We start from the raw sequence: 72,089 nt of genomic DNA, 5'->3' as shown, positions 1-72,089 counted from the left end.
TTTTGTGCACTTTATTTCTAAACTATGCAAAAGAGTGAATATGAAAATCTAAAAGTTTTGTTATGAGTCAATGAAAATATTTTAATTCTATTTAGTCAAACATGTGAAGCGATCTAAAGCAATTAAGTATTTTGTTTTGATATGATGAGTCATCTGAGAACCTTGGCATGAAGTTCTGAATCTGTATATGATTATAATCGGATTTTCGATGAAATTTGTTCTGTTTCTGTTAAGGCCCAGCCACGGGTATAATGGTGGTTTATAACCTTACCATGGGGGTGAAACATGGAATATGGCCCAGCCACGGGTATAATGGTGGTTTATAACCCTACCACGGGAGTGAAACATGGAATATGGCCCAGCCACGGGTATAATGGTGGTTTATAATCCTACCACGGGGGTTAAACATGGTATTGTCCCGATGTGATACTAAACAATGATATGATTATAATGTTTCAGTTTAGAAATGCCAACAGATCTTCTTTTTGGAATAAGTTTATTTTTCTGGAAATTTCGCTCTAATATTTTTGTACAAAGTTTTGTTTCTGCATTCTGAAAGTAAATGTTTTGTTCTACTTATAAAATGTTATAAATGCTCATGTTTACATGCTAGTATATGTTCTCTGCTTAATGAGTTGTTGACAACTCACCCCTTATCTCCACAATATTTTTCAGATATTATGATGGTTCAGCTGAGGATCAAGGTTATGAGGCATTGGGTGAGATGTTTTAAGCGTAGTGGTTCAAGCATAGGAAGTTTTTATGAGTATTGTCGTATTTTATTAAGAAATTTTATGGTGTTGTAATGACTTGGCATTTTGGAAAATTGGTTATATTGAGGAAATTAGATTGAATCGAATTTTCTAAATGATATTGGAAATTTGGAGTCTATTTTTATATTGTTGGAATGTGAGTTTAAGTGCTAGGAAGTAACTCTCCGACTTGTGCGGGACCGGGGCGTTACAGTAGCTCTAGTATCAAGCCACCTTCCATTCTCGCATGTCAAATGGTTGACTTCACAAGCTGTCCCAACAAGGTCTTCAATCACACCATTCGCTTCTTCTCTCTTATATCGACATTGATAAGAGCGATGCCCTTGCTTGCCACAAACAAAACAATGATCTTTCCTCTTATTGTTTTGATATTTGGGGTTTAGATTTTTCTTGAAGTTTTTCTCATTCTTGGCCTGCAACTTATTCTTCTGCCTGGTTTTGTTAACATCAATGACGTACACTTTTGTTTGCATCTCAGAAGAATCATCTTTTCTATATTTGTTCCTAGAATCTTGTTCAATCCCTAAATGGCGTTGAGGAGATTCTAAGGAATATTTTCATCATGTTTGAGCTTTCTTTTGTAACCATTCCATGATGAAGAATTTGTTAACAATTGCTTCCACCAATAAATTCTCAGCAATCTCAATTTCCATCGATTTAAGATCACCAACGATAAGGAATAACTCATATACTTGGGTTATAACTGGCTTATCGTTTGTAATCTTAAAATCCATAAAATTTGAAATAATAGACATCTCGATACCTACTTCTTTGATTTTATATTTTTTTCCAACTCTTGTATACATCTGTTGTCTAAGGAGTAGACCGATAGACATCATATATCGAATTGGACTAAGCGTTGAGGATGTTGCCTCTGCATAGAAAGTTGTCCCCTTTTCAATTTTTTTCACTTTGCCTCCAACTCGGTTCTTTCTTCTAGAGTAGGATCGGGAATCGCCTCCAAGTCATCTTCAAAAATGTATGCGAGCTTCAAAGTGGTGAGGAAGAACAACACTCATACTACCAGTGAATGAAGTTCTGACCATCGAAACAATCAATATGAACAAAGTCTTGGTTCATCACTTGAATGGAATACATTTCCCCCACGAGACAAAATCTATAATCAAGTCGTTATAAAATTATAATGCAAATAATGTAATTACGAAAACAGAAAATAAAAATCTAGACCATAAGGATCAATTGTAACGACGATTTCTTTAGAACTTATTTTGTCCCTTTTCAACATACTATAATGTATTGATCAAATTGTTTCCAAGATACAATGAAACCCACTTTTGTCATTATTCTACAGTAGCATTTTTATTGAACAACTCAGAAACGCAACTTTTTTAGAATTACAAGATGAAGAAATATATTTTAGGAGGAAACTCTCGTCTGTTCTTATCTATTATGAAATTTGAACAGGTCAATTATCTTATAATCCACTTATGATGCATTCCAATAACTAGAAAACAGCTAGTTTTCTAGTTACGACAAAAATGTTGTCTAACAACTAGAAAATGACTAATTTTCTGTAACAAATGTTGTTTAACATTTTCTTTTTTATTAGTTTAATGAGTTGACATTCTCCATTAATGTACAAAATTTTATTTAAACATATAAGAAAAATGATATATTACATTATTATTTAAAATACCCAAAATAATTTTATCATTTTAATAAAATCTAACATTAATGTGGCGTAATGTATATGTTTGCTTTTTTTTTTTTTTTGCTTGTTATTATATACTCAGATATACTTAGTTTTTTGCGTGCTAAAGTGCGCCAAGTTTCATCACTTCTGTCCGCCATGGCCGCACGAGACGACCACCACCATAACCATGTAAAGAAAATCTCTCTCTTTCCCTTTCTCTCTCTTCTCTGCTTTGCTTCCATCTTCCTCGTCCTCTCTCTCTCTCTCCAGGAAAACCTCCTCCAATCCTATTCTGTTAAGACCTTGCTAATTATCTTCTTCTTTGCTGGTTGGTTGTATGCAAGATGACAAATAGATGAATATGCAGGCTGCGTGTGAGAGTAAATGGATAAGCACAAGTTGTTTGACAAAAGGCATTAGAGCCACACCATTCATTGATAGAGGTCCTTCTTCGAGGGAGGACCAACCTCCATACAGAAAATTCAATTACAGATTCAACTTAGAAAAGAATCCAGAATAATTCCCTTCCATCTCTCTGCTCTCCCCTTATACCCCATACAATTCTCATAACATATCCCATAACAGTAAAGGAAGTATCAGTAAAATGACTAATAAAAACAACAGTACGAAATGACAGACCAAAAGTCACAAAACGCACAACTTTAACCAAAATGCAAATTTCACTAACACTAATACTAAACGGTACCGTGCAGGTCTCCAGAACGACGTTGTCTTAGTTGGATTCATAACAATTTCCCCCCTTTAAAGAACCTTGTCCTCATGGTTTAGAGCAAGGATGCAATTGTTGAACAACTTTCATATTATTTCCATAGATATTTTCCATTAAACTCAACTGGCACAAGTAATTTGTACAAGATTGACTATACATCGTCTCCCATCTAAAAGCCGAAGAATGATATCATCCCATTTCTTATTTAAATGTCTCTTTGCAAAGTCTGATGGTATTGTAACATCCCGTATTTTAGTGTATTTTTAATTTAATTATTATTTGTTATTAATTTAAAAATTGATTCTCTTGTTTTAAATTTTCATATTTTAGTGGGTTTATTTTATGATTTTTAATTTGTGAAAATTAAATTTGACATGTTTCCTTAATATTAATAATTGTTATGCATTTAAATTTCTCTTTATTTTAAATTAATTTATTGTTGGGTTTAATTATTTTATTTTCATTTAATCACTACGTTTGAATTATTTTATTTAACTTGCTTTTTGAAATCGTTTCCGTTTGATCATTTTTGTGACCTAAGATGTGAGGATTGGACCTCATTTCTTTCCCTTTATTTTTCTTTTTTTTCCTTTTTTTCTTTTCTTCCTCTTTTTCTTTTTCTCTCCATTTCTTTTCTCCTCTCTCTCTCTCTCCTCTCTCGCGCGCTGCACCCCCTCTCACCGTGCTATTTCTTCTCCTCCCCAGCCCGCCGCCGTGCGCCACCGTCCGGCGACACCACCCAGCCCACGACCTTCCCCACCCACTGACAACCTCCCCCTCCAGTTTTTAGCTCCTCATTCGCCAGCGTTCTCCTCCACACACGGCTTGAAGCCGCTGCGTTCCTTGTACTCGAGCGTCGTCGTCATGCCACCTCCTGCCACCATTTCTTCACCACTTCATCCTCGACCTCCTAGCAACCCAATGCACCCAACCCCAGCTCCGATCCGCCACTGGTGAAGCCCCACCAACTCCATTTCCGATTTGGGAATTTTTGCATTTTAACCACCCTCTACGCCGCCACCCACTACCAACCACTACTACCATTAGTTTCACCGACATCCCTAAGCCCTAACCTAGCAATCTCGGGTCTTGGTTTGTACCCGTTCAAAAGTGAGTTTTTGAAACCGACGACCACAGTGCATTTGACACTGTTTTGTTGCTGCGTTGCTGCATTGCCGCTTCTAGCACCTCCGTGATCTTTCAAAAATTATATTATAGCATTGTAAGTATTTTCTCAAAGAACTTTTGAGATTTAAATGTATTTTCACGCTAACTCATATTTACTATGAATTGGATGGTTCTGCTGGAGTGAGTCCGAGGAGTAAGGGGGTCGGTTGGATTGGATGATGAAGTTGTTGGTGTGATTGATTTATGCTATGAGATTGGTTGGGTGTTTCTGGTTAAAATATTGGTGTTTTGTGTTTGACATGGGTTATGCTGGATATTGGTGATTTTAAGAAGTGATGATATATTTTGGGATTATGAAGGTTTTAAGTTTTGAGGAATTAAAATAGGTTATTTAAGAAGCTTAGGATTAAATATCGAAATCCGTGATTGATTAAAAACTTACTTAAATTACGCGATTATTTTTATAGGTGATGATTTATAGTCGATTCGACATTTTTTAGAAAATTCTGAAAAGCTAAGTCATCCAAGTAAGCGGAGTTCCTATGCTAGATTTGCATAAAAATAAAATGGACTGAGGTTGATTTTTGAAAATATGCATGATTTGTTATGAAAAGAGATTTGAACTACCTCAGTCATTTGTTCTGCATTACTTATGAGATTCTATTTAAGAATAAAGTATTTTCTGGCATAACTGGTGTAGACATGAGCTATTTTGCATTTTGCTTCTGAACTATGTAAAAGAGAGCGAATATGAAAGTTTGTGCATAAAATTATGTTTTGTGATTTCTGAAAACTCTGTTCTATTCTGAAGATATTATGTACTCTGATATGATGTGATTTCTGAAAACTCTGTTCTGTTCTGAAGATGTTCTGTACTCTTATATGATGTAATTCCTGAAAACTTTTGGCATGACATTCTGAATCGGGATGTGGTTTGTGGATGGTGACCTATTTGACCTACCACGGGTGCTAATAGTGGCTTCTGTCTGGGTTGGTACCAACTGTTCTGTTTCTGGTGCACCCACTTTGGAAACAAAGTGGTTTTCTGGTGGTCTTTCCTGTGTGCACACTCGAGGCTCCGAGAATAAATAAGGGGAAGATTCATATTCTGTTTCTGCTATTGGGATTTGCACAACCCTACCACAGGGGTTAAACATGGCCTCTGATGTGATATGATGCTCTGGTACGATGGTGGTCAGTTATGCTATGCCAAAAGAATTTGAATAACAATATTTTTGAACTTTCGCTCTGATATTTTTGATAATATGTTCTGACTTTGCATTCTGAAAATAAAGTGTTTTGTTCTGCATTCTGAAATCTGTAAATGCTCATGTTTGCATACTACTATATGTTTTTTGCTTACAGAGTTGTGATAACTTACCCCCTCTTATCTCCAATATTTTCAGATGATTTTTGGATATTTCAACTGAGGATCAAGACTATGAAGAATTGGGTGAGATGACTTAAGAATAGTGGATTAAGAATAGAAAGTTTTTGATGAGTATTGGTGATTTTTGATAATTATATTATTGAAATCCGAGTTTAAGTGACATGTAGAGAAGTTGGTAATTTTTGGGGTTACTGTATTGAAGATTTTATATACGAGTATGTGTGGTTAATTAAATTTAAAGTGTTTTCGTTTGATTTGAAGCTTTTGGAAGAGTATTAGCACTGTTGGAGTTGATTATCAGGTAATATGAGTTAACTCTCTAGACTCTCGGGGACGGAGCGTTACAGGTATACTCACGCGCCCAAAACGAACATGAGGCTTGCATGACAACATCAAAATGAGGATTTTCAGGTTTAACGCCTCTTGCGTTTTGAAGATCTTTGGCTCTTTCATCAGTAGTCATTTTTGGAATCCTTCTAAGAACCTCAAATTTTGGGGATTTCTTGGTGGTACCTTCAACACCTTCAAATTCCTGCATGGTGGAATGAAATTTCGCTTGCCCTTTTGATTTCTTGTTTGCCTCTTTCGATTTATTTTTTGTAGAGTGAGGAACCAACCTTGCAAGATTGGCAGTACTCCCAACGTGAGCACTTGAATTTGTCCTCATCATCTTGTGAGGACGAGGACATGACAATGGTGATTTCTCCCTTGTTTTTGGGTATGCTAGAAAGTCATCCAATATTTCAACAGAATTGTCACTCACCATTTCTTCCATCCTAGAAACTAGAACCTTTTCATGAATTTTTAGGTCCTCACCAGGGGAGCTATTAAATGGATAATCTATTTCTATTGTACTCTAATCAAACACAAGAACACAAAAGTGAGACTTTCCTTCATGTTTGAAAACCAGAAAGTGCCCCAGCTTTAGAGAACTATACTCCATGAATTCTCACCAGCCCTTCTTTAACCAAACCTCACCAACACTGACTCGGTCTCAAATGTGCTTCCAAGTGTAGAAGTGTCAAGTTGTATCACGGATAAGTCCAGGATCGTATTCAACAGGGACAAATGATTTTCAAAGTATTTGTAAAGGCTTATTGTAAGAATATGGTGATGTAAAATGCTATGTAAAGTTCTTTTTAGATTTTGATGTTTATTAAAACAATTTGGAAAGTTAAAAAGTAATTTATAAACAGTAAGGGATTTGCTGCCAATGGAATGTTTGGTGGAGCCTGGAGGATCTTGGATCCATGACTTTGCTATAAAAATATGAATTAATCATGCACAATTGGATTTCTAAAAATGAAATGGTTCCAAAGATGTTATAAAAGTATTTTTGTTTTATCCGGACATAACAAAGTTACTAATCAGTAGCTAAAATTGACAAGCTCACAGAAGCAATTTGACAAACACTTGGGTTACAGTTTAAGACATCCTTTGTTTCCACCATTTGCAAGGTTTTCTAGGCATTATTCTCCTCTTACTAACCCAATCAAGGTATTAATAAAATGGAATGTGAAAAATATAAGTTCAAAGTAAATACGCTAGTACCTAAAACAAAATATCCTTCACTAAGCATCCACTGAAATCACTACAACACGCAGTTGATAATCCTTGATTAATTCGAGGTTCTGATGTGCTGTGTCTACAACAGAGCAGGAACAAGAGCAAGTGATTTCATCAAACTTCCCTTTCTAGAATTCAAATTCAAGCAAAGTAAGGCATGCAATCAAAGCTACAGAAAATCCAGCAAGCAATGAAGATCAATAGAAAGTTTTAACGCAACCCAAGCTATGGACCTAGCCTAAGTTTACCATCATCAACATCAAAACTCAACAAAAATGAAACCCTAAAAATTCTTAAAAGTTTCCGGAATACAAGAGCAGAAAAATAAAACCGAATCTTCACCCCTCTCCAATTCCAACTCTCTTTCCTATTTATCATACCTTCCAAGGTCATCTTCTCTCAGGATTGTTTCTCGAGAAGAGTGCCTTCATTTCTCTGGGAGAAAGTGTGAGGTTTCAGTGCCTTGGGGTTTTCACTCAAAGGTTTTATGTCTCACTTGATGTGAGTTTCGTGTTTTGGTTTGCTGTTTTTCTGTTGGTATCTTCTTAAGGCTTACGGATCACCTCATGTGAGTGTCGTGGTTGGTTTTGTTATTGGTATCTTCATAATGGAGGTAGAAGACTTGGCAACACAATGGGAGAGGCTTCATCTCTCAAAAGAAGAAAGTTCCTTTTTCCATGCAAATCTAGAACAATACACCGAGGAAGCTGCACGGGGCAAATACTGTCTGGTTGGCAAGGCCCTATCCGAGAAGAGTGTCAACAGTGAGGGTTTTAGGGTCACAATGTCTTAGATATGGAAGCTGGATGGGTGGGTTATTTTCAAGCAGTTGGGAGAGCAATGTTTTCTAATTGAATTCCAAAAGTTGGTAGATAAAGAGAGAGTACTAAGTGGACGTCCATGGTTCTTTGATAGACACCTTCTGACAATGATGGAAGTGGACGAAACAATATCTATCCATGCATTACAGTTTCGCTTTGAACCCTTTTGGGTGCAGCTGCATAACCTTCCATTAGCCACCATGACAGAAGATTTTGGTCAGCAATTTGCAGGATCAATTGGTCATGTTATCAGAGTTGAAGCTGAGGCTGATGGACGTGCTTGGGGGAGGTGTCTCAGAGTAAGGGTAGCGGTGGATCTCCATAAACCTTTGTTGAGAGGGAAATGGCTGAAGCTAGGTGAAAAACAGCATTGGATTTCCTTTAAATATGAACTTTTACAAAGTTTTTGTTTCAAGTGTGAGGTGCTATCTCACAAAGGAAGAAACTGTGCAAGGCTGAGAGCTGAGCAACAAGGAGATGAACAGGCCTCGTATCAGTTTGGCCCCTGGTTACGAGGGCAACCCAGGAACACAAACATTTTTGACAGGCGCAAGTATGGTGGTGGCGGAGGTGGAAACCACTGTAGTGGTGAACAGAAAGGAGATAGTGGTAATATTCAAGAAGACTCAAAGTACAATGGTAACGCTTGCAGAGAGGAAATAATAGCGGGAAAGCAGGATATGTCTTCAGCAGAAAATGAGGAAAAAAGAAAGCAAAGGCTCCAATCTCAACCACCAACAAAAGAGACTATAGTAGGCGAGGATCCTTTTCAGGGTGGTTATCTTGGGGACCAGAATAAAGATCAGATAGGACAGGCAGGGTGGATCCCAGAAGTCAAGCAGTCAACAAATGTGCACGAGGTGCTTAATTTCGAGGGAGCCACTGAAGCTACTGATATGCAAGGAATCCTAAAGAGCATGGGACATGGGTCTGAATTACCAAAAGAGGCTTCCACGTGCAGAGTAGAAAATTGGTCCCCTACTTATGATCCTGAAAAGTGGGAAGTCCTACAAAGGAGTGAGGTGGATACTACTAGAAGGCCTGCTGTTACTAGGCAGGTATCCGGGAAAAGTGTGGGGATAGGCAGGTTGGATAGTATAGATGATCATGTGAACCCTAGTAGGGTTGACTTGGTAAGCACTGTCAGAAGGTGGAAAAGGAAAGCCCGTGAAAGAACCATCCATGAGGAAGGCAATGGTGTTGCCCCCCTGACTGAAACCTCTAACAGGTCCACCAGGGTGTTTTACCAGAAAGGATGCAAGAGAAGGAACACACATAGTAATTCTATTTCAAAAAAATTTAAAGGAGATGAGGAAAAGAATGAAACATTGCTTGCTCAGGCAGAGGCTGGTCTCCAACCCTGCCATAACTAATGAGTATCTTGGTGTGGAACTGCCGAGGGCTTGGGAACCCTTGGTCAGTTAGTGTCCTTAGAAATCTAGCTAAGGGAAAAGTGTCCCTTTTTAGTTTTCCTAGTGGAAACTAAAAGTAGAAAAAAAAGGATGGAAGTGATCAGGTGTAATTTAAAGATGGATGGGTGCTTTGCAGTGGACTGTGTGGGATTAAGTGGTGGTATTGCACTCTTATGGAAAGAAACATGGGATGTCAAAGTGATTAACTATACTAGATGGCATATCAGTGCACTAATCCAAGAAGATGACAGTGGACCAACTTGGCAGTTTACTGGCTTTTATGGCCATCCAGAGACTGGAAAAAGAAGTGGGAGTTGGCAACTTTTGAAGATGCTTAAACCTTCCAGCCCCATGGCCTGGTTTTGCTCGGGAGATTTCAATGAGATCCTGCACCAAAAGGAGAAAATGGGAGGAGCAAGCAGACCCTATAAACAAATTGAGGAGTTTAGGCAAGCAATAGACTATTGTGGCCTTAATGACATTGACTCTCAGGGACTAAGCTTTTTCCAGTCGTTGCACAGTCCAGAACTCAAGCTACCCCCCCGCCATACGAAATCGACGCAACCCATGCATGTACGAAGCCCTCACCATGCACTGCCGTGCCACCCCAACACCTCCACATAGTTGCCGCCCAATTCATCCACCACACATAAACCTCTGCCCAAACCTCACCGCCATAGTCAGCCGTGAACCCACATCGGAAAACACCACCCACAAACACCCTTGTTTTTGCTCCCCGAAACAAAGTAAGTTTTTGCTCAAGTTGTCCATCGAGCCCCCCTCCTTTGGCCTCTCACTGGGTGTTACACCTCGTTGTTGCCTCCAATCTCCACTGTCTAGACCTCATAGAAACCACCACCAAGGACTTTCCGACACCCCTAGTCCGTCACTCCTTACGGTAAGCTTCATCTCTTTCCCTCACGTATTGCTCTCTCTCTCACCGTGTTTCTCTCTCCCGTCCAGTGCACAACCACCGAGTTCACCACCTTCCACTATAACCAACATCTCCGCTGCACACCTGCTCTCCAGTCATGTCGCCACTACCTACCCAGTACAGCCGTCGCATGCTGCCGCATGATTTCTCCTTGAGAAAGCCCATGCCATGCAAAGTTTATTTTTTTTACGCAAGTTATATTTGTTTTCAAAGAATTAAATGAAATTACATTAGTACCCTTTACGACATGTTGTATTAATGTGCTTTTAAACTTTTATTATGTAATAGTACACTCTCATTTAATTATGATTACATAAAATCACTTAAATATTTTAACATGTTATTAAGTGAAGATTTATTTTAAGAGTAAACAATATTGGTGTAATGTTATTTTTACACTTTAGATATCATTTAGTCTATTAAAAAATAGTTATGGTTTATTTTAAAATATTTTGGTATAATTATATGATCTAGTATCAAATTTTGTAGTTTGAATACTCTAGTAAATAAGTTAGGATTTAATGATTTTTAGTCGAAGTTATTAAAGGACGGATGAATTTAGAAAGTAATGGTATTTTAGAGTTAAGAGAAATTTTAGGTTTTGAGGAATTAAAATAAGTTATTTTAGAAACTTAGGCTTAAATATCGAAATACATGATTGATGGAAAATTTACGAGAATTACGTGATTATTTTATAGGTGACGATTGATTTTTGTTCAGTACTGCTGTGGAGAAATTCTGATAAGCTAAGAAGTTCAGGTAAGCGGGGTTCTTATGCTAGACTTTGCATAAAAATAAAATGGGCTAAGGTTGATTTTTGAAAAATATGCATGTTTTGATATGAAAGGAAATTTGAACTACTTTAGTTATTTGTTCTGCATCACTCATGAGATTCTGTTTAAGAATAAAGTATTTTCTGGCATGAATGGTGTAGACGTGAGCTTATTTTCTGACATTTTGTTTCTGAACTGTGCAAAAGAGAGCGAATATGAAATTTTGTGCATAAATTATACTTTTTTGATCTGATTCTGTTCTGAAGATATTCTGTACTTTGATATGATGTGATTTCAGAAAACTTTTTGAATGAAATTCTGAATCGGGATTTGGTTTGTGGATGGTGATCTATTTGACCTACCACGGGTGCTAATAGTGGCTTCTGTTTGGGTTGGTACAACCTGTTCTGTTTCTGGTGCACCCACTTTGGAAATAAAGTGGTTTTTCTGGTGGTCTTTCTTATGTGCACACTCGGGGCTTCGAGAATAAATAAGGTGAAGATTCACATTATATTTCTGCTCAGTTAGCTACTGAGGTTTGCACAACCCTACCACGGGGCTTAAACATGGCCTCTGATGTGATATGATGTTCTGATATGATGGTGATCAGTTATGTTATGCCAAAAGACTTTGACTAAGAATATTTTGTGAAACTCTTGCTCTGATATTTTTGATAACATGTTCTGATTTTGCATTCTGAAAGGAAAAATATTTTGTTCAGCATTCTGAATTCTGATAAATGCTCATGTTTGCACACTAGTATATGTTCTCTGCTTACTGAGTTGTTGATAACTCACCACTTATCTCCAAATATTTTTTAGATGATTTTAAATAGTTCAGATAAGGATCAAGATTATGGAACATCGGTAAGATGATTATTTAAGCATAGTGGATTACTCATAGAAGATTTCTGAGAATTGGCGGATTTTATTAAGAGATTTTGTAGTATTCTGATGACTTTATATTTTGGAGTTTGTAAATATATTGATGAATTGTGAGTTTTAAGTTACAGGGAGTAACTCTTCGATCCCTGCAGGATCGGGGCGTTACAGGTGGTATGGTATGCAACTGGTTTTCTAAGAGTAATTCACAGGACAACAGTTTAGCTTGAAAATCTTCGAAAGAAAGAGGCTTTTCTCAGGTAGCAAGGGATAGAGAGGTAACAAAAGGGTAATAAGAATGGTTCAAACCACTAATAATATAAGAAATTAAATCATCATCATCAATAGGGTGTGTTGCTAGTTGCTTAGCAGAATCAAGGTAAGCTGCACAGCTCATGGAACCTTGATTCAAGGTTTGAATCAAGTCTCTTTAAATGGTTGATGCGAGATCTGGATGGGGAAGCAAATTTATTGGCCAACACAAGCCAAGCAGGTCAGGTGGAGGTAATACCATACACAGAAGGTGTTACCTTATCAAAGAGGGTGGTATCAATCCATCCTAAAACAAATTGATCCTTTCAATTCCAGAGAATGTATTTTGGATTTAGAGTAGTAGTTTGTTTCCCATGTTCATCAGTGAGAAACTGGAAAGGGCACGTTTGAGAACCATCCATGAAGCCCATTAAGTCATGGCTCTTAAGAATCGGAATAAGTTGAGACAATTGCATAAGATAGTTAGTCTCATCCAACTTAGCCGAACCAAGCTGCCTAAGATTGGGAGCAACAAAGGTAGAAGATGAGGCAGCCATTAAAGAAAAAAAAAAAAGGATCGATCAGATGCATGAGTAGAGTGGTTGTGATACCATGAAAGAAATAATAAAAGTGTTATGGCCTCAATGCCAAAACTATTCCTCTGTTGTTATATTTATATATATCATGAATTGATATTGTTACAAAGTTTCTTCACAAAAGCCAACACCAATATTGTTACAAAGTTTTCATTTTTTTCCTGAACCAAAAATGATACTGCCGAAACACAGGGCTGCAACCCGGTCAACCCGGTTCATGTCTAGGCCCGATCTGACCCGGCTCAAGAACAAATCAACCCGATATGGGCCAACCCAACCCGAGATTGGAAGCAGGTAATGGGAACCCCAATCGGAAACAACCATTGTTACAAAGTACAACCATTGTTACAGAGTTTGATCAAATCCAAAAATCCTTACAAATCTCACTATCCCTATACAATCAGATCAAAACCTAGCATCCGCCAATACAAACAAAGCCCATTTTATCTAGAATTCATGGTCTACCTCTATTCAAAATTAATATCAATACAAACAAACCTGACCCAAACATCCATGAAAACACAAGGCAAAGAAAAGCATCAAGCTTTAGAACCTTTCGAGAAAAGAACAAATAGCACCAAAAAGAGAACCCCAATGGTAAAAAACTAGGAAAACGGGAAAAAAAAACACTAAACAAATCCAGAGAGAAAAACACAATGCACACCTCTTTTTCATTGTACATTGGTAAAAAATATAGGAACCCCCTGAAATGTTTCTGGCAATAGAACCTTCTGCGAAATCTCAGCCATCTCTCATTGTCTCGTTTTCGACACAAATCTATCGAAAGAAGAAAAAGAATCTTCAGGAGCGTGATCCTTGGTGGAGGAGCCAACACCACCCATGTGCAATTTCTCGAGTAGAGACTCGATGTCAACGTTGTTCTTGATGGCGATGTAGAGTCCGGTGATATGGCGACGTTCTTGATGGAGGCTAGAGTTTTTGAGCTTTTGGCTTCAGTTCCTTGTGTTGAACTTTTTCTTATACGACTTTTAAGGATATCGGTTTCAGCAGGTTCGATCCGCAAGTTACTTCAACCCCTCCTCTCCCTCTCTTTTTATTTTTGTCAGGTCGGGTCGCACGGACGGGCTGGGTCCTAACATTTTCTACACAGGCCTAACAACAAATACATCCAATCCAAGGAATTATTGTTGTAGAAAAAAGATTGACAAACAAAGCAAATCAATCACACGACACAAAATTAATGTGGTTCAACACGTGCCTATGTCCACAGAGCTGCAACGGATTTTATTGTACTGAGAAATCACAAAATACACTTTTGGGTGAAATCTCACTATTCAGAACACTCAAAACCTACTAAATTGTTCATTAAGTACATATTTATAGTGCCATAAGGCAAAAGTCCAAATTTTTACTTTTCTGCATTATTTGCTTGAGCAGAGTGTCGAGTGCGCCTCGAGCTAACTCTCTATCCAAGCTTCGCTCGAGCGAGTGTCGAGAAAACTTTATTCTTGGCACTTTTTCTATTTGCACGTAGTGCCAAAAATATTAGCTCAAGCCTCATTGAAAATCCGCCAAAAAAAAATAACACATCATTGTCAGGTCAGGTCGGATCGGATTGGGTCATCAAATTGGACCACCACACCAACAAAATCAAGCTCCACCAACCCAACAATTATATATTTTCACAAGAATAGTGCAAAATGCAAAACCAAGAGAGAATGCAAACTCAATATGAAAAAATTAACATATCAATCTCTAAACTTAATATTGTTTAGATGCTCCATGAACAAGTCATTCCAAGTGTCAGTAATTCCTGGTAAGCACCAGTGCATACAATCATGATGTTTTTTCCCACCAGATGTGGATGGATGGGCATCTGCTCTAAACTCACTCGTGTGTTATGTCCAAAATATGGAAACCAGACATTTTAAGGGCTTTCTTTAGGTGGCGATTCGCTAGGCGTGCCTCCACATTTGTTCCATTATTCTTGAGAGAGAAGAGTCCTTCAACCTGAAATGTAAACCAAGATTTCAACACTTATTTAACTAGGTGTGCCTCCATATTATAAAGTTTAAATATTGTTAGATTAATGTTGTCTTGCAAAAGAGAAATACAGGAGCATGTAGAATAAACTTAATAGACTAGATAAACATAATAGAATGCAAGTTCCATGTAATCCACCTGCTCTAGCAATAAAGGCTGTAGCCGTTGACAAGTACCACCTTGGTTCCAGTCACCTCCCTCAAAATTTCTAGGTGATTGTGTACGAAAGAACTTGATAGCACCTGGTCGCAAATTTTTCTTTATGAACAAGACCTATCATGAAAGCACATGCACTGTTTGAGCATCTAATTACAGAATTACACAAGATGTGCAGAGTTATATAGCATCTGATTGCAGAATGGAGTCAGGACTATCTCTGTCTTGCCTACGCATAAAAGTTTAGGTCCAAAATTTGTCCCCTGTAGTGTTACCAATGGGTGGGACTTTCACACCTCTTGTTGCTACAAAAACTACTCATTGCAAGCATGCACTAGTTATATATGTGCAAGCCTGCAGAAATTATAAAGTTGAAGCATGGCGTTGTGTAACAGCCCGCTAGAAATTCATTGAAGGAATTTCTATTGACTTTAGGAATCTCGTGAAAATCCCATAAGTTTTTACGAATCGACCTATTGCATAGGTTTTAGTCTGTCAACATAGTCAGTGTTATCACTCATTATGCTGCTAGAAATATGAGTTTTATTTATTTGAGGTGGTTAGAAGTGTCAGAATGCATTATGGTCTATGCCATTACACTCAGTGGATTATTTATGATTTTATGGCACAATATCCTATTTTCATAATTCCGGACGAAACGTCTGTTGGAAATTGTGAAATTATTTTTAGGGGCACTTCGAGGTTAAATTTCGGTAAAAGATTTTCACTAAAGGTTAATATGAATATTTAGGAATTTTTAGTACTAAGTTTATGATTCACTTTTTCGAAGTGAATAGTAACCTCGATAAGCGCACCAATTATAGTGTTTCGAAATCACAATGTGGAATGTCCAAATTGGATTAGAGAAGTTTTATTTGGACACTTGGCAAGATCTTAGCCACACTTAGTGAATAATTTTAGACACTTGGCACCATAAGGAACGTTTGTTGGATTTGAAGGAATCAAGGTGTGAGATCATGTCGCTTAAGCAAAACTTTGTTTCATCTGCTCAACCAAATTGTGCCAGATCAAAGAGGTTTTCAATCCTAGTGAAATTCTAAATGGTGGGAATCCAATCGAAAGCCCAAAAGCATGGTTGAAATCGAAACCCTAAACGGTTTCCCCAAAACCCTAAAGTTGGCCTCTAAACATTTTCTAATCCGATTTCTAGCATTGTGTTTAATCACTTGATTAAATCACTTCCACATGCTATTAATCCTTCAAATTTGTGTTAGAACATCATTATCCAACCTTGTTAACCTTGAAAAATTGATTGGGCCAAGTGATATTGGATTTGGGCTTGATAGCAACCCAAACCCTCTTTAAACCCCAAATTTTAGGCCCATTCGGTTTAGGCCCTTTAAGGCCCACGAATTTGGTCACCATAGGATTGCTTCATGGCTAAGTTTTGTACCCCCACTTGGCTGGCCAGATCTGTACAAGAAGAGCCTAGAAGGTTCTTGAAAGACATAGCTAAAGGGCCACCTCACTCATTCACTCTTACACTCCACCTTAAGAAAAGATCTTGGTCTGATTTTTATGAGAAGAAAAGGCCAACACTCAACCATTCCTTCAGTCCTATCACTTTACATAGCTTGTGTAAGAAGCTCTTCAGTCCACTTCCCACGAAAAAGCAACTCTCCTTTACACTTTTCCTTTATAGAACACAAAAGACACTCTCGGACAGTTTTTCGTACCTCTTTTGAATGCCTGTTTCGAAGCCTTTGTAAGTGTTTCTTCGCAACATTTCCTTCATGAAAGTTGTTTCTTTTGGAGTATAGTTTACGTGGATATCTTATTTGTTCCATTTGGAGATCATTTGATTGGTAAAAAGTTGTTTAGACCCCAGAAAGGTCATTCTGGGCGATAAACTGGAGAGTGTGTTATATTTTGTAGTTTTTGACCAAGCTAATGAATAGATCTTGGTCCGAAATTTTTATGGAGTACTGTTAACATGTGTATATGATTATTGGTTGAGGATTTGTTGCATGATTAAAAGTTTTGGTGAAATATTTTCTTAGGTCTAGAAACTTAGAAACTGGAAGAGGAAAAACAGTTTCTGTTTTGAGAAAGTTTAAATCTTTTATGGTTTAATCTTATTCCAATGGCTTTGATATTTTTATTGGAAGATCCTAAGCATCTTATATACATGTTAGAATGTTATTTTGAAGATATTTGATGTTAGTTTCGAACATATGAAATTTTATGGAAGGAGATATTCGGTTAGGCCAAAGTGATGATGTTCTTGGCTAAATTTATGTTTTGGTTGATGTTTACCCATGTGATCTTGAGTTTGAAGCTTGGATCTGTTTTAGGACACCTTTTTGAACCATGTGATGTTTTGGTTTGAAGATCACTTCTTTATAAGTCATGGATCAAGAGGTTGATCAAAACAAGTTAGAAACAAAATTCTGTTTTGAACTTAGAAGAGAAACCAAAAAGTTCAAGTATGGTTTTAGTGATTTTGATGACTTTTGTTCATGATTCAAAACATGATTATTCTTAAGAATATGTTATGAGTGTAGTAGAAGAAAAATTTTGGTTTAATCATGAGTTTTGAGATTTGAAAGAATTACAACAAAAAGCAAAGGAAATAGCCTTTGTAAGTTTCGGCCATATAGAGTTTTGATGGTTGTGTTTAGTTTTAAATTTTTATGAATTGATATTTGAGTTTAGGACAAAATTTACATAAGGTATGTAAATTTTGGTGATTTTTGAAGTTATGATGCAAAATCCTTAAGTTAGGGGTAAAATGGTCATTTTCCCACATGTAGAGGGTAAAATGGTAATTTTACTCTAAGTTGATATTTTTCCATATTCCTAATTGTTAGTGATTAAGTTCTAATTTTTAGAAATCACTACTTTCAGTTTCCCGTTATCGCACTTGAGTTTTGTCTCGAAGCACGAAGATCGAGGTAAGTTAGCTTTTAACTTACTATCAATTTAATGTGTATGTGTGATAAGTAAGGGAACTAAATTGTATGTATGCATGTTATCATATGTGCCATGCCAAGTCATTACATATTTATCTGTTACACAGAATTTATTCTGTCATGAATTATTCATCTGTTACACAAGATATTCTGTCACGTATTGCTATACATGCTATACATTGCAAGTATGTCATGTTAAGTTAAGTATGCCATCTGTTACATGTATTTCTTGTCATGTAATATTCATTGTCACATGTTACGCCACGTTAAGAAATGTTGTATGTTATATGGTATCCCATGTTACGAAATGTTGCATGTTACATGTATAACATGTTATGAAATGTTCTCTGTTACATTTATGTCTCGAAGTATGTCATGTCTGTCGTCCTACGTTCATGTCACATTATGTTACGTCAAGATTTCTGTCTTTTATGTCACGTTCATGTTACGTCATGTTACGAAATGTCATGTCTGCCAGTTAAGTCATTCATGTCAATCACGACCCTAAGCACTAGGATGGGGTAATATCTTAGTGGAACTCCTTTGTTCACGCTGGAGTGTCTAAATAGCTGTGAAATTCCCTGGGTTGACGAAGTACAGTCAACAGGTTGCGAATGGGGCCTAATTAGCTGGTCACCGGAGCGCACCAGGCACTAACGCCGATGGTGCCACACATTATGTTATGTGTGTCCACAGCAAGTGTGGCACAAACAGATAAGTCATGGGACCACAACAACTGTGGAGCATGAAGTATGGGGCCACAACAACTGTGGAGCATACACTACGTGAGACACAGCAATTGTGACACGTAGAATACGTGGGGCCACAACAACTGTGGAGTACGTATTAACGCACTCACAGCTGGTATAGAAACCTGTGATGTGATGCGGTAATCGGCAGGGACACACGGCTCAAGGGGACCTGTGTAGCACCCATATGGTCATGTTAATGATTAAGTCTATTGAATAAGATTCCAAGTTTACGTTCACACAATCATGGTAATCCCATGAGACAAGAATATGTTCCAAGTTCATGTTATGTTATGTTCACGTTTACGTTATGTTCCAAGTTCACATTTATGTTATGTCATACTCAAGTTCAAGTTCAAATTATGCATGTTCACGTTCATGTTATGTTTCAAGTCCATGATATGTTTCAAGTCACGTTCATGCTAAGCTTTAGTTTCAGTTTAAGTTATGCCAGTTATGTTATGTTGTATGTCAAGTTATGCTATGATTACTTATGATTTGATTATGCATTCATGCTTTTACTGCCATGCATGCATCATTAACCTGTGTGGAAGTTTCCTGTTAACTTGCTGAGATTTGTAATCAAATCTCACTGTGGTAGTCCCAACTACCATTCCCCCCGAATGGTAGATTTTGTTACAGGATCTGAAGGAGAATCGGGAATCGACCAACTGCAAATGGTCGACTAAGCGACGATGCGATGTAGGTGTTAATACAGTAGTTACCTCAGATTACTACTTGTATTTGTAGAGTTCAATCTCCATCACTCTTTTGATCACAACCATATGGATTAATATTGTGATCTCAGTTGTTTAGTATGTCATTATGTATGAAGTATGTTTTAAGTATTTGGGATATTTCGGTTTGGTGCATAGTATTGCTAAAAAGAAAAATTATCCGCTGCGAATATTGCATAATGCTAGATGCATGTTAGGAATATTGCATCTTATATGTCATGAACGGGGGCAGGTAACCTTGTGTTGCATGTCTCGACGCTTCAAATGTCCGTCCGATCCCAAGCGGAATTTGGGGGCGTCACAGGGTGGTATCAGAGCAATACGTCTCTGGGTTTAAATCCACATGTCCTTAGGAAATGCACCAAATATTAGGCTTGAAATTTTAGTCTTTACTAGGCTTGAATTTCTTGAAGTATAAGAGATAGTATGTGGCTGTAACACGTGTACTCGTGTGATTTAGGAAGTGACATGACTCGAGGTAGGATACCTCAAAACCCTGAGGGAGTTACAAATTAGGATAATCAGAATTCCCCGATGGATGGAGGATTAGTTGAAGCCGTACGTTTGCTGACTGACATGCTTAGACAACAGCAACATCAGCAAGCACATGTACCCAGACTCGAAGTCAGGGATTGTCTGTGTGAGAAGTTCTTGATCCATCGTTATCCAAACTTTTCTGGTAATGAAGAGCCACTAAAAGCCGAGAAATGGATTATGGATCTCAAAAGGACAGACGAGATCTGTGGATGTACTGAGGACCAGAAGGTTCTATATGTTGTATACCTATTCTAAGGAGAAGCTGGAATATGGTGGGATACACAAAGGCAACTTCTAGTTAGGGAACTAGGAAGTTTGGATGCATTGTCTTGGGAGAGATTTAAGGAAGAGTTGACAACGGATTCTTCCCAGATTCTATCAAACAGCTAAAGGCGCAGGAGTTCGTGACTTTAACTCAAGGTAGTTTGACCGTAGAGCAGTACGCTGCTAAGTTTATGGTGTTAGGAAGGTTTGCACCACACTTGATTTCTACTCAAAGGATGCAGGCACGAAAGTTTCAAGCTGGACTTCAGCCATGGATCCATAGCCAAGTAGCTTGCCTAAGAATAAAGAATTACCAAGAGTTAGTAAACGTGGCCGCGATAGTAGAGGCTGAGCAGAGAGGTCTAGCGATCCAGATCAATACCGAATGAAAGAGAACTTCATTGTCTGCTACTGAAGAAAATCTAGAAATGAAGAAGATATCTACTGGACCAGATAAGGGAAAAGGCATCGAGACTGGAAGCTCAATACTAACCACGTACCCAATATGTGGGATGTCAGGAAAGAACCATGGAGGCAATTGCAAACTTACCTTAGGACTCTATTTCAGATGTGGCCAACCTGACCATTTGATCAAATTGTCCCAAAAGAGGCCGGAGAAATGGAACTATTCCCATTGGAGATTCCAAACCAAAGCCACGACCTCCAGTACTAGCTTAAGTGTATGCAGGTACTTCTAGAGACGCAGATGCTGACGCCCCAGGAACTAAAGGAGTTGGCGCCGTCACTGGTATTTTTTCTAAGACCTCTATATTGTTAAGCTTATCTAAGGTTGATTAGATTACAATTGATGGTACTAGTGCATTATTGATACTTTGGGTAAGTTAAATCATTGAGGTTTATAACTTGTACGCAGTTTGATTCAAGCGAGGCCCTATTTTTAGTGATTGTGGTATTGTACGTTTAGTTCGTACTCTGAATTGTTACCAGGTGGTAAGAGTAACATTTTTCATTAAGAGTATTTCTATTCATACCAGTGTAGATATGGAATACCTTTTAGTAGTACGAGGAAGGATATTCAAGGTTGATGAATTAGTATCCCAAGTATTTGGAGTTTGTTTTGATTCGAATGTTACAATGAAATTTGTGTTCGGAAGAGTACAGTGTGTGGGAGAAGCTTTGGCCTTAGTAGGATTCACTTATGATAATAGTTTTATCCAATCGCGAATAAATGGTTTCTGGCGAAGCACCGTGTTTGTGGAAACCTAGATTGCCCTTATATTGGAGACTTTTATATGGGGAGTAAAAGCTTGTCTTAAGGATTTACGTGAGCAGTAAGAACAAATTCTTTGGATTTGAGTCAGAATAAGAGGCAACTCATGATGGATAGAAGAGCTATGTTAATCATAAGAGAGAAACTCTTGAGTTGAGGTTAATAGCTGATCGTTTATCAAGGTACCACCTAGGAGGAGGAACGATTCGTGGTGATTATGAAGGAGTAAGCTAGTCCTAGGCAGATATAATTCCTTGAGGAAATAGAGAATGTGAATTCAGTTGTGTATGGATTAAATTCTTCCAAATTGAACTGCATGAATACTTGAAGTTTTAGATTTAGAGAGTATGCTGGTACGATTTGACCTACCTTGTGGAAGGACTCCAGTACAAATTGATATGATTTGAGAGAGAAAGAGTTAAGAATGGTAGATATATATACACGTTGTGGATAATTCATTGAATAGTGAAGAGAATAGTGATTTCTTTTAAGCAAGGAGTCAGTAACCTAAAAAGTCTAGAAGTCATTAAGTTTAGGCAGTAATCTTTGGGATTGTTATGCCTTAATGTTATAGTGATAGTCTTTTTGTATAACCATGTGATGGTTATAGATAAGAATAGTGTTGACTACGAGAAGGAGGCGTTATTTCAAGAAGAACGAGACCTGCCCCTTGGGCGTGATGAGGCATCCAGTGATGGGCAATAAGTTGGTAAGCAACTTTTTCTTTTGAGCGTATTTTATGTTTGTACTTACGTCGATTTCGAGGACGAAATCTTTTTTTTAGGAGGGGAGGATGTAACAGCCCGCTAGAAATTCATTGGCGGAATTTCTATTGACTTTAGGAATCTCGTGAAAATCCCATAAGTTTTTACGAATCGACCTATTGCATAGGTTTTAGTCTGTCAACATAGTCAGTGTTATCACTCACTATGCTGCTAGAAATATGAGTTTTATTTATTTGAGGTGGTTAGAAGTGTCAGAATGCATTATGGTCTACGCCATTACACTCAGTGGATTATTTAGGATTTTATGGCACAATATCCTATTTTCATAATTCCGGACGAAACGTCTGTTGGAAATTGTGAAATTATTTTTAGGGGCACTTCGAGGTTAAATTTCGGTAAAATATTTTCACTATAAGGTTAATATGAATATTTAGGAATTTTTAGTACTAAGTTTATGATTCACTTTTTCGAAGTGAATAGTAACCTCGGTAAGCGCACCAATTGCAGTGTTTCGAAATCACAGTGTGGAATGTCCAAATTGGATTAGAGAAGTTTTATTTGGACACTTGGCAAGATCTTAGCCACACTTAGTGAATAATTTTAGACACTTGGCACCATAAGGAACGTTTGTTGGATTTGAAGGAATTAAGGTGTGAGATCATGTCGCTTAAGCAAAACTTTGTTTCATCTGCTCAACCAAATTGTGCCAGATCAAAGAGGTTTTCAATCCTAGTGAAATTCTAAATGGTGGGAATCCAATCGAAAGCCCAAAAGCATGGTTGAAATCGAAACCCTAAACGGTTTCCCCAAAACCCTAAAGTTGGCCTCTAAACATTTTCTAATCCGATTTCTAGCATTGTGTTTAATCACTTGATTAAATCACTTCCACATGCTATTAATCCTTCAAATTTGTGTTAGAACATCATTATCCAACCTTGTTAACCTTGAAAAATTGATTGGGCCAAGTGATATTGGATTTGGGCTTGATAGCAACCCAAACCCTCTTTAAACCCCAAATTTTAGGCCCATTCGGTTTAGGCCCATTAAGGCCCACGAATTTGGTCACCATAGGATTGCTTCATGGCTAAGTTTTGTACCCCCACTTGGCTGGCCAGATCTGTACAAGAAGAGCCTAGAAGGTTCTTGAAAGACAAGCTAAAGGGCCACCTCACTCATTCACTCTTACACTCCACCTTGAGAAAAGATCTTGGTCTGATTTTTATGAGAAGAAAAGGCCAACACTCAACCATTCATTCAGTCCTATCACTTTACATAGCTTGTGTAAGAAGCTCTTCAGTCCACTTCCCACGAAAAGCAGCTCTCCTTTACACTTTTCCTTCATAGAACACAAAAGACACTCTCGGACAGTTTTTCGTACCTCTTTTGAATGCCTGTTTCGAAGCTTTTGTAAGTGTTTCCTCGCAATGTTTCCTTCATGAAAGTTGTTTCTTTTGGAGTCTAGTTTACGTGGATATCTTATTTGTTCCATTTGGAGATCATTTGATTGGTAAAAAGTTGTTTAGACCCCAGAAAGGTTATTCTGGGCGATAAACTGGAGAGTGTGTTATATTTTGGAGTTTTTGACCAAGCTAATGAATAGATCTTGGTCCGAAATTTTTATGGAGTACTGTTAACATGTGTATATGATTATTGGTTGAGGATTTGTTGCATGATTAAAAGTTTTGGTGAAATATTTTCTTAGGTCTAGAAACTTAGAAACTGGAAGAGGAAAAACAGTTTCTGTTTTGAGAAAGTTTAAATCTTTTATGGTTTAATCTTATTCCAATGGCTTTGATATTTTTATTGGAAGATCCTAAGCATCTTATATACATGTTAGAATGTTATTTTGAAGATATTTGATGTTAGTTTCGAACATATGAAATTTTATGGAAGGAGATATTCGGTTAGGCCAAAGTGATGATGTTCTTGGCTAAATTGATGTTTTGGTTGATGTTTACCCATGTGATCTTGAGTTTGAAGCTTGGATCTGTTTTAGGACACCTTTTTGAACCATGTGATGTTTTGGTTTGAAGATCACTTCTTTATAAGTCATGGATCAAGAGGTTGATCAAAACAAGTTAGAAACAAAATTCTGTTTTGAACTTAGAAGAGAAACCAAAAAGTTCAAGTATGGTTTTAGTGATTTTGATGACTTTTGTTCATGATTCAAAACATGATTATTCTTAAGAATATGTTATGAGTGTAGTAGAAGAAAAATTTTGGTTTAATCATGAGTTTTGAGATTTGAAAGAATTACAACAAAAAGCAAAGGAAATAGCCTTGTAAGTTTCGGCCATATAGAGTTTTGATGGTTGTGTTTAGTTTTAAATTTTTCTGAATTGATATTTGAGTTAGGACAAAATTTACATAAGGTATGTAAATTTTGGTGATTTTTGGAGTTAGGATGCAAAATCCTTAAGTTAGGGGTAAAATGGTCATTTTCCCACATGTAGAGGGTAAAATGGTAATTTTACTCTAAGTTGATATTTTTCCATATTCCTAATTGTTAGTGATTAAGTTCTAATTTTTAGAAATCACTATTTTCAGTTTCCCGTTATCGCACTTGAGTTTTGTCTCGAAGCACGAAGATCGAGGTAAGTTAGCTTTTAACTTACTATCAATTTAATGTGTATGTGTGATAAGTAAGGGAACTAAATTGTATGTATGCATGTTATCATATGTGCCATGCCAAGTCATTACATATTTATCTGTTACACAGAATTTATTCTGTCATGAATTATTCATCTGTTACACAAGATATTCTGTCACGTATTGCTATACATGCTATACGTTGCAATTATGTAATGTTAAGTTAAGTATGCCATCTGTTACATGTATCTCTTGTCTTGTAATATTCATTGTCACATGTTACGCCATGTTAAGAAATGTTGTCAGTTATATGATATGCCATGTTACGAAATGTTGCATGTTACATGTATGACATGTTATGAAATGTTCTCTGTTACATTTATGTCTCGAAGTATATCATGTCTATTGTCCTACGTTCATGTCACGTTATGTTACGTCAAGATTTCTATCTTTTATATCACGTTCATGTTACGTCACGTTACGAAATGTCATGTCTGCCAGTTAAGTCATTCATGTCAATCACGACCCTAAGCGCTGGGATGGGGTAATATCCTAGTGGAACTCCTTTGTTCACGCTGGAGTGTCTAAATAGGTGTGAAATTCGCTGGGTTGACGAAGTACAGTCAACAGGTTGCGAATGGGGCCTAATTAGCTGGTCACCGGAGCGCGCCAGGCACTAACGCCGATGGTGCCACACATTATGTTATGTGTGTCCACAGCAAGTGTGGCACAAACAGATAAGTCATGGGGCCACAACGACTGTGGAGCATGAAGTATGGGGCCACAACAACTGTGGAGCATACACTACGTGAGACACAGCAATTGTGACACGTAGAATACGTGGGGCCACAACAACTGTGGAGTACATATTAACGCACTCACAGCTGGTATAGACACCTGTGATGTGATGCGGTAATCGGCAGGGACACACGGCTCAAGGGGACCTGTGTAGCACCCATATGGTCATGTTAATGATTAAGACTATTGAATAAGATTCCAAGTTCAAGTCATGTTTCACGTTATGTTATGTTCAAGTTTACGTTCATGCAATCATGGTAATCCCATGAGACAAGAATATGTTCCAAGTTCATGTTACGTTATGTTCCAAGTTCACATTTATGTTATGTCATGCTCAAGTTCATGTTCAAATTATGCATGTTCACGTTCATGTTATGTTTCAAGTCCATGTTATGTTTCAAGTCACGTTCATGCTAAGCTTCAGTTTCAGTTTAAGTTATGCCAGTTATGTTATGTTGTATGTCAAGTTATGCTATGATTACTTACGATTTGATTATGCATTCATGCTTTTACTGCCATGCATGCATCATTAACCTGTGTGGAAGTTTCCTGTTAACTTGCTGAGATTTGTAATCAAATCTCACTGTGGTAGTCCCAACTACCATTCCCCCCGAATGGTAGATTTTGTTACAGGATCTGAAGGAGAATCGGGAATCGACCAACTGGAAATGGTCGACTAAGCGACGATGCGATGTAGGTGTTAATACAGTAGTTACCTCAGATTACTACTTGTATTTGTAGAGTTCAATCTCCATCACTCTTTTGATCACAACCATATGGATTAATATTGTGATCTCAGTTGTTTAGTATGTCATTATGTATGAAGTATGTTTTAAGTATTTGGGATATTTCGGTTTGGTGCATAGTATTGCTAAAAAAAAATTATCCGCTGCGAATATTGCATAATGCTAGATGCATGTTAGGAATATTGCATCTTATATGTCATGAACGGGGGCAGGTAACCTTGTGTTGCATGTCTCGACGCTTCAAATGTCTGTCCGATCCCAAGCGGAATTTGCGGGCGTCACACCGACACTCAAGACCAATCATATGTAGCACTCCAAATTTAGAAGCCTTGCCTCCGGGAAATAATTTACAAGACGAGGTGGACCCAAATGAATCAACTCAGGCAGTAGGAGGTGTAGGCGTACAAGAGTGCATGGAAGTAGCATAGGGTGGAGAGGGGAATATTAATACAGGTAAGCCTTTCATAGTACTCATAACTTATGCATCTTTTGTGATCAATTCATAAAGGAGTTAAATTGGAGAATTTATTTTGTCTTGTATTCACCTTTATTTTAATTCTTGATTTAACTCCATACATTTTCGAGATATAGATCCACCTATTCAGAAACAGGGTCGAGGGACTGTGCGGGGCACACTATTTGAACGCCTCCGGAAGGTGGGTAAGGTTCTTTTGGATATAAAGGATGGCCATCGGGGTCCTTCGTGCGAGAATGCCTCCATCTTCACTGGTCGAGTTACATGGATCGTTAAAGTATATGCTGACATGAGGCATGAAAGTTGGAGTTACGTTCCTGAGGAGGAGAAACAAGAGCTGGTTGATCGGGTTAGGGTAGGAGAGTTATTTTATAGTAACCAATTAAAATGTAGTTGTTGAATAATTTCGCTTATAGTGAGTTTGCTGAAAATATGTAACAACAATCAAAACTAAACTTGCAGGCTGATTTTGTATTGAATTGGGTTAAAGACAACCATCGGGAAATGGTTGTGTTGCATTTGTCCGACAAGTATAATGCATATCAGTATGAACTGCACAAAATCTACCAAAAATATGGATCGCATGAGGAGGCCATGCGTGGTGGGACACCCATGGTGGAGAAACTTGTTTGGGAGTTGCTTTGTGAGAGGTGGGCAAGCAAGACATTCAAGGAATATATGCCTTAAATTTCAGCTTCAAGTATGGCTATCCATGATTGTCATATTTTTTTTGGGATTTGTGTTAGCTGTGATATACATTTATTCATATATATATATATATATGTATAGATATATATACTGCTACTGCATTAAATTACAGCAGCAAATGTGAAAAATGTTTATACATTTTTCTGGGTAAAAAATGCAGGAAAAGTCACGAAGGAACATGTCAAATAGGCAAAAACTAAAGGTGAATCATACCGGCGGGAGGAAATCCTTTGTAAGGATTTTGGAAGAGAAGGTTTGTGTCTTTTATGATGTATTTAGTGAGTATTATATATACGAAGAGACTTGAATATTAACATATATGGTTAATGATGTGTGTCAGAGGGAGACAACACCAAATATGGTCGATTTCTATAAACAAACACATTGGTCAGCACGGAAGGGGAAATTCTTGAATGTCACAACTAAACACAATTATATGGGAAATACTTGTGTTTGCAATAACTTGTGTTAGACTATAAAGTAGATCAAAATTAACAGGGTATTTGATTTTCTTTCGAATTATTTTCAGAATATCATGGTGAAGAGATTGAATGAAAAAGATCCCGAGGAGGACTATGATGAAGCGGCTGCTAACATTTTCAAAGACGTGTTAGGGTTCAAATCAGGGTACGCACAGGGGATGGGGCACATGGTCATTTCTGACCCCTCTCCTTCAATGAAGAAGAACAAAGCTTTATGCATCTAGCGGAGGAAAATGAACGAAATAAGAGTGACGCGGAAATGTATAAGGCCAAACTAGACCAGATGATGGCTGATATTGTGGCTTTGAGGAGGAATTCTTCTGAATACGAGAAAGAAATGAACTTTCGAGTATCGGAGTTGGAGCAAAATACTGAGTCTCATAGAGAGACTCAACAGGATGCTTAGGTGTCCCAAGTCCAGTATAAATTTTTTGTGGACTTCTTTTGTGGATGTTTTTTGTGGATGAAAACAATCCAATGCCCATTGGGGTTTGTAGAAATGCTAATATTTTCCTATTTGCAGTGAATACAAGTTTTTGTTAGGTTGGGTATGTTAGAACCAGTGCAGGCTAATTAACAGGAGTTTTGGTCATGCCTCTTTTTGCTAGCATTTTGTAATGGGAACATGATATGTAAGTCACATAATTTTGAATGTCTTGCTGCTTCAGAGAGACTTGTGGTTATGAATGGGTAATTCCTGGCTATAATTTGTGTATATAATTCAGCTAGTTTTGTGGACTGTGTATATAATAAACCAGACCACTTTTAGGCTAATTAGATATTTGATTTCATTGTATGCAGGTTTAAGCTGTCTCAAGTATAACTATGGGGATTTCTTGATGGAAGGATAGCACAATAGTTGGTGGAGATATAGTAAGTTAAGGTTGCTGGCAACATTCGCATTGGAAGGATTTGATAGCAGTAAGTAATAATTTTTCAGCCCATTTTCTATTTTTTATTCAAGTTAATCATGCTTGTCTACATGGTGGATGACTTTTCATAGTACATCCTTAGTTGGCACATACCTGAAGGTGTTAAGGTGCAGAATGGAGGTTGGTTATTGTTATTTCCATCTTTTTATAAGACTATGGTTCTCAAGTAGCTTAGACCAACTTCAAACTAGTTGGATATGCACTCTGGTCAAAATATAACTATATTTTGGTCTCTCTCAGTAGATATAATGTTCACATGTTATATTGAGGTTGTAATTCAAATATACATCTCGGACATATGCATGGTAGTAAAGTTTTCATTATATATAGATGTGTATATATATTGATAGTTGAGCACAAGTTACATGAGACTAATGGCTGTGTAAAAAAGATATAGTTTCGTAACTTTATTCTATCATCCCATTAATATTAGCCTTGTGGTTATTATGTTGATGATGGTAGGTGTTAGAAAATTAATGATTGGTTGTTATTGACATTTACAAATACTGAACTGAAATAATTTTTAAGCCAATGGATGGTTTGGTTGGTTAAAACTAGTTGGTTTGTAGGGGCACCAAGCTCAAAGACCATTCCATGATTGGTAGATATTACCTGCATTAAGTCACCCAGATTATCCATGCATGTGATTTGTTTTAAGACATTTGGTCCATGCATGATGACTTATCAGCCATGAGAACCATAACTAATTGTCAAGAAATATGTAGTGACAGGCAGGACCAAGTATTCTGCTATAGCAGAATAAATTGAAGAAATCATCATGTATACGTCACTAAGTATTTAAAATAGCATAACAATTGGTAGATATATATATATATATATATATATATATACACTTTCATGCTTTATATGAATACAATAACTTATTACTTATCAAAAAAAAGCATATATATCTACCAACTTGCTCGAAATTAATTTGAAATTCTCCTCCCACGACATTTGGCATTTTCCATGCATGACCCTAGGATATTCTTTTTGGGAAGCCTCATGATTTGTGATTAATGCACTATGAAAATAATTAAATCTGTATACAACATGTTACAGCAATTATCATGTTAGAACAAAACTTATATGGATAATTAAGCCTCATTATTTGTGATTCAACTCTTGATATCATTAGTAAGCTTCCCAACCCATCTCACTTCCTTGGCCATATAAGTATTATCGATGGACATAGTTCTCATCAGAAACATTTCCCATCAATACCCAACATGAATGGCCAAACTTTGGAATTGTTGTATGAAATGAAGAGAGATTCAGAAGAAAGACGTCAGCTTTAATTTGGCTAGTTCTATAATATAATTGTTAACTATTTTAATTTGCCTTTGGTAATGGCTATTGTAATGTTCTAGCTACTACCATTTCCTAAATAAATGTTTTCTATTGGCTAATACAATTAAGCATGGCTGACAATTTGGTTCGGGTGGATTTTAGGACACCATGCTTTGTGGATCAAGAGGGGAATATTAATGATGTTTTCAAAAAAGAAGATTGTCTCAATGAATTAGCATTACTGTCACATGAGAGGTTTACTGCAATGATGTCATTTAGTCCCAAGGCTGCATATCATCCATGTTGTTGGGCTGTACTTTGGTTATATTTGCTCTATTCATTATATTTTGATGGTCTTAATTGACTGGTTAACCTAGTGGACAGAATTGTAAAGTACAATATTAATTATGTATAATATATGTTACCAACTTTGGTGGTTTGGTTGGTTATTTTTTTGAGTGTTGGTTACATTTGTTGATGAATTATTGTGTTGAGAGAGGTTCAATACAGGCCTATTTGTGGGATAAATGTAGAAAGTGACTATATTTTTGGTTGGATTGTTTGTGGGATTGATTGGCAGGAAACCATTTTTTTTCATAGTGGCAGACATCACTTCGTGCAACCGATTTACGATGAGTTGATTTGGTGGGAAAACAGGTATAATGAAACGATTGTATTTCCCACGACTATTATTCCTGGGTAATTAACTTTTTTGACGTATGGCGTTGATGGAAAATATAAAAACAAAACTGAGTAAAAAATGATATTCTCACCGACAATTGTAATGAGAAAAACTCTTTTGCCATGCAATAATACCTGTGGGATATAGTAATGATCGCTTTTGCTACAAAATGAGGTTAACCGGGAAAAACCATTTACAACCACTTCAGTTCATAGCAAGTTATCTTTTTCCACCAGTTGATAGTGGTGGGAATACCCTATTTCCATCAAAAGTCACTATCCGGAGTAATTTTTTTCCTTGAATGAATTGGTGTGTAAAACTTATAATACATGACTTTTGTCACGAAGTTCACTTATGGATATAGGAGATTTTCCACGAACTATTGCCATGGAGGATGACGTTATTATTGACCACGAATTGATGTTAGTGAACTTATTTGTCACGAAATTAAAATGCATTATCCACCATTCATGTCATGGCGAAAAGGGTGGTTTTACCGATGAAATCAAAAATTGGTGGAAAAAATATATTTTTCCACCCGTTTTATTCCGAGTCTCCCACGACAAAAATTAGTAGGAAATATTTCTTTTCTCAAAAAGTATACACTTTTTTCGACCGCACCCCCTCCTGGGAAAAACCAAGTTTTGTTGTAGTGGATATGAAGGAAATTGTATTGATAAAGTGGGTATTGTTCAAGGCACACCCAACCTCCAAGATGAACAGAAAATCCACATAACAATCTTCATAATCTCTCCCTCTGTATTCTCATGTCCCCCACCCCCAGGTCAACAAACTGTACCAATTAAGTCATTACACGTGGAAAGCTGTAATTGTATTAAAAAGGATAAAATAGTAAAAGCACGCTAATAAGAACTAAAGCTATCTTCTAGAACATGAAATTAAACGCTGCGTTTAGACTTCCTCATTTTCTCCTGATGTCTTCTTCATAAGCCGCTTCCAAGCTCATCTCCAACAATTCCTTCATGGCCCCAAACTGAGATCCTTCCCCACTGATGTGGCCCAATTCACGTAAGCCTCATAACATATTGATCAAATGGAAAGCAGAATGCAGCAACTCCATTTTGGATGTTCTTATTTTTTCAGAATCCGGAAGACATAAATAAATAAAAGGCAGAAGGCTAAACACGCACATTAGCAAGAAGGGATTTCCTGCAATGTCTCCACAAGAGTTACAGAAGCATTAGTCCATGGAATCTTGTAGCTGATCCGATTGTAGATTGATTTGAAGTAGTCCTACCTCATAGTGAGAGCTGATCATGTTTGTAGCAGCCAACTACAACCCAAATTTATGTTCTGACGGGTAGAAATCAAAGGAAACCAGATTAGAAATTAGTTGCCAGACAAAAAAGGAAAACAAAACAAATTAATGATGTTTTCGAAAGATTGTGTGATGGGTTCTCTGTTGTATAAAGCATGCTCCTGAGGGAGAGGAAAATAGTAGCGAAAGAAATCGATCGTAATAAGAACCTTGGTGAGCGACGATGAGAGAAAAGAGAGGAACGGTGAGGACAGTGAGAGGTGAACAGACTATGAATACCGTTGTATTAGCTAAAAATTAAATTCAATGAGTATTTAATTATTAAAACATAAAATATGTTTATATTAGATTAGTTAAATTTTAAATATTTAAAATTTGACTATAGTGATTTTTAAAAGTTTTTTTAAATTTGAAGATTACTATACATACATCAAATATATTTTTTATTAATTATTTCTCTCTCTTTCTTTCTATCACATATTTTATCACAATTAATATATTAATTTGACTTAGTGATATATTAATTTAATAAGAACATAATTATTAATTAACATATAATAAGTAGAATAGTAAAATATGATAAAATTAAAAAAATTAATAATTAAAAAAATTAAATATTTTTGAAATTATTAGTTATTCATTGTCATATAATAAATAAATGTATAATCTAATGTGGAGATTTGATGTGAATAACTAAAACCAAATTCATCTTATATTATTTTATTATTATATAATGAAAAAATAGCTATTTCAATGTAGAGATATATGTGAATGGAATAGTCAAAAGTCAAATTTCTCTTATATTCATCAAAATTGTCTTTTAATTTTAGCTAATCCAATGAGAGTGTTCTAAGAGCTTGAGAGTGAACTTGAAGGGAGAGAGAGATCAAAGGCTTGAGAGCTTGAGAGAGAGATTTCAAAGAGAGAGAGAGAGAGAGAGGAACGGACTGAGGAAAGGGTAATGATACACTTACATGTCTTTTACTATTATTTTATTATTTAACTTTTTTTTCTCTTTATTCTTTAAATTTGGATTAAAAATCTCAAAACATGACTTTCTTGCATAATCTATAAAAAAATAAATTCAATCTATCAACATAATCATGTAATTTAATTAAAAATAAATTGAATTGCATAACCTAAAAAGGTAAATTTTTATAAAATTAAATTTATTTTTAATTAAATTAGACGATTACGTTAATTGATTGTTTTTATTTTCTTCTAGATCATACAAGAAGATCATGTTTTAAAATTTTTAATTTAGATTCAAATAACAAAAAAAAAAAATTAACCAAGTAATAAAGTAGTAGCATAAGAGGTGTAAAGAATCAAAGATATCATTATTCATGAGAAAAAGAGCAGCATGTAACGTGTGAGGCAACCCATGGTAAATATCATGGATTAATGATGTGCCACCCTCCTATTGGGGGTGTAAAATGCCCAAAAGCCGCATCTGATTTTAAAATAAACTCTAAAACATAATTTCAAAGATTTTAGATTGCCGATAAAAAGTAAATCCAAAGAGCAAATATTGCCGAAAAGACAAGCTTTTGGCAACAAAAATTCGGCAATAAAGGTTAATTCAACAATAGCCAAGATCATTTAAATCAATTAGTAACACCTTTGTTTTTCACTTAAGAATCAAGGATCGAATCTCTCCTTCTTATATATAAAAAAAATAAAAAATAAACAAATAAAAAAAGATTAATTCAAGAATAACAAATCACTAAAAAAATTGTTTTGGTGAGAAAAGCATGCCAAAAGAATATAATTCCAGCTACAAAACTCGCCGGAATATGAAAGGTAATTGTAGCGATATAAAATCGCTGAAAAATTGTACCATTTTGCGGCGACTTTCACCTCACTTTGGCAAAAAAATTTGTGGCAAAAATTTTTGTCGGAAATAATGTCTTATTTGTGATAATTTTATATTTTCACTGGAAAATAGCATTTGAGACCAAACTATTATTGCAACCACTCCACGACAATTAAAAATCGTTTGAAAAATCTTTTGCCGCTAGTTTTGTGATTTTTTTCGACAATTTTGATCCTCGGAAAGTGACTTGACATGCAATTCTGTAGTGTGAGAGAGGGATTTATTATCATTAACCAACTTCACATTCTTTTAGCATATCAGGTGCTTAATTATCTATTTTTCTCCTAAATTTGGTTATTCTTTCATGCATTGATCTTGAAAATATTTTAAGATAATGTCAAAGTTCTCATAGTGAATATCTATTTTTCTCCTAAATTTGGTTATTCTTTCATTCATCGATTTTGAAAATATTTTAAAATAAAGTCCAAGTTCTGATATTGATTATCTAGATTTACTTTTAGAATTAAAAGTGTTAGATTGTAAAGTACATTTAATTATAAAATATATCTGACATATCATATCAAGTCATGTTTAGTTATAAATTTATTTTGTGAGATCTCTATGTAGATTTAGCATTTCTCAAATCATATATGTGTTTGACTAGGGTACAAGAAAGATTGAATATATTAGCCATTTTTATCAATAAAAAATAATGTATAAGCAAATCATGGACACAAAATAAATTGATAAATGTAAGAATATTTATTGAATTTCTATAAGAGTAATTCTAGATATAATTTTAGAATGTATAAATCTGCAGACTTCTTTTGAAAAAAGTAAAGCCTACAATAAAAATATAAAATTTTCACATAGGTCTAAAATTGGCCCACTTTTTTTAAATTAAATAATTATATGAGATTTGCACATTTTAGAACTATATGTACAAATCATTTTCATTTCTGTAAAAAAGAGGAAGACGACCTTACTCTTAGAGTTTTTCCATTTTGTTGAAAATGATGAATTTATCATTTTTTATTATTTTATTTGAAAAAAATGGTAATTTTATAAAATTAAAATTCATTTTTTAATGGAATGAAATGATTATATTATTTAATAACTTTTAGAAACATTTATAGTGCAGCAACTTAGGTCAACTACCTAAAATGTCAAGACATTTATGAGAAAAAGTAATGTTACATACAGTCGTGGAATGTGCAAATGCCGTACAGTCGTTTTGAAAAAAAATAAAATTATTATTAAAAAATTAATTTTTTTTTATGTAGGTCTCATATTTATTCACTTTTTTCAAAACGACTGTACGACACTTGCACAATCACAATTGCAAGAATCATTTCCCTATGAGAAAAAGGCAGCATGTTTATTAATGCAGCATCGAGATATCTTCGAGGAAGGAACTACTTTTATAATTTGCTGCATTTGAAGGATTATCTTTCTCATCGTCCACTCGTATTGAATATTCAGGCCCATAGCTGCGGTCGTAAGCTTTCAAGAAAGGAAGAAGAATGGTGCTTTAAAGAATCCTAGTTAGAAAATATTTCACAATTTTGAGAAAAGGAACATGCAAGCTTTTCCGTTGATGAGCTAAAAAGTCTGAATTTGGCACCAATACGTTTTTACCCATTTTATAGAGGAAATGTACATAAACATACCCTAACATTGATGAAATGCATCCAACAGAAAAATAAGTTAAGACCATTAACAGTATCAAAAATATATGCTAGTCACCAAAGTTGGGTCCCCGACAATTTTTTTTTTTTTTTTTACTTAGTGATTAAGGAAGAATTTTTTTAGTGATATTGTGAATTTTAAAAAAAAAAATTGTTTAAGAATATTAAAAAAAAAAGATGAAAAATAAATAAATAAATAGCATTTTTAATCTTATCAGGATGGGTCTTGTGCTAGCACTGCTCTAATAGTATAAGATATTGCAGGACATCTTGGTCCTTCCTGTTACTTTTTTTTTTCCCTCTCTTTTTCTCAAACATCAATAAACTAAAAGAAGCGGTGACGGTCGATTCAAAGTGATGGAAAGTTTGTCATCTGTCATAACCATAACTTATTAGTAGGAAAATTATTATTTGTGCAGCAGTTTTAAGATGTGTAAGAATCATATACTCCCTTTAAAAATAGTGAGATCCACTAGAAAAAACTTATTTTTATATGGTAAGTTCTGCTTTTTTCAAAGGAAAATGGTTGTTGAACCGAGGAATGTGATTGACAATCTTGACCGATTATATTTTTAATTTTTTGTTTTTACTTAATGGTTAAGAATAACTATTAGTGAAGTGGTTTTTTTTATTTTTTTAAAAAATGTTTAAAGATGTATAAAAATGGTTGAAATTTTAAAAAATTAAAAAAAAAAAAAAAAAAAAGAAGTAGATTTACACTTATCATTCGACTTTCTCGATCAGGATTGTCAATCCAAGTAGCATTTTCCTTTTTCAAAAGGTTTGCACGAGCTAGCTAGATTATTCTCATAATTATCCTAAAGACAAATACCTATTATTCTAACAACTATTCAAATAACATGATAAAGAAATGTGGATTCAGAAGTCTCCAACCCTATAACCTCCTTAAACACCGTTTAAAACAGAGCATAGTGTGAGCGGCACACGCTAGCAAAAGCTGTGCATGGTTCTCACACGCCGTACTATTTGCATCATCGGCCTCCAATCTTCTAGAAACAACTTTTGCCGCCCCTCCACAGCTCTGATGCAGTGGCCCCACACATCAATATAGTGGCTTGTGACACCGATGAATAGTTGGCAACCCTTCTTTTTCGACTCTGAATATGTTCATGTTTTTCCTAAACAAGGATATGGTGGTAGTGGACTTAGAATCTCCAACTAACACGACAAAATGGTTGCTTGCAAGGCCTTGGTCGTCACCGTCAGTCCACTCATTATAGAAAACTGGTAGCCGCAAATACATTTTTATTCAATTTTATGGTTGTAATGTATCTGCCAATTGCCAACATATTCAACTTTATAATTTTGTATTAGTTTTTAATGGGGGGTTGTGATGCTATTTAATTTGTTATGACTTAGTCAGACCATTTTCACACTATGGATTGCAACGCTATTTATAGAAGAATGTATCTATGATAGTTTTGTAAATGGAACATTTTTTTTTTTTTTTGTATTTGCGGCGAATTATGTTACTCTTCAGAACTTTTTCTTTGTCGAAAATAACTCGTGGCGAATGCTAGTAGTTTTTTTGCGATGAAAATCCATCTTTGCAAATAACTATTTGTGGGAAGAACATCTTGCATATAATTGGTTATTTGCACCTGTTTTGTTTAATTTAAAACTAGCAGGCGAAAGGAATTGGAAAAAGAAATATATTTCGTTGATCAAATACTCATACAACATGCATAAAATAAAAATAAATCCGGTCCAATATAGCAGACATCTGTCGATAGAACATCAAAAAAAAAAAAATCATTACGGTTATGATATTCAGATAAAATTGTAAAAACAATACCAGAAAGTACCAACACCTTACAACCTATTATGAATGGAACTATGTATGCATGCTTTTTGAAGCGTAACACCTAGAGCCTAGAAAACAGGCAGCAATTTAACCACGGCTTACTGTTCCCCTTTCAGGTAGTCCTATTAAGAAAACATCCTACAACTATAATTCAAAGCAAGGGTACAAACAACATAATGGCAAAGGTTTTACTAAATAAATTAGGGCTACTTTACTTTACACAGGAAGAGCCTCTCCTAAGGATTCCGGAGCACCGCTACTACCATTGAGCACCGTCACATTGCCATCAGAGTCGACATCTACGATAACTGAATCACCCTCTTTGATCTCCCTTGCAAGCATCTTCTCTGCCATGCTGTCCTCCAGAAGTCGCATTATAGCTCTTCTCAGAGGCCTTGCCCCATAGCTTGGGTTATACCCTTCCTCAACCACTCTATCTCTGAACCTCTCTGTCACTTGAAGCTCTATCTCTTTGACCTTTAGCCTATCAAAGACCTCTTTCAGCATAATATCGGCTATATCCTTCACCTCGAGCTTTGTGAGCTGCCTAAAGACGATCATCTCATCCAATCTGTTCAAAAATTCAGGCCTGAAATATTGCTTCAGCTCCTCAGTCACCAAGCTCTTAATTCGATTGTAACTGCTATCTTTCTCATCATAATCAAGATCAAATCCTATTCGGCGGCCTCCTTTCTCAATTACACTGCTTCCCACATTGGATGTCATTATCAGAAGAGTATTCTTGAAGTCCACCGTTCTGCCCTTGCTATCTGTCAACCTTCCATCCTCAAGAATTTGGAGCATCATGTTGAATACATCGGGATGGGCCTTCTCAATCTCATCAAAGAGTACCACGGTGTAAGGGCGGCGCCTAACAGCCTCGGTCAGCTGGCCCCCTTCTGTATAACCAACATAACCAGGGGGTGAACCAATTAGCTTGGAAACCGTGTGTCTTTCCATAAATTCACTCATATCAAGCCTAATCATGGCTTCTTCAGAGCCAAAGTAGTAAGCAGCCAATGCTTTTGCAAGTTCGGACTTCCCCACACCAGTTGGACCTGAAAAGATGAAACTGGCAATTGGACGGTTGGGATTCTTGAGCCCAACACGGGCCCGTCGAATAGCACGGCTTATGGCTTTGACTGCTTCATCCTGACCAATGACCCGCTTATGAAGTGTCTCTTCCATCTTGAGGAGGCGATCAGATTCGTCTGTGGACACTTTCTCAACAGGAATGCCAGTCCAAGAGGAGACAATATGTTGAATATCCACCTCAGTCACAATAGGACCTGCATCCCCAGCCTCACTCTCTGCCTTAGTCATTTCCTTACCTTTGTCCACAAGAGTTGATATCTGTGCTTTAAGGTCCATTTCTCTATCGCGTAACTCTCCAGCCTGTTCAAAATTTTATGTATTGTCAGCCAAGGTAATCCAATGAAACATAGCAGGCTTTATGAATTAAATATCTCAAACATTCCTTAGTGTGACGATCACTTACAAGAAAATACAATTCCACCATTCAGAAACTCTGAGACATTCACTATGCTCACAATCCTGATATAATTTTGTTTCTCAACAAATAATTATGGTTACATTTTCAATAAGGTTTACCACCTTCAGCAAAACCAGTTGCAATATGTGCAGTCCTCTAAACACTGAACCACACAAAACAATGCGACCATACTAAACCACAGATCAGTTTGTACCTTCTCAAAGTCTTGACTGCGAACAGCTTCATTCTTCTCCTTCGTAATCTGCCTGAGCTCTTTCTCAAGCTCTCTAGCTTCTTCTGGTAGCTGTAAGGGCATATCAAGTTCCCCATCAAAACAAAGAATGAAAGGAAGACGGGATGGATAGTGCCAGAACTGACATAGGGATAATACCTGTGCATGACGAAGACGAACCCGAGAACCAGCTTCATCAATCAAGTCAATTGCCTTATCAGGCAGAAAACGGTCACTGAAATGTACAGAATAATATGTTAAAACTAATAACTAAAATGGAAGAGAAAAGTAACCAGCAGCAATGTTAATGTTAGACAGGTACAACCCAAACTTTTGAGAAATTGCTGTCCTCAATTATGTAGAACACTTCCACATTAAAAAAAAAAAAAAAAAACATATCAGCACCAATAAATATTTGGAGCGTGCATCATATTTTAAAAATTAAGAAAAACACTAATAATATAAAAATAAAAATTCATTAAAACAAAAAAAAATCTAAAACTAAATTTCAATTTAAATTTTTTTTTATAAGAAACTGTCAGGACACGGAGGAAGAAAAAGTTTCAATGTAAAATAAATAACTATGTTTTTCTTATGAGTTGTATTCTTGTTTAAAGAAAGTCATTTTCTGATACCTATGGAGTTTTTTTTATACTTTTTTTCTTAAATTTTTAAATTAACTAAATCCTAAAACTGATAAATGATTAAATTATTTTATTATTATATTTCTGTATTTTTAAAATATGATGCACAGGTGTCAAATATCTATTGGTGTTGATCCAGTACTTTAACAGTTGACTAACGGAATAGTGACAATAACTAATTTGATCAAAATTGAAAGTATAAGGAACATAGATTTTACAATTAAAACTTAGGAACTAATCTGTCTAGAGGCAAACCACATGAACTATTTTAGTATTTAACGCTATAAAATAGAATTGAGTTTGCTCAATACCTGGTGACTATACCACATCGATCACAAAGAAAGCATATTTTTTATAATTGTTTTAACTTCTGAAGAGGAAAAGGACAAAAAAAAAAAGTAGAATGAGGCAGGAGCAATTGCAGTTCAAATGCTAGAAGTATGAAGTCCAGCAGAAAAGCTGTCTACCAAGCACATTGGATGGAGAAATTCCAGAAATAAAATACTTTAATGCCAACCCAGATATGTACTGGTTTAAATAATTACTCTTCAATTTCTTTTGAAGACTCATCAGCCGGTGTCCAAAATTAACATATGAAAATCTTTACATCAAATATCACACCAATATATATATATATATATATATATATATATTTACATAAGCTTCCCAGTGATAAGTATGAAAAAATGGAATCATTTAAAAAACCACAAACCTGATGTACTGGTACGACAGCTGTGCAGCAGAAACAAGAGCTTCATCCGTATAGCGGAGCTTGTGATGAATCTCATACCGCTCCCGAAGCCCCTTCAAAATCTGTATGGTTTCATCAACAGTTGGCTCAGGTACTTTTACTGGCTGGAATCGTCTTTCCAATGCTGGGTCCTTCTCAATGTGCTTTCTATATTCATCAAGTGTTGTGGCTCCAATACACTGCACCAAAAGAGATGAAACTGACAATTGAGACTTTCCACTGCATATCCAAGATATATATATATGCATTCGTAAAAGCTAATCTGGTCATACTAATAGACATTAAAGGAAGCACATTGTGCCAATTCACTTTTTACTAAATCTTCTTAACAATCAACGTTCGGGATACTTCAATTCCAACATTTGCAATCATTGATAATGGGCCAGAATGCAAAATCCTAACAAAGATAGAAACTCCCGACAAAGGCAAAGCAAAGCTAGTTCAATCTGACTACAGTTAAATCTCTAGTGATATTTGAAGCTTGTGACTTCATTTGCACCTTTTGCATAATCAAACAAACAAAAATAGATAATCTAGATAGAAAATCCCATAGCAGTGACGATCAGTCACTGGCCCCATCAAGAACGGTATTATGGAAACAAATTATATTCCTCTACGAAATACAAAATCTGACAGTTCAGAAATTAAAACCAGTTAAATAAACAAACAAAACTAGTCATGTCAACCTCGATGGCCAACACAAGGCAACCACTCTAGACACCAAGAGAAATAGACACCAGATAGGCACCACCTAATAGATAGGATACAATCAATCTGAAGCTCAAACCTACAACACATACTGCTTGCACCTCCCAGCGACCACCAATTTATAGTTGTATTGGCAATAGATAATATGAAGGCACCAGAGAACTCTTCTTCATATAAAAACTTAAAGAATAACAAAAATGCATTCATTAAATTCTCTTTTAGGTAAAAGATCACCTGCAGTTCACCTCTAGCCAAAGCTGGTTTCAATATGTTTGCCGCATCAATTGCTCCTTCCGCTGCTCCCGCTCCAATTAAAGTATGTACCTCATCTATAAAGAGTATTATCTCATCACTTTGTTTGATTTCCTCCATGAGCTTCTTTAATCTTTCCTCAAACTCTCCACGATATTTTGTGCCAGCAACAAGAAGACCCATATCCAAGGTTATCACCTATGGTCAACAAAAGAGAGAACATATGTAATTAGATTTTTTCACAATATAGAGCTAACAAAAAGCAAAGAAAGCTTCTTAAAATGTTCCACCCAATGTATCAAGGAATTTTGAAATGAATCTAGTGTCCATGTAAAAGTAAGGTCCAAGCCCATCGATTTCATGAAATGTTGTATGAAAACACTACACACAATCTACAATTTACATAGTTTCCTCCTTCACAAACTTATGCATCGCCGATCGGTCACTGGGTAAATCTATAAGCAGAGAAACGTACAAATTAGATGACAGACAGTTTTCCAGATAGGATTCTTCATGTACAGGATAACACTGATATTCTCTGTATGAACATGTTGCACTACTTTGCTAGTTGCACCAAACCATCCAAGAACCTAACAGGGATGCTCACCTTCTTCCCCTCTATTGTTTCGGGAACATCACCGGTGGCTATCCTTTGCGCAAGCCCCTCTGCGATTGCTGTTTTACCAACTCCAGGTTCTCCAATAAGACAGGGATTGTTTTTGGTACGCCGGCCCAAAATTTGGGTCACACGTTCTATTTGCTGCTGCCTTCCAACAACAGGATCCAATTTACCCTGTAGAACCAAGAAAAAGAGATTAGAAACAACCCTCTAAATGAAATATATATGTGTGTATATATATATATATATATAGAACACATGTATACACAAAGGAGATGAAAGAGTTGGGTAAACTACCTCCTCTGCAAGCTTAGTCAGATTGGTGCCATACTCCTCCAGTGTTGGCATCTTATTGCCACTGCTTCCTCCACCAACACCAGCACCAACAGCTTCAGTGCTTTCACCAACCATTCGAATGACCTGGCCCATTGCAATTAAAATTTTCTCACGGTTAATTTCTCTTCAAGGAATAAAATCAAGGAATTCTCAAAATAAAAAAATGTGTTTGATGAAGATGAAGATGAAGATGAAGATGAACATGCAGTGCTTACCTGGGTGCGGATGTTGCTTGGGTCAGCACCTAAGTTTTCAAGAACACGAGCCGCTACACCCTCACCCTCACGAAGCAGCCCCAGAAGCAAGTGCTCGGATCCAATATAGTTATGGCCTAAGATCATGAAACTTGAGTTTTTCAGAAATGTTAAGATTATCTCTTTTTTGGAGAAGTAGAAACCTTAAAATTATCCTTACGAAGCCAGTATTTACTAATCACAGAAATACATTTCAAACCCTGAAACCCATTGGAAAACTGATTCAAGAAAGTGGAAGTTGGTTCCAATCACATTCTAACTACAATCTAGCTACTAGTACCCAAAAATTGATAGACAACAACCAATCTATTTGGTATAACTCATGTTAATGAGACAACAATTTGAACCATACTTCCTACAGCTAAAATCTGTCCAGTTCAGCAGGAACACGCAGTGCAAATGAACGTGAGCTATGGTTTTACGCAAAAAACCTTCCCGCAAAAGTTTGGGCTTTTCAAATTGAAGCATAACACTTCGCTCACCAAGATTCATGTTGACACATAAAACCACATCAATTGCCAAAACTACTACATGTTATAGCTCAATGGGGAAATGAAAGCAGGGGGAGAAAGATAAAGGAAGATAAAAACTTGAAAGTAACTGTTCTAAAAAAAACATCCCACAGTTCATCGTCACAAGGTCTAAAGCTGTTATAAAAGAAATATAGGAATTACTTATTAAAAAAAGAAATAAAGGAATTAAGCACAAAATAAAAAGCTACCAAGTTGGCGTGCTTCCTCCAGCGAGAGTTCCAAAACACGCTTCGCACGAGGAGTGAATGGAATCTCCACAGCAACAAACCCACTACCCCTCCCAATTATCTTTTCCACTTCTACTCGTGCATCTTTAAGATTGATTCCCATAGATTTAAGAACCTTTGCAGCAATTCCCGTTCCTTCACCAATGAGACCCAACAAGATCTGCTCTGTGCCCACAAAATTATGACCAAGCCGTCTAGCCTCCTCTTGAGCAAGCATAATTACTTTAATTGCTTTTTCCGTGAAGCGCTCAAACATTGCTCTAGCTACACATCTGCTACCCCTTCCACGCCTAGAATTGATTAAAAATTTAACCTCAGCGTTAAAATCTAGCCTTGGTCTCACCATAGTATCTAGAGCATTATGACTTCGCAATCCTGAGAAGCTTCTCAATCTCAATCCCGGAGCTTGTAAACTAGACATCATTCTGACACTCCTTTTTTCTTTTCCATTTCTAGATCCTTTAGATAGGCTAGATCTCTGGCTAGCAACTAAACCAGAAATATTAGCTGACTGAACCAAAACCCTTGCCATGATGCCAACCAACTACCCTGCATATCAGTTAACACGTCAGTCTAACACACAATGGGCAAAATAACAAAATTTCAAAATTCCAAGCTTCAAAGGAAACGTTCAAGAAGAAATATAGAGCATCCTCCCAGCATACACCAGAGTTCTCAAAATTATGAACCAACAGCCAGTTTATTCACAAAACAAGATGGGAAAAAAATACACTTCATAATTCAGAATTACCAATCAAGGTGCTTTTGACAAATTGCTGTGTCTGTAAACATAGGCATTTAAAACACATATGGAACAAACTATCTAAATCATGATTTTCAATCTAGCAATTCTTCGGAAATGAACAGGGAAAATACCATAGCTGACGTTACACTGGAAGTAGCAGAAATTGTACTGCTGACAAAAAAAAAAAGAAAAAAGAACAACTCTGTATAGAGAGATAAAGATGAACATATTTTTTTTCTCAGAATATAGATGAACATATTAATTAAGGATCAATAAATAATATATGACTCTAACGGCTTTACAGACAAGTCAATCTCCAGCCAACTGAACCCAGCGAGGTAATTGGGTGACAATAACCACATATGGACTTGCCTATTATGCGAGGTAGTTGGAATCCCATTTCTAGCTAAAAAAAATATTCCAAATCGAACTTTTTATTCATGAGGTTCATGCATTCGTCGGATCATGTGTCTCAGAAACTAACAAACAGCTCCCGATAACGATACTTGAGAAGACGCAAAAATAGATTCCACGCAATGAATTCGATTTACAATCAAATTTTTGTTCACGAAGGCACTCTAAACATATATAAATATACATAGGAACTTCGGAAACTCCAAACCACGTTATAAATACAAGTAAATCAAAACCCAACAAAATAAGCATCCACCAAAACTAGGACAACCAACAAAAGAAGGAAGAAAACAAAGCTCAAATAATAACCGATAAAACGATAATTACACAGCAAACAAATTACGTATAAGCATAACCATGACACACAAAGATACGGAGAGAGAGAGAGAGAGAGAGTTCGCATCAATCCACGAGTTATTACATATCAATCAGATGAGCCGAAATTCGAAAATTAGAGACCCGATGAATTAACCCCGAAAACCCTAATATCTAATGAAACAAGTACCAGATTGATAAGCGCTCACCACCTAAACCCTCAAAGTGAAAACGAGGTTCTAGAAATGAAAGTTTAAGAGGAACAAAGAGAGAAATAGAGAGACACCTTGAAGGTTTTCGTTCAGGCAGAGAGGAAATGGTCGGCCAAAGTGAGAGATGAAAGATAGAGAGACGGATAGATAGATGGACAGACGGATGATAGAGGAGTAATTTATAAACGAGGCTACACCATTTCTCATACACCCCTCTCCCACCCAATCATTAAATGAACCACACCAATCTCACGGCTTCTCCCTTTAGGCGACGGTTCGGAATCGTCCGATCCAAATACAATTTGCGGTCAAAGCATTCTGCATAAAGTAGTGGGGCCGCCAGCCTTATCTGTAAGTCAATGCGAATCGTGTTCCAATCCTGTCCCTTCATATTCTTCCTGCTGACGATTTCACCCTTACCTTGTACGTCTCTATTGGCCAGTTGCACAGCTGGCAAAAACGCTCTCAACAAGTGGCTGTAGGATATCTATCTTGTTTCAATTATAACTTAAAATTAATACTAAATATTGTTTTAGAATACCTAAATTTCACATAGTTTTTTTTTTAATTCATTCTAAAAGAGTTTTTTAATATATAAATTGCATGTGTGTTTCAGTTTTTAAAGGAGATTTTACAAATTTACATGTAAGAATTATTTTTTAATTTTTAAAAATCCTTAAATATTATAAGATTTATCTTTTTCCGATTATGAGGTGAAGTATTCATTAAAGATTGGTTTGGATTTAGAAATAAGATGAGATGGTTTTAAATAAAAGATGAAAGTTGAAAAAAATATTATTAGAATAAGTTGAATTGTTTATTATATTTTATGTAAAATTTTAAAAAAAATTATAAAAATAAGATAAGATAAAATATTTTTCGAATCCAAACGAGACGTGACAATGCTTTTACTGTATATACACACGAGGTGAGGTGCAGTTCTAAATAATCTTCCTTTGTAATATCTTCTCCAATAATTGGAGAGAGAGAGAGAGAGAGAGAAAGGGGCAAAGATTACTAACGAAATGGATGTAAAGGAGAAAGGTGTAGACTTGTAGCTCGTAAGGCCTCTTAAGTTTTGGGGAAAAAATTCAAAGGATAAGGATTGTATGAGCATAGACAAATATAAAATAAAAAATATCAACTCAAGAGATCAATGGGTTCATCTTTTTGGCCTTCTTGTCAACTTCACCACCACATACATTATTTTCTTTTTAATTGTTTTTTGTGAGTGTGAGGTATTATTTTCTTTTCCTAGCTGCTGGGTTCATGCATGGGCTCCAGACCTTAATGGACCTGAGAAAGGGCGAAATCATCAGGAAATCATGGGTTCTTACTCAGTTAAGTTAAGAACTAAGAAGACGTGGCACGAATTGAGACGACAACCTTATTTTTGCGTTGTTTGATACTTTGGCAAGGAAATATTAGCTTTGCGTGTAGTAGTTTATTTATAGATATATTATTAATTAAAGGAATAATATATGTTAGTGAGTGTGTCAAATCAAATCAAGTTATATCTGAAGAATCAATTGGTTTGCTCGATTATCATTGGTATTTTGAGGAAAATAAAATACGCATATTTTTTAAGTCCAAGGAATAAAGCAACTTATGTTAAGAGGTATAACTACTGGACAAGTAAACAACATTCCTTTCAATTCTCATTGTGTCCAAAACATAGGCCCAATTAAACCCATAGGCGCAATCCAATCCAACCCAAGTCAAGTTTAGACCCGAACTAACAAAAAAGCCAACCCAACCCAACCCAACCGACTATAGAGAAGTTTGGGCGGACCGAGCCGGACTTCTTTGTATCTTTATCTAGTTTTATATCAGCTTGGACCCTACCCTGTAGTAATTCATGTGATGTCTTAGCCCAGATTACCTTTCTACAGGTCTCATCATGGACTGAAATATCCCTACTAAATATGCTGACCGACCAAAGTGCCCCTTGATACAGTTTCAAAGTTGGGCTAAAATGCTTTTGCTATATATTGGAACGAACTAAATTACCCATACAACGAATAAAACTTGAGAGAAACACTCATTGTCCAAATCAAACCATCCAACTAGAAATCTTTAGAACCATTGACAACCAAAAATCTTCACAACCATAAAGCAACCGATCACGGAAGAGACACAAACCCACGATGGTATCATCAGTATAAGAAAACCAGACCAATAACAACACCGTGGGTCTCAGTTGACTTGGCTCTTCAATCAACAATCTATGGACTTCCAAAATCTCTTTCATGTAGCTTGGCAAGGAAACTTGAGGATGCATAGACCAACGGCAACGACAAGACCATGGGTCTCTATTGCGAAGGCATTGTATGTGCGTATACAAACACAGAGAGAGAGAGAGAGAGAGAGAGAGAGAGAGAGAGAGAGAGAGAGATCCACCTTCTTGCTATTGGTGGAGAAAATTAGGGCATTGGTGATGGAGAGTTGTGATATCAAACGTCAACTTCCTTCATAAGTGAGCACTGCCACACAATAGCTCCAAATCAAAGCTTGGTTGTGTAGAGAGAGAGAGAGAGAGACTTCGGTAATATAGAGAAATACAAACAAAACAAGGAGAGATCTATAAGAAGATATCTATGCAAAATGACAATAGCGCCAACATAAATTATTTAATTACAAGACCAACTAAATGCATAGAAGTATGAAAGTAAGGGTAATTTCGAAAATGCATTTTGCCACCCTCTACTCGCTTGTTGCTGTTCAGGGTGCTCGCCTCGGATGCGAGCCTTTTGTTTGTGTGAGGACCATACCTATTCAAAGGAAGGAACTCCTTGTAAGTAGGCAACCCTGACTGAGGGAAGATTAGAAGAGTGATAGTTAAGCGTAAAGCGAGCGAAGTTCCAGTCAGGCAAACATGGAACAAACGAGTCGTAATACCGAGTGAATAATCAAAGGGTGAGGAAGACATCATGGTGAGCAAAGGCATGGGATGAGGAGTGCAAGTGAGCGAGGCAAGCATCACCTTGGATGAGTAGCGAACAAGGCGACCAAAAGGATGGGCATTCCACACTAAGTAAGTAAAGGGCAAGTAATCGACAACTCAACACAAGAGCTAGAGCTAGAGTGGCCAGTGTAACAGCCTAGCAGAAATTTATCCCAATTCAAGGGATAAATTTCTTTAGGTTTTAGGAACCTTGTGAAAACTCGAAAATTTTCACGAATCGACTTAATCCCATAAGTTTTAGTTTATCAGCATAATCAGTGTAGTCACTTACTAGGGTGTCATAAGTGCGATTTTAATTATTTGAGATACCTAGAAATGTCATAATGGGATATGGTCTACGTCATTAGTTTTGTTGGAATATTTAGGATTTTATAGCATGATAAAACCATTTCCAGTTTTTGGACGAAACGCCTATTCGAAAATGCGTTTTGTTTATTTCAAGAACTTCGAAATCGAATTTTAATAAACGATTTGTACCCTATAGTTAGTATGTATATTTAAGATTTTGCAATGCATAGTTTATTTTTACTTTTTTGGAGTGAATAACAACCTCGATAATAACACGAAGTGTAGTATTTTTAAAAACACAGTGTGGAAAGTCCAAATTAAATTAGAGAAGTTTTATTTTGATACTTGGCAAGATCTTAGCCACACTTGGTATATAGTATTGAACACTTGGCACCAAGAGGAACCAAGAGATGGAAATGTGAAGGAAATCAAGCGTTGAGATCATACCTCCTAAGCAAAATATTATTCCACCCAACCATCCATTTTGTACCAAACCAAAGAGAGTTTCAACCGCAGTGAAACTCTAAATACTTGGAATCCAATTGAAATCTCAAAAATCTGGTTGAAACTGAAACCCAAAACTTATTTCCAAACCCTAAATGGATTCGAAATCCAGCTTAGTGTTTAATTAGTTGATTAAATCACTTTCACATGGTATTAACCAATCAAGTTCATGTTATGACATCATTATTCAATCATTTAAACATTGAAAATTTTATTGGGCCAAGAAAAATTAGATTTTGGCTTGATAACAACTCAAACCCTAGCCAAAATGACTTTAAACCCTAAACCACTCGGTTAAGGCCCACGAAATTGAGCCACATTTGCAAGGCTTGTAGATGAAATTTTCCTCCATCCATGGCAAACCAGACTCTACCCAAAATAGCGCCAACTTGTACTTGATTTAAAGGCAAAGCCATCTCACTCACCAAGTCTCACACGACAGCTCTAGACAGCAATACCATGGGCTGGTTTTGCTCATTGTTTTGGACTGACAAAACCATCACTCAAGGTCATTCACAGCCCTCTCATCACTCCTCAATTGTGTAAGAAGGCTCCTAGTCCATTTTCCTTTCATGTCATCCATTTCCTAAATATTCTCTCAAACAGTTTTTCTGAGTCACGATCTCTTCATTTTCTATAACTGACAACTTATTTAAATAATTGAAAAATGTAGTAAAAATTAAGAATGGGATGGTATTAAATTATTTTCTATTTGGGTATATTGAAATTGTGGCTTTTTTTCTCTTTTTTTTTTTCCTTCTTCTTATGGATATTTTAAAGGTTTTATTTTCCTTGATGAAACCTTTTTTTTCCATAACTTTTTGAGTCTTGATGAATTCTTTATTGTAGAGCCCAAAATATATTTGATTTGTTAGCTTTGAAGACAAATAGTTGTCCTTCGAGTTTTAGAGTTCTCTATTAAAATTCATTTAAAATATAAAGAACATAAGTTCTATTCTGATGGTTAATTGAGTTGAAAATTGAAATAAATCAAGTACTTTCTTTTTGCCTTTTCTTTTATTTATGCTTTTTTAAATACTACACTACATACACTTTAAGTTTATTTTTAATATAGTAATTTAATCATAAATTTTTGGTATATTTTCACCTAAATAGGAAGAGTCTGTTTGGCTTCATGGGTAATACTTAACAGTAAGGCCAGACGTTAATGCCAGCCAAGCGAAAGGAGAGCAGTGCGTCCACGCTAAGGGCGGGAGAGGTGGCAAATACTTCTGGATGTTTCCAACTTTTAACACGTTCAAATTCATGGTAAAGCATATTGATGTTTCCAATCCTCAAACGGAGCTGAGAAAATGAGCAAAGTAAGAAAAAGAAAGAAATATTTGGTGAAAATTTGATAATTGGGATAAAAAAAAAAAGGGCAATTATTTCAACGACGATAAAAGGTTGACTACAGATTTTCAGTTAAATGCAGTTGTGATTGAGGACTAACTTCCAGCCTCCTAATTTACTAATTCAAGAGTAATTGCTTAAACTTGACTCGTAACTTTCGAACTACATCATTCCATGGACACCAGCAGAGTCCAAAAGTACTGCTTTGATTTGCTCAGGATGGACGTCCTGCCCTTCCTTGCATTGCTGCAAAATAGGGAGCAAGTTAGCCATTATCATCATCTTAAAGTTTCAATTTTCATGTTGTTTTCAATGATGAATCCAGCAAGGATGGAATACAATTTGCAAGAGCCGGAGATTATATGAAAGATCCAGTTGAATGAATGGCATCAAAAAATTTTTTAGCATTTCAGGGATCTGGGTTTTAAATGCCAGCCGAAGAACAGAGAGGAACTCTACCTCAGCTCGGAATATATCCATAGCAAAGCCATTGAAACAGCTTATGACAGCTTGTTGGATGTCTAATCCAAGGTTATCCAGAGCCCTCATAGTGGAGAGCAAGAGACCAGGCCTGCGCCCACAAAACATGTGGATGTTTACAGCTCTTCCTTCTCGCAACCTAACTTCCACCTGTGCCCAGAAAAGCGAGAACTGTATTACTGAAAGTAAGTACACCATAATACAAAAAGACATTAATGAATTCATCCCATCTGCGTTACTAACAGAAAGTAAAATCCATACTAGTAGATTTTTCATCACATATAGAGGCTTTTACCCTTGCAGCTTGGCTATTTGGGCTGGGCAACGAGCTGGGAATAAGCTCTTCCTTGATATGGCTGGGTAGGGCAGGTGGAGTGGGGGTCAAAGGGTGGAAACTTGTGGTAGGTGTCAGTGAAGAGCCAGGAGTGGTCGACTCCAATTCGTTATGGAGGTCATTAATCCTTTGCAGTAGTTCTTTCAAGTATTCGATTGCGTCACCAAGGATTGAAGCCCGATCCATCTGTCAATACAAATCATATTAGACAATGTAATGAGCAGTAACAGTCTGTCTTTCACTCAAGTTGGCTCAAAATTTGATTAATTGCACCATGAAGTTATGCCATTAAACCTTTCAATCCAAATTAATCTTTATGGGAGCCTACTTACTTTCTCCATTCCAACCACTGGACTATCTGACTATAATTTCAACCATACTGGATGCAAGGTTCAATCCGGTAGTGCACTTGAGAAAGGACTCGGAATCAAATATACTTACAACTGTATCAATCTTTCTCTTTAAACATACAATTGCTAATTACAACATGAACCATTATTGGCCAACATATTTTGTTTTCCATTATAAATGGTGAATTTTCAAATCCAGAAGCTAGATTCCTTCCATATAAGAATTTCTGAAATGGGGCCTATTCCTATAAGACTAAAAAAAGTAGTGAATAGCAGTGAGATTGTCTAAAGTGATCATCTCACTAACCAAAAAAATGACTAACCCCGACTTTAAATTCACCTGGCTATAAAAAACCTCCAAAGGATATAAATTCCATGAAAATATTTCTAACATAAAATTCAAACAGATTGGAGAGAGGCAAGATAAAGAAAAATGGGACTCAAAAGGGAAGACAGGAAGTGGACATCAAAGACGAGACGAGAGCTCTATCCTGCTTTTTCTGTTCATCAAATGAATAAAATTATTTTTAATAAAAAATAATATTTGTTACTGCCTACGCATTACGTGATAGAATAGATTGTTTTCCTGCAGTGGTCCGAAAAATTATTGTGGAAGAAATGTAGAACAATGCCGGGTCCATGTTCAATTCAATGAACCTCGTAAAAAAGAAAAGGATGCTACATATTCAAACCTAAAAACAAATGTCATTTTTAAATCCAAACAAAGAGAAACTGATGGTTGCATATAAGAAACTACAACATAAACAACTTACTTATTATACTCAAAGTCACGAGAAAAACACAGCGAAAAAAACGCTTACTTTGCTAATCTTGGGAACCACGGACCTCAGCAAGTATAATCTATCATTAAGTTTCTTCCGGCGGCGCCTCTCGGCCATCAAATTCTTAGCAGGGAGGCCTTTCTTCTTCCCCTTTTGCTCTCCTCCACCGGTAACCGTACTAGTGGCGTTGGAGCTATTCCCGCCGGTGTTCTTGGCATTGCCCTCCGCCTTATCGTTCTCCATGAACTCATCCGAATCGTAATTCAGACCAGAGCCATCAAAACTAGCATCTTCCACATCATCCCCATTGCTCAGTTTCCTCTTTCCCTCGCCCGGTTCATGGGTTTCTGTCTTCCCCTTATCTCCCTCAACCGAAGTCGAAATCGACAAATTGCCGCCACTATCCGCTATGTTTTTCCTTAGAGCCGCTCTCTTTTGGAAAAGAGTGGGCTGCGCGCCCATTGAAGGGAAAGACTCGAGGGGTCTCAGAATCTTAGACCTGTTCATAAACAGGGCATTCCCAGAACCCCCATCGAAAGCCTTAAACCCCACGAACCCAGCACCTGTTTCGGGAAAATTTGGCAGACGAAGTTGGGAGTCCGAGCATATACTGGGAGCATTAATCTGAGAATTGGTGCTCAAATCGGTGAAGTTGCTCAAAACCCCACCTCCCCTGTTCAGCAGAGTGGAAGCATTGGAAGTTTGGGCTTCAAGAAACCCAACCTCGCATCCCAAATCAAATCCATTCTCTAAAGGATTGCTCGAGAGGCCGTTAATTAGCGAGGACAAAGTGGGCTTGGGAGGCAAAAAGTAGTTCACCTGAGAGGGGTCGAGATTGGTGAAAACAGAGGAAGATGGAGAGCAAGAAGAGGAGGAGTCCACTGGGTTTAGCAATAGATTGTCTGGGTGGTCAGCAAGGTTGGGAGAGAAAGTTAAATCTCTGATATCAGTGTGGCTTTGGAGAGTATTATTGGCCATATTATACCAGTCGTCTTCGATTTCAAGCATGGACTTGAAGGTGGAGAGCGAACCCAAGTCGTGCTCGTTCTTCTCTGCCACACCGCAACTGTTGCTGGTGTTAGCGTCGTTGGTGGTTCTGGCCCACGAAGCAGGATCATGGTCCTCTCTATCATCCATCCAGACGCCGTTTACTCTGGACAGCATCTTGAGGTCTTTCTTTCTTATAGAACGAGTGCTTCAGTGGGTTTCTCCGGAGGGATTTTTCTCCGTAAACTGAAGGAAAATGAGGTGGTGACTGGTGGGGATGGGCGTTAGAGCAGCAAGGAACGGGAAAGAAGAAGAGGAACGTTGTAGAAGGAAAGGGATTTGGCTTTTTTGTACCTACGATTTTGGTTTTTATAACTCGAATTTGCGACACGCTGTTCTTCAAGTAACGTTTCACTATTTCCGATGAAATTTTTATTTTTATTAAAAAAAAAAAAGTAATGTGAAACTGACAGGGTTCTGATACCATACTAAATGATCGATAGATAAGAAATATTAAATAAATTTTTATATATTATTTTTTAATCATTTGATTTCATAACAACGTGATATTTGATGAATAATAGTAAATTAGAAATAATAGAATGTATTTTATAAAGTTTATTTAAGACGAATTTAAATATATTTATAAAAAATTAAAAAGAATTATAAATATTATGTATAAAGAGATGTCGAATTAAAAAAAATTATAAATCTCATATATAAAAAGATTTGAATTGAATGATATTTAATAATTTAAAAGTTAATCGTTTAAATGTTAGATTTATATTAAAATTAGACTAAACTAAATTCATCTCAATACAATCTAATATCCAAGCAAGTCCTTAAGCTTTCATCCTCTAGTTAAGTTTCATCATCTGTCATATGATTAAAAAAAAAAAATGTTAACCGATTGGAAGTATAGACTATGATAATAATAAAAAATATTTTTATTATAAAATAATTTTATAAAAATAAATTTAAAAAATTAATGTGATTTGACTTAATATATTAAATTATACCAAAATAGGTGAGTTGATGAGTTTATTTTTATAAATTTATTTGTAATTATAATAACTTTTTTTTAATTAAATATTCCTAAACAACAGTTTTATTTCGCTGGTCAGTTAGGATGAGCGACTATATACAGTATGTTATTTTGATTTATTTTTATTGTTATTAACTTTTAATATGAAGGGTAAAAGCATGTGAAGTATTTAAACTTCAAAAGCAAGGACACTACATCTTCAGAATACAAAAAAAAAATCCTCATGATTGTATATTTTTGAGTAAAAGCCAAAGCGAAATGTTTATACAGTGCCAGAAATGAATGGTATTAAAGGTGTGGTCCCCAAGTAGCAGCTATCCAGTTTGCTGACCTGTTTTCTGCAAGCAATTAACATTTTTAACCTCCCCCACTGTCACGTTTCATGAATTGTCCAAGCCAGAATGAATGGGAATAACATTTTAAAGAGCTGGCTTTAAATGGGGTCTCAAGCCTCTCGTGAACCCCTTTTTTCCTCACCGCACCTACTGCCCAATCAAGTCCCTTCTAGTTCTTACCTCTCTTTATGTTATTTCCCTTTCATGCCCTCCTTACCTTTTTTTCGCTTTCAGCCTCTGGTTTCTCAACGGTTACTCCTCTTCTTCTTCTACGACTAGTCTTCCACTGCCATCTCACTTTTTCCGTTAAAGATAAGATGTATTAATAATTTTATGACACCGTGATAACACCGTAACAGTTACAAGTCTAGTCTAAAATCCGGAAACCATCAAAACCTAAAGACGTCCAAGTAAAGTGTGTCAAAGCAAAAGATTAATTATTGTAGATACCAAACTTAAATATTCAAGTCTCAAATATGCATGACGCTTTTTTATTTACTAGCGGTTGGGCAATGTGCGAGGCACATTTGCTCGATTGAAAAATAATTTATTTTATAAAATATAAATATGTTTTAGATTTTAAAAAAATAATAATCATAAGTAAAATAAGTAGTATATAAAAAAAATTTTATGAACTCAATTTCTGCACCTAATAAGTGAAAAGAGATATGGAGAATTTTTGTGATAATGATAGTACTTCACTGTATAAATCGAAGCAATCTAACTGAAGAAAAAAAAATAAGAAGTAGTAAAATGAAGAGTTGGATTTAAATCTTAAAAATTTTAATATACCAGCAACAGCCTCGCCCTTCAAAAAACAGCACACGTAGACAACAAATCCTTAGATATGATTTGGATCGATGTATTAATAGTAGTGACATGGTTTGTGAATAGTAATATATAAAATTATTTGGATTAAGATGTTTTATTTGATTTTAGAAAATGAGAGAAAAAAATTAAAATAAAAATATTATTGGAATATAATTTTTTAATGTAGTTTTTGTTTTAAAATTTAAAAAATTTATATTTAAGAAAATTGTAATGATTAGATTAACAAATTAAAAAATATTTTATATTTAAATAATATTTTAAAACATATATAAAAGTTTCTAAAAACCTAAGAATCTATTAATCTCTTCCTCGAACTCAATAATTTTGTTTGGGAAGAGATAGATTGTCAATTCCCTCCTAACCCAATGATATTGTAAATTTTTTATTTTTTTAAAAATGTTTATGATGATTAAAAAAATACATGAAAAAAAGAAAAGAAAAATAAAAAAATGAAATACACATTCATGACTTATTTTCAGGTTACTTTTTTATTAGTTGTAGCAGTTCTCTTTAGTTAATTAAGAATATTATCATATTTAAATTATGTTAAAACTCTAATTATTTATATAGTTATACTTTTTTAAAAATATTTAACAAAATTTCATTATTTATTTAATGATGAAATATTAGTATTTTATAAATGGCTTGGTTATTTTGAAATTAGTGGTACTTGTGTAAAATCCTGTATGGCGTAAGATTTTCTAATTGATAAAAAAAAGCACGTTTGTCATATCTGTCAAATTGAAGAAAAAATTAAAGTGTAATTTCAAATATTAAAATAGTCTAATGTATAAGAATAAAATTATTATTTATTTATGTTCATCATTTATTATGAAATTTAAATTATATTAAAAATTTAAATTAATTAGATAGTTTCTTTCTCTTAAAAATATACAGTAAAATTTCATCATTTATTTAATGATAAAAATTAGTATTTTATAAATTAAAGTTGATTTTTAGTGTATGATATAATAAACAGTAATAGGATATGCGAAGAAAAAAAACAGCTTTTTTATTGATCATTTAAAACTTAAAAATCAATATTTTTTTCACTTTTTCTTTCTTCATCTCTCTCATTCCCTACGCACGATTGCAGTATTACGTCGCATATTGGCATTCACACGGAAAAAAAAAATATTTACTGTTCATTAATGTTCATCATACTGTCGATAAACCGTAATAAGAAAAAAAAATAAAAATAAATTAAAAAAAAAAAAGCGGCTGATTTAGATTTATTGTTCACGATGAACAGTAACTTATAGGCGCTTTTAAGTAATACGCAGATACAAATCATTACTATTCTTAGAATAAGGATAACTTTCATAAAATTATCAAATATAGTTCTAACCTTCTAAGTGCATTAGTATTGGTCTATGCATATGTATATACATATGTAAAATCATCTCTTTTGCATATTCACTTTACCATTCAAGTAAAATTTTCACATTGACTTATGCATATTTGAGACAAAATAATAATAAAATATTATTATTAATTTTTTGTTAAAATCAATTTTTTATATATATTTTACAATTAACATCCACTACATACATTTGACATTAATAATACAAAGGCAATAATAAAAAATATAATTTTTTTATATATTATATTAAAAATATAATAAAATAAAATAAATATATAATATATTATAATAATAAAATGAATGTGCAAGTGAAGATTTATTGTGTTGTTGAATGAGAGAGAAAAAGAAAGGATTGTGAGAGAGAGAGTGGGAGGAGAGATAAATAATGATTAAAATATGATTTGTAGGGTGAATATGGTTATCCAAATTTGGATAAAAACTGTTCATAGGTACCTAAATATTTGAATATGCATAAGCCAATGTAAAAGATTTTAGGGTCATATTATGCAAATATGACTTTGCATATGCATAGACCAATACTAATGCTCTAAGAGCATTTCCAATCACTTATTTATGTGCTTTTTTACATATACTTGTAAGTCGACTGATGAACTGATAAATCAAGAGCATTAATAATATTTAGTAATTTCATTTTGCTTACAAATGTCAAGTTGTTAGGACTAAGACTGTTCATCCGAGCTAAATTTTTTCTTGATCCGGTCTAAAACTTAGGAAATCGAATTTCAACCCATTACTCGGTTTTTTTTTCCTCGTGAGGGAGGGAGGGAGGGAGGAAAAAGTATAATGCAAGCAAAAACCTTAAAACAACCCATAAATGATGTTAAACACTATCGACTAAATAAATCTGAACAAACTATATGAACATGTACATAGGAAAAAAGTGGGAATTGAGCAAAAAGTCTCAGAAACAAGTCGAAAATAGAAAAGTGGGAACGCGTCAAAACTTGTACGCCATTGCAACTTCTCACTTCTACTTCACAACAACAAAGATTTGAATTTGATATGACTGGGAATGAAGGAAATCCGAAACCCAAGGTCCTAGATCATCAGAAGGAGAAGAAAAAATGAAAAGTAAAAAAAGCCGTTGATGTTTGACGCAACACGCAAAGGGCAATGCAAATGTCTTTTGTCTGAGTGAAAAAAAGAAGAAGATGGGGTTGTAAATCCATATTCATCCGGATTTCGGCCTAGGTCTTACTCGGGCTAATCCGGTAAGGGTTTCGGTCCAGATTTGAAACCCAGGTTCTGGTCCTGTTATTCCCGAGTTCTCAGGCCGGAACCCGGATGAACAATTCTAGCTAAGACGGCATCTATGATTAACTTGGGGCACTGCAAGGACACTGCTCCCGATTGTTATAAATTCTTGCAAGTTCCTTTTACATATAGTTTTTACGAATCATTCAATCGCGTAAGTTTTACTTTGTCAGCATAATCAATTTTACCACTCACTATGGTACCAGAAATGCGATTTTATTTATTTGAGGTACTTATGAGTGTAAGAATGATAAACGGTCTACGCCAGTAGTCTCAAATGAATATTTAGGATTTTATGGAGCAATAAAATGATTTTCATTTTCCAGACAACAACTGTTCGAAAATACATTTTGAATTGTTCGAGGCACTTAGGAGTTGAATCTCGTGAAACAAAGTACGCTCCTAGTTTCATATAAATATTTAGGATTTTACAGTGTAAACTTTATTTTTCACTCTTTTCAGAGTGAATAATAGTCCCGATGTTAGCACTTAAATCAGTGTTTTCAATATCACAGTGAGTAATGTCCAAATTAGGTTAGGGAGGTTTTATTTGGACTCTTGGCAAGATCTTAGACACACTTGGTGAATAGTATTGGACACTTGGCACCAAGAAGAACAATGAGATGGAAATATGAAAAAAATTAAGCCTTGTGATCATGCCACCAAAGTAAAGCCATATTCCATGCAACCATCCAATTTGTACCAAACTAAAGAGGGTTTCAGATCTAGTGAAACCCTAAACACTTGGAATCCAATTGAAATTCTAAAATCTTGGTAAAAACCAAAACCCTAAATGGTTTCCCCAATCCTTGAAAGTTTGACTCCAAACCCTAATTGAAACCAGTTGTAGCTTAGTATTTATTCACTTGATTAAATCATTTACATATGCTATTAAGTACTCAAATTGATGTTATTACATCCTAATCTATTCTTTTAAACCTTGGTAATTTTATTGGGCCAATAAAAATTGGATTTGGGCTTATTACAAACCCAAACCCCAAATGAAGGCTCATTTGGTTAAAGGCTATGAAATTACACCCCCAAGGCAATGCTTGTGGATGAAGTTTTCCCTGCCAATAGTGTCATTTCACTGCCCAAGTCAGCCACAAATAGTGTTTGATGGGAAGGTCAAAAGCCACCTCACCACCACCCTTCACATAGAAGCTTCCTTGGCTGAAAATCATGCATTGTTGCCCACTATTTTTACCCATGGTTTTGGCTGACAACCCATCACCTAAAGTGTCATTCACACATCTCCTATCACCGCTAAAGATGTATAAGCTTCATCCTTGTCCATTTCACTACCTTTTAATAACTTTTGAAGCCTTTTCTTTGTGAGGAAACCAAAGGAACTCTCGAGTTTTTCAGGATTGCTTTGCTCAAATTTTCTAAAGTTGTTGTAAGTGTTTTCTCATAAAGTACCATTTCACATAAGTTGTTTCTATTCGAGTCTAGTTTCTATTGGTATTTTTTTTTTTTTATAAATTTTCTTATTCATTTAATGGGGGAAAAGTTTATTCAAGAATTAAGAGGTCATTCTGGGTGATAGTCTGGACGGTGTCTGATATTTTGATTTTTTGACTAAGTTATTGGAAAGATCTTAGTCTGAAATTTTTATGATTAATAGTTAACATGATAATATTAAATTTTGATGAAGATTTGTTGCACTTTATAAGTTTTAATGAGAGATTTGCATAGATCTAAAAAGCTGAAAACGGGGAATATGAAAACAAATTCTCGTTTTGAATAAGCTTAGGTCTTTTGTTGTAAAAGTATGCTCCAATGACTTTGATATTCACATATGATGCTCTTAGGACTTTTATCTACATGTTAGAATGTTCTTTTGAAGTTTTTGGGGTTGATATTGAAGATATGAATCTTTATGCATGTAATGGTCCGGTTAGGTCTTGTTTGTGAAGCTCACGAATGGATCTATGCTTTTATGAAAGTATTACCATGTGATCTTCGGTTTGATGCTCAGATCTGTTTTAGTACTTGAATATGAATCATATGATGTTATTTTTGTAATGTGGCTTATAATTTGATAAGTGCTAGTTTTATGTGATTTTTATCACTCATTTATTAATGAAAATTGTCATTTTCCCTTCAATACTATTGATTTTATTTTATTTCTACATATTTTTATTTACTTTCTTAGATTTGAAGGAATGGGAAGATTTAAAGTAAAATGAGAGTATTTTGGTACAAAAGAAGAGACTACGGTAGATCGATGAGAGGTAGCGAGATCTGAAAAGAGCCGATGATAGTTGGGCAAGGAGCCTTGTTCCACGGGAAGCAAAGAAAATAAGTGTTCCTCTCGGTAGGCGTGGAGACCCAATGGTGATTAGAATAGACGAGAAGACTTGGCGACCAATCTAACCGATCAAATACCAACATCGTGGGCGACAACCAGCAAAGACGAGCAGCTTTACCGCTCGATAGGTTGGTGAGAGGAGTCTTCCATCTCGGTCAAGAACCATACATCTTGGCAATTAGGCGAGGAGACCAATTATATTCAGCGCACACAACATCTACTCGGTGGGACCATTCCAAGTTCCGTAATCAATCTATTGGCGATCAAATTCTCCCAAACTCTACAAATCAAGATGCATATCACTGAATCTTCCATTTTATATAATTCTGATATTCTTGGGATAATTTCCTTTTATGTTAACATTTATCTTTAGAAACTATTTTCTAGACTGTAGCCGCTTTTATTTTGTTTCCTAATTTGAGTTTTGATATCTATTTAATCTCGTTTTGTGGGATGAATAGGGGGTCTTGGTTCTTAATCTTAGTTTTTGTTTTGAGTTTTAGAGAGTCTGAGTTTAGGTTTCGATAGTTTAGATTTTATTATTAGAGTTTCTTTCAAGGAGGCAGATCTGGAGGAGTAGAGGCGAGAGCTGCATGTTTCATCAACTGAATCTAATGAAGAACCCCAGTTTTATTCTTTTTATTTTTAATTTCATTGTGAATTAATTTTATTTTCTAGAGCTTTGATGTAGCCTAGCATTGAACACAAATGTTATATTCCAAGTTATTTTATTTTTCAATATTTTCATGATTGGGTGTTTATTTTTTATTCTTAATGCTTACAATTTTCTAGCTAACTATTGTTTGATCTTTTGGATTGCAATAAGACCGAGAGGTGATTTGTGATTAAAGCTCTAGGATTAAACATCATTAGTTGAGCGAAAGCATAGATGTTTTACCACGACTAGTGTGATTTTCAAGAAAAATCTAAAGAACTTAATGAGTCTCTAATTAGTTAAATTCACATAGAGATATGAAATTATTAGTTAGAGATATTTTTGGTATTGCTAGAGAGAAAATATTGAATAGTTAAGAGATTTTTATTATTAACTTGGGATAATTGGGATTCGATAATAAGGAATAATAAATTGTGTGGAAATTGCTAGGTGAAGTCAAACGCTCTAGATCTATTCATTATTTTTTAAAATCTTAATTTTAATTTTTTTTTCCTTCAGATTAATTTAGATAAACCATTCTTCAAATTTCAGTTTTTCAAATAATAATTAATTTAGTCAATTTCAATACTCAATAGCATAATTATTCTATGTGGGTTCGATAACCATTTTCTTTAAAATACTTTACTACTTATTATGATTTTGCGCACTTGCATATTATATTTTTATGCGAACATAATTCTGAGGATGATGTGTTCTACTACTTACCTCAGCATACTACCATGTCTATGCATATCGACTCACCCATGCCCGCATCGACTAGCAACGATATGTCCAATGATGGACAACAGGCTTGGTGAGCAACATCTTCTCATTTGTTTTGTAGTAGTTGTTTCTAGTACATACGTAGATTTTGAGTACGAAATCTTAACCAGGCTTGGTGAGTGATGATGTGATGCCAGAAATGCGATTTTATTTAATTGATGTATTTAAGAGTGTGAGAATGAGAAACAATCTGTTGTGAATGGAGGAAGGTAACAATCTCAGATCACTCATGAGAGTTATAGTTTTAGAATTTGAGACTCTAAGGAAGGATTCCTATTAGGATCTAAAGTTCTAAGTTCGATAGGCTTGATATATAAGTTTACTCATATATGAAGTTTTGGGTCTACAGCCTTAGGAAATAGGAGCTTAGATTGAATCTGCATTTTGAATGGAAGACATTAGGAGATGAAGTTTTACAAGATTTGAAAGGTATCGAATCCGCAAGCCTTAAATACTAGGTGATATCTTATTTTCTACGCATGTTAGGAAGATGAACCTAATTTGATTCGGGGCTATAGATTGTGTGAACCTTAGAGGATTATTTTGTCAGATCAAGGAATAAGAGTACAACGAGCTTTAAAGAAAGACTTATCGATTTGGTAGTGTAGAATGGGATTAAGCCAAACTGAGAGTATGCTTGGATGGGCATGTATAGATACTCATTATCTATTGGTCGAGGTCGTTTCAGACCTTTTGAGTGTGACTTAATTTAGGTGAGACTGCATGAACCATTTGTTAGATGTGAATACTAGTGTTTTTGTATCATCTTGAATGGTGGAATTGCTAAATTGAATTCTTAGTCTGATACACGTGACCTTGTGTGTCCTAGGACGGAGCACATTGCTCATAATAGCCCGACAGGGAATCCAGTCAAATGGGATAATTAGGAGGGACAACACCTTTCCATGGTTATAGGGTATGACGTGACAGAGGTTGTCCATCAATTGTCAGAAACGATAAAACTACAGTAAGAGCTAATCCAGTGTCAACAGCAGCATCTATTGACAAGAGAACTAGGAAACATCGATGTTCGGATAAGGGAAGGATCCAAAGCAAGGTTAGGAAGTCGATTCTCCCCAAAATTGGTTATATGACATAAGGCACTAGAACTTGAGACTCTGGTGCAAGGAAACATGACGGTGGAACAATATGCTATCCGATTCATGGAACTTGATGGATTTGCACCTTATCTGACTGCCACAAAGAATATGCATGCACTAAAGTTTCAAGGCGATTTATTGCCAAGGATCCGCCGCATGGTGACCTGTCTTCAAATCAAAGATTTTCTGGAAATGGTTAATGCAGCAATTATTGTAGAAGACTTGTCTGGAGGTTTAGCTATTCTTACCATCTAAAAAAGAAAGATACATATGCTACCGATGGAAGCTCTAGTAACAAGAGAGTGATAACTAGAATGGGCAAGGGAAAGAAAGTCATCATCGGGGAACAAATGCCAATACTGCTACCTATCTGTAAAGAGTATGGTAGGAAGCATGGGGGCAAATGCAGGCTAACTACGGGGGCCGCTTTCAACTGTGGTCAGCTTGGCCATATAAAGAGAGACACCCCTCTAAGCCTCAAAGCAGTAAAGCTAGCACCAGCAAGAGTTAAACGCCGACCGCATACCCAATATGCGGAGAGTGCGATAAACACCATGGAGGCAAGTGAAAAATCGCATTAGGGACATGTTTCAGGTGTGGCCGACCGGGTCATATGATCAAAAACTATCCAATGTCGATTTAAGGAAATAAAAGGTGTTTCCCCCAATAGACTACAAACCAAAGCCAAGGAACCAAGTACCCGTTAGAGTGTACATTGTTACTCTGGGAGACATAAATGCTGACATCCTATGAACAGAAGGAGCTGACGTCACCCCTGGTGACTCTCTAGGCCTTTGTGTCTTTAAGCTTAGCAAAGATTAGATTAACTATGGTTGCTATATAGATAACATTAGGCAATGCCAAGCCATCGCAGCTTGTAGCTTCTACATTGTTGGTTTTAAGCGAATTACTATTTTTAGTGACTGCAACTTCGCTAGGAATTCTAGTTAGTAAACCAAATCATTACTCAAGGGTAAAAGTAACAATTCTAGTTAGGAATATTGTTGCTTGTATTAGTGTAGGCATAGAATACCCTTTAGTAGTACGAGGAATGATATTGAAGGTCAACTAAATAAAATTTTGTGTATGGTAGTTAGTTTTGGTTTTGAGGATAAATTGATGAAAGCAAATTTCCAAACTTAGAGAATGCGATTGAGTTTGTGTCCAGAAAGTAAAGTGATTGGGAGAAACCTTGGCCTTAGTAGGATTCACTTATGATAGCAGTTTTACTTGGCCGCCAGTAAATGGTCTCTGCCAAAGCAATGTATTAGTGAAAACATATGTGGCCATTATATTGAAGACAATTATCAAGAGAGTAAAATTGTAGTATTGCGGATTTACGTGAACAATAGGAACATATCTTTTTTATTAGAGTTAGAATAAGAGGCAGCTCATGATAGATAGAAGAGGTATGCCACCCTTAAGAAAGAAAGTCTTGAGTTTAGAATAATGCCCGAACTACTATCGAGGTACCGCCTATGAGGAGTAACGACTCATTTTGGTTATGACAAAGTAAGCTAGTCCTAGGCAGATAGGATTCCTTGAGGAAATAGAGAAAGTCGATTCAGTTGTGAATGGATTAAAATATTCCCAAACTGAGTTACAAGGACACCTGAAGTTTTGGATTCAGGGAGTATACCAGTATGACCCAATCTACCTTATAGAGGAATCCTAGTGCTACTTGTTGAATTGAGAGAAAGAGAGAGAGAGTCAAGGAATGTAGGATCTCAGTGGTAAAAATATCTATTGTTAATAACTCTTTGGGCAGCAAGGAAATTGGTGATTTTGCTTAGGAAGAAATTCAGTGTCCTAGATGGTTAGCCTAGAACTTGTTTCAGTTTAGGCAGTAGTTTTTGTGAGTGTTATATTTTTCTTTTTATGGTAGTAATTATTTTATGAAGCCATGTGATGGATATAGATAGGAATAGAGTTGGCTATAAAAGGAAGGCCTTGCCTCAAGAGGAACATTATCCAACTCTTCACCCGACCACAGGGATGGATCGAGATAGCATTAAGGCGAAGATGTCACGAATGGAACTGAGTCCAACCAAGCAGCAGAGGAGAGCGCCACAGTTACCGATCCTGAACTCGAGACATCAGGATCATCGATGCCATCTACTCATTGAGGAAGACTACTCGATCAAGGTCATATACCTGGCAGCAATGATAAGAAGGTCGAGTAGCACCTTGACCTCAAGCATTTCTATAATGTGGCTTATAATTGTGAAGACGACGTGTTCTACTACTTACCTCAGCATACTACGCCTATTGATTGAGCTGTGTTATTGCATATTTTGTACATTTAGAACCAATATATTTTATTTATTTCATTACATTAATATTGGTTTTAGATGAAAAATTTATTAAAATGAATAAATCCAAGTTGTGATTTAAATTGGTTAATAGCATGATTTATGCTTAATTTTATAACTTTTGATTTAATTGGACAATGTTTATTGCACAACATATTTTTGATATTCTATTATTCTTTTTTTATTATTATTTTATTTCTAATTTCTATTATTTTTATAGGTCAAGAAGTACAAAAGAAAAAAAAAAGTAAAAAAGGCACAAAAGGGAAAAGTCAAAAAGGCAAGCAATTTTGAGTCCTTTCTCAAAACGTGGCTGGCAGCACACGGGAAAAAAAAACAAAACGCACGCACACCAAAAGGACAAAAAGGTCACACGAAAAAAAAAAAGAAGGTTTTTGGACGGACGCAACACACAAATAAAAAGAGGTTTCTTTTCAGCTTAAAAAGGAACATACTTTTTAGAGACGCACACAATGTCGTTGAAGAACTTGAAGGGTCCACTGCCGCTACCTAGCCTCCTCCACTGCTTTTCATCTCCATCTCTATTTATTTGGCATGCACTTTTCATTCCCTACTTTTTATTTAATTTCAGTTTAAATTTTATGGAGTCTTTTTGAGATTTTGGCTTAGAAGTTTGGGCAATTTATTTTACTTAATGTCGTTATTTTCCTTACTCTTTTAAGCTTTCATTTAACAGTGATTACAATTGATATATATTAATTTTGAGAATTTGTGATTTGAATACAAGGATAAAACCTAGAATTTTGATTCTGGGGCTTTTCAATTTTTCAGTTTGTATTTTGTCAATTACTTTCTAATCTAGTTTAATTCTTAGATTATTTTTATTAATCTATTAGTTCCATTGCATATTAGATCGATTAAAACTTAATTAGGACTTAAATAATTTTAGTTTTATTGTTTAATTTTCAGTTTAATTAAGATTGTTCAGTTTAGTTGAATCCTTGATTGTTAATTTCAATTTGTTAGTCTTTTTCATTTCATTTCGACACTCAAAAAAATTCAAAAATATGAATCTAGTCCATGACTAGTGCCCTTTTCATTTCCGTTGCACTCTTCCACTCATTGCACATATCACCACTTTGATTTTCTCTTTGTGAATATTTTCACCATTTTAAATGAGTTTTATTTTAAGTAACTTTCTCTGAGGAGATGATCTAGGAATTTATTCCTAATTATTATCTGACATCCTCCTGCACTTGGGATGACCTTTGTGCTACTCATTTTTTAATAAGCCAAGTTTTTAGCGCCGTTGCCGGGGATCGAACCCGGGTCACCCGCGTGACAGGCGGGAATACTTACCTCAGCATACTACGCCTATGCATAACGACTCACGCCACCCGCATTGACTAGTGACGATATGTCCTGTGATGGATAATAGGCTTGGTGAGCAACATCTTCTCCTTTATTTTGTAGTAGTTGTTTCTAGTACATGCGTAGATTTCAAGTATGAAATCTTAACCTGGCTTGGTGAGCGGCGATATGATGCCAAAAATGCAATTTTATTTAATTCAGGTACTTAGGAGTGTGAGAATGAGAAATGGTATGCGCCATTAGTCTCAAATAAATACTTAGGATTATATGGCGCAATTAAAAGATTTTTATTTTCCAGACAATAGTTGTTCGAAAACACGTTTTGAATTGTTCGAGGCACTTAGGATTTGAATTTCGTGAAACAATGTACGCTCCTAGTTTCATATGATTAGTTAGGACTTTACAGTGCAAAATTTATTCTTCACTTTTTCAGAGTGAATAGTAGCCTCGGTGTTAGTAATTAGATTAGTGTTTTCAAGATCACAGTATAAAATGTCCAAATTAGGTTAGAAAACTTTTATTTGGAGACTTGGTAAGATCTTAGCCACGCTTGGTGAATAGTATTGGACACTTGGTAATAAGAGGAATCGTGATATGGAAATGTGAAGGAGATCAATCTTCAGGATCACGCCACGTATGCAAAACCCTATTGCATCCAAATGGTTTAGCCCTAGTGAAACACTTGTAATCCAATTGAAATCCCAAAATATTGGTGAAAACTGAAACCCCAAATGGTTTCACCAAACCCCAAAAGTTTGCCTCCAAACCCTAATTGAAACAGGTTGTAGCTTAGTATTTTATCACTTGATTAAATCACTTCTACATGCTATTGACCTCTCAAATTCATGTTATTACATCCTTGTTTTTTCTTTTAAACCTTTATAATTTTGTTGCGCCAAAAAAAAAGGATTTGGGCTTGTCAGAGTCCCAAACCCCATTGAAACCCCAAATGAAGCCACATTCGGTTATGGCCATGAAATTGCACCACCAAGGCAAAGCTTGTGGTTGAATTTTTCCACTACCAAGGGTGTCCTTTCACTATCCAAGTCAATCCCAAATAGTGTTTCATGGGAAGGCCAAAAGTCATCTCACCACCACCCTTCAAATGGAAGCTTCCTTGGCTATAAACCACGCACTGTTGCCCACTATTGTTACCCTCAATTTTGGTTGACAACCCATCACCCAAAGTGTCATTCACATATCTCCTATCACCCCTTAATATGTATAAATTTCGTCCTTATCCATTTCACTAAACGTTGATCACTTTTGAAACCTTTTCTTGGAGAGGAAACTAGAGAAACGCTCGGACAATTTTCTGGCCTTCATTGTTCAAATTGTTTGAAGAAATGGTAAGTGTTTTCTCACAAAGTACCTTTCACATAAGTTGTTTATCTTCAAGTATTGTTTATTTTGGTATATGTTTTTTAAATTTACATGGTCCTTGGATGGGCTAAGCGTTTGTCTAAGCATGAAGATGTCTGATATTTTGGGCAATAATCTGAACAATGTATGATATTTTGATTTCTTGACTAAGTTACTGGCAATATCTTCATCTGATATTTTTATGGTTTATAGTTAACATAAAATATGAAATCCTGATGAAAATTTGTAGCACATTATAAGTTTTAATGAGAATCTTGCATAGATCTAAAAAGTTAAAAACTGTGAGTTTGAAAATAAATTCTCGTTTTGAATAAGCTTAGGTCTTTTGTTGTGAAAGCATGCTCCAATGACTTTGATATTCACATATGATGCTCTTAGGACTTTGATTTACGTGTTAGAATGTTATTTTGAAGATTTTTTCTATTGATCTTGAAGATATAGATTTTTATGCATGCAATGGTCTACTTAGGTCTTGTATGTGAGGCTCATGGATGGATCTACGTTTTTATGAAAGTTTTAACATGTACTCTTAGGTTTGATGCTTAGATATGTTTTAGGACTTGAGCATGAATCATATGATGTTATTTATTTATGATTTGCTTCATGGAAGTTCCGGATCTAATGGTTTGATCACAACCAAATCTCATAGTGCTCGGTTTTGGAGAATAGGTACAAATTGATTGTGTTGAGTTTGATTTTGTGACCTTTCGTGATTTTGGCTTAATTATTCAAAGTATTATAGTCCTTAGTATATTTTATGAATGTATTAAGAGTATTTTATTGAACTTTTGGAGTTCTTAGAGTGTTTTAAAAAGAGTTAGACTTGAACATCAATGGGTGTTCTTGAGGTCAAAATACTTGAAATTTTATTGTGAAGAATTTTGTGATGTAAGTTTTGTTGGTTGATCTTGCATGTTATTTAAGTATAGCATGTGATTTTTGTATGTTATATATTTCGGTTTTAGCATGAAAGATAGGATTTAAAAGAATTGCAACAAAAATTAAATTTGTTAGCCTACATATGTTTCTATGCTTGTTTGACCTAGTTATGTTATGTTTTAAATTTTTCTAATTAAATATTTGTATTTAGGATAAAATTTATATGAGAAATGTAAATTTTAGTGAGTCTTGGAGTTAGGATGTAAAATCTTTAAGTTAGGGGTAAAATGTTCATTTTTCTAAATGTAGAGGGGTAAATTGGTTATTTTATTTTAGGTTAGTATTTTTATGTTTTTATGTTTGGTAGTAAGGAACGTTTAGAAATGTCTCCTTACAATTTCCATTTATTCGTGCATTTAATTCGTCACATTACGCTCACTGTAAGTTAGTTTCTTTCATGATATTTATGTATGTGTGGTGGTAAAAATTCATTATCCATTTTCATTATGCTTATTATAAACATCATATTATGCCATGGTAGGATTTATTTCAAGTACATGCTTATGTGTGAGTAAGTTAGCTTCTAATTTACGGTCAAAATATTGTGTTTGTGTGTTTGTGTGTTTGTAAGAGAATAGTTATTCACGCTCTTATGATCTTATACATGTCAAAATTATGCTATGTCACAAAATGCTTATTTGTCTCATGTTCTACCACATCACAAAATGTTATCTGTTACATATTATAATATGTCATGGAATGTTTATCTATTACACATTATACTATGTCACAAAATATTTATCTGTTACATATTATGCTATATCACAAAATGTATTCTGTTCATGTTATTCCATGTCATTCCTATCACGTACATGTCATGTTACATTATGTCATGTCATCTATCTTTCTGTTTCACGTCACACCATGTCTCGAGTACAAAGTGTCTTGAAGGTAGTATTTTCACGTCAGTCAAGTCTTATTACTTTTTTCATGACCCCAAATACTAAGATGGGGTAATATCCGAGTGGAACTCATTTTTCTCAGCAGGAGTGTTTAAACTGGTGTGAAATTGCATGGGTTGACAAAGTATCTTCAACAGGCTTCAAATGTGGCCTAATTAACTAGTCACTGGACCGTAGCCAGGTACCAATGCTGATGGTGCCAATTTCAATTTCATGTTATACGTACTCATGAGAGTGCAGATACCTACCACAGGATACGTACATTATGTTTTTCATAGCAGGTGCAAATACCTATGAATTGATACGTATGTTAACGCACTCACAACTTGTGCATATATATGTGATGTGAAGTAGTATCGACAAAGGCACACGACTCAAGGGGACCTATGTAGCATCCACATTTCACTTTTAATTAACCAGTTTAATTGTTGAACAAGATTCCAAGTTCATGTTCAGTTTCAATTCAGTTTAGTTCATATTCAATTTCAGTTCAGCTCACGATCAATTCATGTTATTTCATGTTCAGTTCAAGTCATGTTAGGTCACGTTCCATTTTAGGTTCACGTTAGTTCAGTTCATTTCATATTAGTTCAAGTCATGTCAATACATATTGTGATACTCCATATGATAAGGATAAGGGTATGTGGTGTATGGGTTCCCACATTGCTTGGGAAGGAGAATTTCTTGCTCTTTATAAGGTTCCAATAGGGCTCTAATTGTATCATTGACTAGTCATTTTGGAGTATAGGCCATGTGGTTTGGGTCTTCCATTGGAGGTTACAAATAGTATAAGAGTCTATCCCAATAGAAATGCTGGACTTGAGCCATGCCACCTACAACGGACAGGCCCGACGAGGACGTCGGGAATTTAAGGGAGGAGATTATGATGCCTCATCTGATAAAGATAAGGGTAGGCAGTGTATGAGATCCCGCATTAATTAGGAATGAGAAGTTCTTGCTCTTTATAAAGTTCCAATGGGGCTTCAATTGTATCATTGACTAGTCGTTTTGGAGTAAGAGCCATGTGGTTTATGCCTTCCATTGGACCATTACATTAATATTAAGCAATGCCAAGTCATCACGGTTTGTAGCTTCTACGTTGTTGGTTTCAAGCGAGTTACTGTTTTTAGTGATTGTGACTTCACGCAACTATTCAGCTAGTAAACCAAATTGTTACTCAGGAGGTAAGAGTAACAATTCTAGTTAAGAATAATATTGCTTGTACCAGTGTGGGCATAGAATACCTTTTAATAGTACGGGAAATGATATTGAAGATTGACCAAATAGTATTCTGCATATGGGAGTTAGTTTTGATTTTAAGGATAAACAGGCGAAACGAACTATCCAAACTTAGAGGATGCGATTGAGTTTGTGTTCGAAAGAATAAAGTGATTGGGAGGAACCTTGGTCGTAGTAAGATTCACTTATGATAGCAGTTTCACTTGGCCGCTAGTAAATGGTGTCTGTCAAAGCACTGTATTAAAGGAAACATAGGTCGCTATTATATTGCAAACAATCATGAGGAGAATAAAATCTTAGTCTTGAGGATTTTCGTGAATAGTAAGAACAAATCCTTTTGATTAGAGTTAGAATAAGAGGCAGCTCATGATGAATAGAAAAGCTATGCCAATCTTAAGAGAGAGAGTCTTGAGTTTAGAATAATGCCTGAACAACTATTGAGGTACCACCTATGAGGAAAAACAATTCGTTTTGATTATGAATAAGTAAGCTAGTATTAGGTAGATATGATTCCTTAAGGAAATAGAGGAAGTGGATTCAGTTGTGTACAGATTAAAATATTCCTAAATTGAGTTACAAGGACACCTAAAGCTTTGGATTCAAGGAATATACCAATACGACCTAATCTACCTTATAAAGGAATCACAATGCTACTTGTTGAATTGAGAGAGAGAGAGAGAGATTTAAGGAACGACAGGATCTCAATGGTGAAAATATTTGTGGTGAATAACTCTTTGAGCAACAAGGATAGTGGTGACTTCGCTTAGGCAAAACTTCAGTGTCCTAGACAGTTAGCCTAGAACTTGTTTCAGTTTAGGCAGTAGTTTTTGTGAGTATAATATTTTCCTTTTTATGGTTGTAGTTATTTAGTTATTTTATTTAGCCTTGTGATGGATATAGATATGAATGGAGTAGCCTATAAGAGGAAGGCCCTACCCCACGAGGAAC

General features: G+C 35.6%; 3 protein-coding genes and 1 pseudogene across 4 annotated transcripts; 1 reads left to right on the top strand and 3 right to left on the bottom strand.

The window, feature by feature from the left end:
- Positions 1-12,331: 12,331 nt before the first annotated feature.
- LOC118349518 lies at positions 12,332-12,411 on the bottom strand (annotated as a pseudogene).
- A 14,232-nt stretch (positions 12,412-26,643) lies between these two features.
- Positions 26,644-28,709, top strand: LOC109003056. Its single transcript, XM_018981022.2, has 5 exons — positions 26,644-26,832; positions 26,971-27,209; positions 27,317-27,554; positions 27,723-27,815; positions 28,092-28,709. The coding sequence occupies exons 3-5, from the start codon at positions 27,390-27,392 to the stop codon at positions 28,266-28,268; spliced, it is 435 nt and encodes a 144-aa protein (XP_018836567.1). The 5' UTR covers positions 26,644-26,832; positions 26,971-27,209; positions 27,317-27,389; the 3' UTR covers positions 28,269-28,709.
- An 8,775-nt stretch (positions 28,710-37,484) lies between these two features.
- LOC109003075 (chaperone protein ClpC, chloroplastic) lies at positions 37,485-45,476 on the bottom strand. Of its 2 annotated transcripts, none has more exons than XM_018981050.2 (10): positions 45,365-45,476; positions 43,566-44,153; positions 42,806-42,921; positions 42,552-42,674; positions 42,243-42,428; positions 41,618-41,833; positions 40,637-40,854; positions 39,440-39,515; positions 39,263-39,352; positions 37,485-38,951 (listed from the first exon to the last, which is right to left on the bottom strand). In XM_018981050.2, the coding sequence occupies exons 2-10, from the start codon at positions 44,134-44,136 to the stop codon at positions 37,773-37,775; spliced, it is 2,775 nt and encodes a 924-aa protein (XP_018836595.1). In that variant the 5' UTR covers positions 44,137-44,153; positions 45,365-45,476; the 3' UTR covers positions 37,485-37,772. The 2 variants fall into 2 exon arrangements, with proteins under 2 accessions (XP_018836595.1, XP_035550140.1); XM_035694247.1 differs by having other exon boundaries at positions 43,566-44,148; positions 45,365-45,430.
- A 4,806-nt stretch (positions 45,477-50,282) lies between these two features.
- LOC109003084 (transcription factor ICE1) lies at positions 50,283-53,686 on the bottom strand. Its single transcript, XM_018981059.2, has 4 exons — positions 52,386-53,686; positions 51,176-51,400; positions 50,860-51,030; positions 50,283-50,646 (listed from the first exon to the last, which is right to left on the bottom strand). The coding sequence occupies exons 1-4, from the start codon at positions 53,508-53,510 to the stop codon at positions 50,563-50,565; spliced, it is 1,605 nt and encodes a 534-aa protein (XP_018836604.1). The 5' UTR covers positions 53,511-53,686; the 3' UTR covers positions 50,283-50,562.
- Positions 53,687-72,089: the final 18,403 nt, after the last annotated feature.

Source organism: Juglans regia, chromosome 9, assembly GCF_001411555.2.
Source record: "Juglans regia cultivar Chandler chromosome 9, Walnut 2.0, whole genome shotgun sequence".
In the NCBI taxonomy this organism is placed as follows: domain Eukaryota; kingdom Viridiplantae; phylum Streptophyta; class Magnoliopsida; order Fagales; family Juglandaceae; genus Juglans; species Juglans regia.
Note: the sequence above shows the minus strand (reverse complement) of the source record. Positions and strands in the feature narration are given on the sequence as shown.

Coding starts and splice junctions, on each gene's coding strand:
- LOC109003075 (XM_018981050.2), bottom strand. CDS start 44,136: ATGGCAAGGGTTTTGGTTCAGTCAGCTAATATTTCTGGTTTAGTTGCT. Junction 42,675..42,805: donor CAAGCAACATCCGCACCCAG/GTAAGCACTGCA, acceptor GCAATGGGCCAG/GTCATTCGAATGGTTGGTGA. Junction 39,516..40,636: donor CTGTCGTACCAGTACATCAG/GTTTGTGGTTTT, acceptor TGTACATTTCAG/TGACCGTTTTCTGCCTGATA.
- LOC109003084 (XM_018981059.2), bottom strand. CDS start 53,510: ATGCTGTCCAGAGTAAACGGCGTCTGGATGGATGATAGAGAGGACCAT. Junction 51,401..52,385: donor TGGTTCCCAAGATTAGCAAA/GTAAGCGTTTTT, acceptor TTGTATTGACAG/ATGGATCGGGCTTCAATCCT. Junction 51,031..51,175: donor CAAATAGCCAAGCTGCAAGG/GTAAAAGCCTCT, acceptor TTCTGGGCACAG/GTGGAAGTTAGGTTGCGAGA.
- LOC109003056 (XM_018981022.2), top strand. CDS start 27,390: ATGCATATCAGTATGAACTGCACAAAATCTACCAAAAATATGGATCGC. Junction 27,555..27,722: donor GCCTTAAATTTCAGCTTCAA/GTATGGCTATCC, acceptor TAAAAAATGCAG/GAAAAGTCACGAAGGAACAT. Junction 27,816..28,091: donor TAAGGATTTTGGAAGAGAAG/GTTTGTGTCTTT, acceptor AATTATTTTCAG/AATATCATGGTGAAGAGATT.